The 72089-nt window shown below is 40.1% G+C and overlaps 4 protein-coding genes across 6 annotated transcripts in view; 1 reads left to right on the forward strand and 3 right to left on the reverse strand.

The window, feature by feature from the left end:
* RWDD3 (RWD domain containing 3) overlaps nucleotides 1-9806 on the reverse strand; it is an 11050-nt gene extending 1244 nt beyond the window's left edge. The window contains exons 1-4 of the mRNA XM_041483418.1: nucleotides 9602-9806; nucleotides 3779-4257; nucleotides 2954-3069; nucleotides 1-2855 (exon numbers count right to left, since the gene is read on the reverse strand). The exon at nucleotides 1-2855 is cut by the window's left edge and continues 1244 nt beyond it. Coding sequence (XP_041339352.1) covers nucleotides 2741-2855; nucleotides 2954-3069; nucleotides 3779-4257; nucleotides 9602-9737 — 846 coding nt within the window. The 5' untranslated portion in view covers nucleotides 9738-9806 and the 3' untranslated portion in view covers nucleotides 1-2740. The remainder of the gene's footprint in view (nucleotides 2856-2953; nucleotides 3070-3778; nucleotides 4258-9601) is intronic.
* A 6761-nt stretch (nucleotides 9807-16567) lies between these two features.
* On the reverse strand, nucleotides 16568-23330 carry LOC121362026 (holocytochrome c-type synthase). Of its 2 annotated transcripts, none has more exons than XM_041483193.1 (7): nucleotides 23213-23330; nucleotides 22647-22796; nucleotides 21806-21954; nucleotides 21061-21209; nucleotides 19780-19899; nucleotides 19177-19263; nucleotides 16568-18935 (listed from the first exon to the last, which is right to left on the reverse strand). In XM_041483193.1, the coding sequence occupies exons 2-7, from the start codon at nucleotides 22759-22761 to the stop codon at nucleotides 18737-18739; spliced, it is 819 nt and encodes a 272-aa protein (XP_041339127.1). In that variant the 5' UTR covers nucleotides 22762-22796; nucleotides 23213-23330; the 3' UTR covers nucleotides 16568-18736. The 2 variants fall into 2 exon arrangements, with proteins under 2 accessions (XP_041339127.1, XP_041339128.1); XM_041483194.1 differs by having other exon boundaries at nucleotides 23208-23329.
* Nucleotides 23331-27354: 4024 nt separating this feature from the next.
* LOC121361945 (TLC domain-containing protein 4-B-like) lies at nucleotides 27355-54030 on the reverse strand. 2 transcript variants are annotated; one of them, XM_041483050.1, is made up of 7 exons: nucleotides 53830-54030; nucleotides 48666-48831; nucleotides 44002-44091; nucleotides 40968-41026; nucleotides 38980-39074; nucleotides 37056-37129; nucleotides 27355-33778 (listed from the first exon to the last, which is right to left on the reverse strand). In XM_041483050.1, exons 2-7 carry the CDS (start codon nucleotides 48818-48820, stop codon nucleotides 33463-33465), a joined length of 789 nt encoding a protein of 262 aa, XP_041338984.1. In that variant the 5' UTR covers nucleotides 48821-48831; nucleotides 53830-54030; the 3' UTR covers nucleotides 27355-33462. The 2 variants fall into 2 exon arrangements, with proteins under 2 accessions (XP_041338984.1, XP_041338985.1); XM_041483051.1 differs by lacking the exon at nucleotides 53830-54030 and adding an exon at nucleotides 53382-53809.
* A 13930-nt stretch (nucleotides 54031-67960) lies between these two features.
* The window catches only part of ALG14 (ALG14 UDP-N-acetylglucosaminyltransferase subunit), a 19058-nt gene continuing 14929 nt past the window's right edge, over nucleotides 67961-72089 (forward strand). The window contains exons 1-2 of the mRNA XM_041483468.1: nucleotides 67961-68801; nucleotides 71056-71207. Of these exons, the coding sequence (XP_041339402.1) occupies nucleotides 68672-68801; nucleotides 71056-71207 (282 nt within the window). The 5' untranslated portion in view covers nucleotides 67961-68671. The remainder of the gene's footprint in view (nucleotides 68802-71055; nucleotides 71208-72089) is intronic.

A 72089-nucleotide genomic window follows, 5' to 3' on the forward strand; every position in this document is an offset into this window, starting at 1 on the left:
TTCCAAAAGAGCAGCCTTTAAAAATATTGTTTACTTGTCTGAACAGAAGATATCCTCCTACCCTTTCAAAATAAGTGACTGATTGATGGGTAGGCAAAAGCATTTGCTTTAACAGAATCAGACTGACATCAGTTCTCATGTTCTCTGCTGTCTGAACTGTATCCAGCTGATCAGATTTGTAATTCTCCTGAAGCACATCAAACCAAGCTATAAACTGTAGTCCACTCTACAGTGAACTTGTGGATTTGTCCAGTGTGAGCTAGTGAATAACAAATTCAACAACGGTAAAAATCCATTGTAAAAACTGCATTTTCCATCTCCTGAAACAAAGAAATCATCCAGCTTCTTAAACTTCATTTGGCATGAAGATGAGCACACATCAGGAGAGAGCTGCAACTTACCCAATTATAAATTTTTAATTGGCTGTTGCAGAATGCCAGCTCTGGCCAAACAGTTAAGCAAGAAGGCATCAGGCAGTAAAACTCAAAAAAACACATGGGTTTATATTCAAGTGCAACTGGCAGCCACTGACACCAAAATTGCTTTTCTAGTAGAGAAGAAAACTTTATTAAGTCTGTATCTAATCTTGCAAGAAATATGATAACAACAACTTATGCCTCAATTATTTTTGAAATCACATGCATTTTGAGATCACACAAGTAAGTAATACCATTCAACCCGATTCCTAAAATCGGATTTACAATGCATCTGGCAAAATATTACTACATTTAGTTTTGCAGAGAGATACTGATTATGTGTTCTTATGCTGTACATGCATAGGCCTTTTCTTGAGTTTGACATTTGTCAGATCTGTCACACAGTATAAGGAGAGACTCTCAGCAGCTTTTCAAAACTTTATACTGCACTGACACACCATTTTTCAATACCTGAGAACAGCTCGATTCTGGAAACTGTAATTTAAAATATATGTTATTTTAATATTTTAAAGATACTTCTGTTTTATTCTTCTTTGTAAAAGTAAGAATTCATCTTCACATGCACTTAAAATGATAGAAAATTAGATTTCCTGTCCCACAGGAAGCAATTTCAAAATAATGTAAAACAGATTTGTAAAACCTGTTCAACACAGTCTCTTTTCTACTGATCCTGAAGTACTGTATATGGTAAACATGAAAGACTCACTAAGAAGAACATTGCTACTATCTCAGTAAATTTGCATCGGTGCATAAATAACATACAATATACATATTTGAGACACTCCATATTCACTCTATAAAATCACCAAACTCCTGAAAAACTTCAGGGACTTTCAACCAATATACAACCCTTTATGCATCTGATATCTCAAACAGTAAAATATAAAAATCTTCCTAGTCTGCTTTAGTTGCTTTTCTAGAACATATAAAGGAAGAGGTATGATCTCATGGTCTGAGCATGAAACAGGAAATCACATCTTACACAATGATGTGCCAAACCACACTTTCGGAACTAAACAAATAGTACCGGTCTTCCCCCAGAACAATGGAAATAAATTAGTTCATATTGAATTGATCAAATCTTTTTAATTACAGAATACATGAGACATTTGGCTTCTGAGACTGAATTTTAAAGAGCAGTAAAGCACATGTTTAGCTAAATGCTAAAGCCAATTGAAATGGCAAATGGCAGTACTAGCTACTAAGAAAATCATGACTGCAATTTTTTTTTGCTGGGTAATTTATCTAGTCTTGTTAGAGAGTGGTTTCAGGTAAAATAGAAACCAAAGGACACACAATAATTGTAAAAGATAAGTATCCAATCCTCCCTGGGTAAACAGAACTTGCACAACTTGCACAATTCATACAATTATGCATATAATTTGTAACATTATACAGATGTAAAACACAAACTACTGATAAAAAAAAATTACAGGTTGGCCAAGGCTAGTGACCAACCCAAAAAAAACCCACATAAACAAACACAAATAATTTGACAGAAGCCTTGAAAGATGGAAGACTGAAGTCTGTATATATACTGCTCCAACAGTTTAATTGAATCAAGATATCTGAAGCTGCACAGACAGTAAAACCAGGTAAAGTGCAAAAAGACATCTGTAAACTATCAAAGAAAATATTACAATTGGCTCTACCTCAGCTTTTTATCAATTTAAATCCTCCACGTGAGTGTTCTTTTTAAGTTTTACAATAAAAACTAATATTCAAAAAGACACTTCTAAGTTTTTTTCAGGCCTCAAGTGACATGAGCTTTTTCTTCAAATCAACCATCTAGTATTTGTAGTCATTTAAAGGGAGAATAAAAAATTAGCATATGAACTCCTAAGGGACATTAAGTATATGCTGTCCTCACATATTTAAATCGGTGTTTGCTATGTTTTTTATGGAAATATCTTCATACAGCCTTCCAAAGCAAAATGAATCATGTGTTCTAACAGGCCATTACTGACAAATTCTACCATGAGAGAGAAGAAACAGTGTTGAAAAACAGGGACTATAAAACAGAGTCTGACTAGAAGAATATTTTCTTAGAATTATTTCTTCCCAGTCTCTCAAGCTTGCCATGCAATTATAACAATCAACATCACATTGTTTTTTAACATAAATGTCAAAAAATTATCAGTTCTTAATGTATTAATTTCCTTCTTCTTGCAAATGGATGACTACTGGTGGTATTTCTTGTAGAAAAGCTTCAACATTGTTTTGCCACATAAGTCCTTTTATCTTCCATCAGCATCTGCAGTCAACTACTGCTTTGGGCAAAGGTCCGGTGGTTTCTTTTAATTTTATTTTAAGAGAGGAGGAACAAACTCAGAGAAAAGAGTTGTAAGTCCTGCAGTTTCAAATTCCTTTTGTAGCCCCTCTGGTGCTGAATATTCTTTGACTTCAAACGTCTGAAACCTACATTGTAAAAGGGAAACTCATGAATATGCCTGGATTTGTCAGAATGTCATTATCAATTCTGTTAGTTTTCTATCCACAACAGTACTAAATTATACCTTTTATGCTGGGACTGTAGTTCTGTCTCACACAGTACTCTCATCATTTTCTCTTTGCATTTCTTTCCACTTGAGTCCACATCTACCTTAGAAGTTTTCTGAAGAATCAAGTATTCCTAAATGACAAAAAAAAAATCCCAAAATATTAAATGTCACCCAGTAGTCCAAAGTTTAGTAAAATGCAAAAGCTCACTCAAAATGTAGTATTTTTTTTTTAAACACAGCAATCAAACTTTGAAAGTGCCCATGCCAAAAACTGCACGACTGCTTCTATTCATCAGTTTTAAGTTAAGTAGGCCTAACTGACTAAGAGAACACGAGTTAGAAAAGCCAAAACATTCTCCTCCAACATCACCACAAAAACACACCTAAGGCAGTGGGAGTTTGTACATACAGACAAGAATTTCAAAACCCAGGCATGCACTAGGAGCACCACATGGTTTAAGTCAAGGAAAGATACAGTTAACAATGAGTTAGAAATACATTTGTTATTAATTCCTCACCAAAAACTTTTCCACTTTTTGGGACATTTGGGAAATATGGGTAACTGAATCTAGGCACATTAAGGTCTGGAAACAAAGGGATATGGGGGTATAGTTCCAGTGGGAAGCAAACCAATAGAGGCCAAGGTCTACAGGTATCACTGTAGGCAGAACAGAACACCTTTTTCTTAAATACAGAATAAAGTTGCTGGGTCTTCCCACTCTCATAATGATCAATTTGCTTCCAAAATTGCTAATCTTAGAAAAACACACACAAAATATTCAGACACAGAGGTTTCAGTGGTAAATCGATAGAACTAGTCAGCATTCATTGTTCCTGCACCTTAATGCTGCTCCTGTCACCCTGAAGAAGAATCAATATTATCTTGCCCATGAACATCAGTCTTCCAGTCAGCCTTAGATTTGAAGCCCATTTTTCCACAGTTTTCACATATTTTGCCTTTGCTCTCATGTGATCTAAATGCAAAAGGACCATCCAGATACCATCTTCTGTTCCTCTTGACAAAGTAGTTTTTTCATTGCAAACTGTTGCTGATTGCTTAATGACATCTTTAAGATGCTGCTGTACCCAAAGAATCAGATCATGTACCATGGGCTCAGAAAGATGCTTCTTTGCTTGCTCAAGTAATTTCTCTCTCACATCCATACACTGGGCCCTTGTAAGCTGGTCTGAGTTAACAGAAATATCCGGTACAGTTGATGGGTAATTGACTGGTAAATGAAATAACAGCTTTAAAAGTACATCTGTATCCAGCACTTCTTTCACACTGATTTGAATTCTAAATGAGATTCCATGTGTCTCTGGAAAATAGAAAAAAAACCCCAACATTAACAGTTTGCTTGAAGTTGAAATACATACACATCATTAAATCATGTTATTTTCTTTAACAACTCAACTCAAATAATTGACATTTCCTATAAAATAAAAGGGGGTGATTTTTTTTTTTTTTTTTTTTTTTTTTTTTTTTTTTTTTGCAGGGTGGGGGCTTGCAACCAATGGCTCAAGCTATACCTGCAGGGAATCCTGAAATGAAACACTTCTATAACATAGTAGAAGGAAAGTTATTAACACATTCTAAAAAGCATTCACACCTTTTGGCTCCTTCAAAGTCTAGACAAGCCAGTAATAAAGAATCGTCCCTCTCAAACACATAACTCAGCTTCCACAGCTCAACAGCAAAAGCAAAGAAAAGCAAGGACAACTGAAAATAGAGACTTTTTTGAATGGACTCAGCACTGCCCTAAGTTTACTCCTAAAGAAATCTGTAACACTTCTAACATCAATACTAATGCAAGGCAAACAGACTTGCACCAGGTATTTTTTAAGACAATAATTCAAAAGCAGTTCCACGCTAAGCAGAGACTTGGAAAGAAAAGATTCTTTGTCCCCTACAACTTGCAGAAAAAATACACTTAAATATTTTCTGCCCACTCCTCTACAACAGTTGGACTGACATAAGGAAACCATCTCTGTTGGACACCTGACCCTAGATACTACATATATAAATATGCACGTACTCATATTAATGTATGTTCATATAACTCCATAGCCTCTCAAGATCTGTTGTAGGTCTACTTAAGAATAGAATTCTTTTCAGAGTGGAAAGGATACACTCAGTATGCAGCAGGAAAGGCTGAAGATCACATCATCCTGATAAATCATATACTCAAATATGCTTAGTATGAAAGTTATGTACAGTATTTCATGAAATAAAACTGTCTTAACTAGAAGTTTCACAGAAAAACAATACAAAACTTGACAAAGTGAAAAGCATGGACAAAGACCTAACCTACTTTCGCTCCTCTGCCATGAAGTAAGAGGATATCAATCAGACAAAAGATGATCCTCTTCAGATGTTCTCTGCTTCACCCCTTTGATACATTCTAAACACTTCACTCCTTTTCTTTCAAAAATTGCTAAAACGTCAGGTTGATTCACTCTATGAGGGCAGGAGAAGCCAGATTTGAAAGGCAGATTAGAGGAGAGCTGAGTTTCAGAGCAGGTCTTTTGAAGTGACTTGCACTCTTTCCCCTCTACCTTACCTTACCTTCCTTTACATGACAGTCAGATGAATTATGTTTGATTAGTATTACTGATGCCACTAACCAATCTCTCACAGTGCCTCTCACACAAAATGTATGATTTTATATGTGAAACCTACTAAAAGAGTGAAAGAAACTAAAAGTGACTTGGACAGACAGAAGTACCTTCGAGAGCTTACGCAAGGGCTTGTTTTCAAACCTCCTTCCTGGGCCATACAAAGAACTCTCAAGATCAGAGAAGTCACCAAATAAAATCAGCACACCCTCCAAACTCAATAATCAAATTCTACCAGTACTATGAAGAAGTCTCCAAGTCAAATCCACTGGTGAAAGCAGTAGATGCAATTCCAGTGAATTCAATGAAATCACACCCAACCATGCCCATATTTACAGGCATCACATGTTGAAAGAGTTGTTTCCTGCCAACAGGAGTTTGTCTTCTATCCTCCCAAGTCCCTACCAAAGGCTCCAGACTACTTTAAGACAAACGGATTCCTCAGAAAAACACCAGCCCTGGAAGAAAACGCTTGCCCGTGGTCAGTAGTTACCGAGGAGGACCTCAAGCCCTCCCACCCCTAATTTCTGTTTTCTGCTGCTCTGACAAATGCTTCTCCCTGGGCACCAGCAGCTGCAGCTCCTCTGCCATTACGCCAGGCTCAGCACACACAGACACAGCAGCAAACCTGCCCTGTGTGTCCTGGGCCCCAGCACGGAGCTGTCTGCACACACAGCCATTGCAGCAGACAGTGCTGCTGCCCCTGGCCCTCAGCTGCCCCCACTCAGGGCAGCCCCAGCTGGCACAGCCAGCTGGCACCTGCCTGAATGGGGCCAGCATTACTCAAATCCTGCCTGAGAATCACTTTGTTTTAAACTATGTTGCCACGAGATTTTAAAATGCACAGCCTATATAAGTTGAAAAATACTACTCTATCACCAGCTTAATAACAGCGACAGAAAAACACGTTACCTTTCTGATAATCCTGCTAGGATTTTTCCACTAGCTTGTCACAACAGATCTCACCAACTCAGAAGCAACAGAGGGATAGACAGGCCAACCCTGCCCCTCCGACAAGGACCTCCTGCTGCAGCGATCTTATTCTTAAACCTGCAAAAATCTCACACCTTTCCTTGCCATGAACTAATCTGAAGGAGGCAGAACAGCCTCACATCCCAAGGTGTATCACCCTGAGCCATCGGGAAAAGCCCAGCTGTGCTCATTTACATCTGCTTCAGACTTACTTTTTTAAAAAGAAGAATCAGTTCAAAACCTTTGCAGGGCTACAGCATCTAAAGTTTATTTAAGCCTTGCAGTGTCCATTTTCTGCACCAGCGCTGCAGACACTGGCAGAACAAAGAGCAAACCACCGGCGCCCTGCGCAACCTGGCTCCAAAGAAATATTTCCTTTGTTTGCACATGCTACGAGGGCCGAGTTGTCCTCACAACAACACGACGATTATTTCTGAAATAAAGGGTTGGGTATGACTGTTCTGCTGGCATTTAATGTGCTAATCAGACTAAACTCAATACATTTTAACTCATTTCCCCCCATAGCTGCATGCTTATCAGTATATTTAGCTCTAGCATACTTCAGATTTTTTCTTATGTTCCATGTCAACCAGACAGATATCCCCCTCCTCTCCTGCCCAAAGGCATTTTATGCAACACATGCAGTCTATTTTTAAATTCAGAAAATGGCACCTACTAACGTACAAGCTTAGAATATCTAAATATATTTTTATAGCAAGCTTGGTGAACAGACCAAAAGAGACCAGATTAACAATTAAATTATGGATTTCTATCTGTAATACTAATCTTTGCAAATAGATATGTAAGGTAAAAAAGATACACTGTAATTAGTTTATTTAAATTCATCCACACATTGGTTTTGATAAAAACACATTTTACATTCTGAATACTTCACTGTTAAATTCCAAAAAGTCAAAGTTTTTACCATACCAAGAGACCTGTAAAAGCATTCTCTTACATTCCTCAAAACCACGAATCCCCAATGGCCTCCTTTTTGATCCCATGGATCTACACACAAATTACTCTTAATGTCTCAGAGATTGCATAACATAACAGTCTTCCTGGAAGTTATGTCTGTGCACCCTTTGTCAATGACAATTTACATGGTTTGAAGAGATAAAGCAAATGTAATCTAATGACTGGAGCGCAAGTTAATTGTATACTGACTAGAGATTCTGCAGCTCCAACAAATAAATTCCAAGAGTAAGAAAAATACCAATAATCATTGTTGTAAAATAATATTTTCAATTCCAGCAGAAAACTATGTAAACCAATGAAATATACCTGATCCTACCATATAATGAACACAGCCTGGTTAAAGGCCCTCCAAGATCACATCATATAAATAAAATAGCCTACTCCCATTGTGCACTTGTGGCACCTCACTTTATGTCCTTAAAAGGTTTTAAACCTTTTAGATTCTGCTAACTTATAAACACAAAATCATTTTTCCATATATGAAGCACAGAGAAGAATGTGCCTATATTTCTCAACAGACTTGGAGGAACAGATGTGTGTATGCAATGTTCAGATATGCTCACGTTTGGTTTTTTTTTTAATTAACATCTGATAAGCCTGGATACTGCTTTTTCAATCTATGCCAAAAATAACACTCTTGGAATTTTTCACTTAAAAATAAGGCTCAGTTGAAACATTTCATCATTCATGTTTTAAAAATACAATCCTAAATACCAATTTTTAAAAAATTATAGGGCAGAATTACATGTCTGCACTGGAGCAGGAGGTGTCATGTATCTAGATACAAAATTGGTGGCTTTAGATGACTGTGGTTAATTGTGCTCCCTGCAGAGACTAATGCCTTCATCCCCCCTCTCCCCTCAAGCGCAGTCACCTACAACAGGACAACTCTCCAGGACAATATCCAGATATTCAGAATATCTCCAGTGAGGGAGACTCCACAAGCTCTCCTGGCAGCCTCCAGCACTCAATCACCCTCCCAGTAAAAAAAAAAAAGTCTCCTTATCAATCCCAGTTCTTTAGGGCTGAATACACACATGTGCAGACAAAATCTAACAGCACGGCCACTACATCCATCTTTAGCAGCACTCCCCAGGACTTCAGTGCACTCCAGCCAGCAGGAAGCTGCTCCCTGTCCATCACCGTGCTGGGGAACTGGGCAGAACTCTGCAAGAGCTCCCAGACACCGGGAACCTGCGGTACACAACACAGACAACAGACACAATCTGTGTGTATATGCACATGTGTATCTCTCACCAACAAATATCTAAGAGTTGTCACATCTGTGGTAGGCACCGAGCAAAACTTACTAATGGCCTGGATCTAGACATCAACACTTGCATATCCCACCTGACATTTAAGCCTGACAGAGCTGCTGTTGTACACTGGAACTACTGAGATTTATTCTCCCTTGCTGAAGGGGCATCTTCACAGGACACACTGAAAAAAGCCATCTCTTAATACTATGTTCTGATCAGCGGCCACCATGGCTGGTGCAGAAACCATGAAGGCATCTACACTCCCTGCGCTCCTTGTCTGCAGCACCCGGCAGCTGATGGGAGCAAGTACTACAAGCCCGAGCATTCCACCCACGGCAGACATGACACATCAGCCTCACTACCTGTAAAACCTACAGCCGTACACATCCTGATGAAGCAGCAGCAACATCTGGCACGTCACAGTGCCCAGGCAGTCAGCTTACCCCAGAAAAAAAAAAAAAAAACAGAGATAACCCAACGCTTCCGATGCACGGCAACAGCTGTACCCTACTCAGCACTACCAGACAAATACCTGGTCTTGTTAACGCGTACAAGAGTCACCTGCTTGCCTGCCTAGAGAGCAGCCAGCCCGTTCCCAGCGCTGCCCTCAGGGCACCGAGCAGGTCCCCGACTATAACCGAGCAGGGCTCGCTGGGCTCCGCGCCGCCAGCACAGACACCCGGCGGGGCAGGGACATGCGACAAGGGACAGCAGCGAGCGACTGCGCCCGTGCTGCCCCGGGGCTCAGCCCCGCCATCAGCGGCCCCGGAGCGCTTCCTCCCGGAGCCCGGTCGGCCGGGAGAGCCCGGGCTGGGGGCAGAGAGCGCGGCCGCATCACCTGAGGCCGCCAGCACCTCGCAGGCGCCCGGCTCGCAGTAGATGGCGGCGAGCGCCGACAGCTCCTCCCGCGCCAGCTCCGACATGGCCGCCGGCGCGCGCCGCTGCGCCCCCTGCCGGCCGCGGGGCTGCTCCATGGCCGCCAGGGGGCGCCGCCGGCCCGGACCGCGCCGCAGGGAGGAGAACAAAATGGCCGCTGTGTGCGGCCCGCAGTCCCCGCCGTGTCCCTGTGACCGGCCCTGTGCCGAGGAGCCCCCGCCGTGTCCCTGTGACCGGCCCTGTGCCGAGGAGCCCCCGCCGTGTCCCTGTGACCGGCCCTGTGCCCCTGTCCCTCCTGGCGTCCGCCCGGCCCTGGCCTGAGGAGCGCGAACCCTGTCGCTCCGGCCCTGTCGCAAGGTGCGGAGGGCTGTGCGATGATCTGACCCACATGAGGAAGAGCCGGCTCGGCCTCGGGCTGTACACGACCCCCTGGATCGCAGCTGCACAAAGATTACTAGAATATAAAATAATATTTGTTATCATCAGCTACTGTGGCTTCACAACCCTGTTAGCAGCCCTCACACCGAGGTTGTGCATTGCCAACAGTACCATTATGATGCCTGAAAGATAGGCTGGAAATAAATCCCCATGTCTATAGAGCAGGTATTTGCTTATTGCAGTGTTGGAGGTGAGGGGGTATCTCCACCTAACTCACCCACCCTTGTCTGTGCTGTGGTATATTTATGCAGTGAGTACTGCTTAGTATCACTGTATCACTACAACATCATCACATAGGCACCAGAACTAATTTACATTGTGTAATCTGGTGGTTATTAGATCGTTCTTCTGCACTGCACTCGTGCCTCCCCAATTTGAGCATCATTGGGGGTCTTTGATGAAAGCTTCCAAAGTCTTCACATCTCAACTTCTCAACTTTGTCTTCAGAGCATGCACAGTTACGGTGTTCCTTGGCCTGTCTGGTCTTGACCAGCCTAAATTCTTTGTTTTGTGGCTAATTGGCTTTGCACTTGCCAATTTCTTGTTAATACTATACTTACCTATCTCTACAGCTATCCACCTGGTGAGTTTTTTCTTCTTTTTTGTCTATTCAGCATTAAGCAACTAGTTAACCATATACTAGCCATTACATTATATAAAAAGTTATTTATATCAGGTTATATAGATATAAAAGTTATGACTCAGGTTATATAGGTATAAAAAACTATGATTCAGGTTATATAGATATATAAAAAGTGATGATTCCAGTTATATTGATATCAGGTTATATAGATACATCAGGTTATACTGACATCTTACAACTCAAGCTATATAAGCACCTTGTAACTTTGATCTAAATTATATAGGCATCAATTAACATCCAGGCAAAATCATCCAGCATCTCCTATTATTACAAAATCACTTTTAAAAGCAAGTGCTGGGAGTGCTTTTCAGGACAGTATATCCTGCTATTTCTAACCCCCTAACTTGTGTTGAAATGACAAGAACTACAAGGTGGCTGAGCAGGGGAGGAGAAGGATGCTGAGATGGAGCAGCACAGCCAGGCCGCTGTCAGAAAGAAGGCTGTGGTGGAAATTAGCCTTAGAAGTGCCTCCATTCTATTATTAAGAACTTCCTTGCCCTGGTCTTTCCCCCCTTCTCCTCTGCCACTTTGCATATTCCATTTTACAAGTTTAAATAAAAAAGTGGATGTAAATGTCTTTTGAATTGACACTATCACAAGACATGGAGGTCCCTATGAATAAGTTACTGCACTCTGACATTTGGAAGTCATCAAATGAGACAGTATAATGTCAGCTTGATATTTTTCACTCTATGAAAATATCAGCTTCACGTCAAAGATCTAAATTCCATCTTAATGTAATAAATTTTCGTGTATTCACAGACAACTGAAAATGCTAAATATTTAAATTTGAAATGAACATCTACAGTTACAATCTGGCCTTCATATTGCATTATTATGAAATTGAAAGTCAAGATCTTATTTCCCCTCTTTATTTCTTCAAGCATTGAAGTGTTTGATAGAATTTTAGCCACATTCTCTAAATGGATACTTCCCACCAACATGCAGCAAATAAAATCAAAAAAGAAAAGTTTCACTTCTTAGTCAGCCTATATTAAACCGGTTCCAACATCCTGTCACAGAATGATTGTGACACCAGTATCTTCCACTTTGCCTGACAAGGCAAAGAGAATGCAACCTTTCATACATAGGTTAGATTACTCTTCCCAGGGTTATTTGCAAAACCAGTATCCTTTGCCTTCCACCCACCATAGTTACAGCCTCAGCCAGGTGTTGCTTCAACAACCACTAGTGAATATATACAAAATGGTACATTTGGACCAGTTTTTCCCCTAACCTGAGCAGCAAATCAGAGGAGGAATATGTCACTACCATACTATAAAACTTTCATACCTTCTTTATGCTATCTCCTGGGCAACTCCTCACAGCCAGCTGACTCCTTCCTCCTTGCCACAACACAGCCAGCTGACTCCATCTCTCTCAACTAGCTAGCCCACCCTTTTATGACACTCAGCCTCATTGGAGATACCTGTGGCCTATAAAGGGCAGGCCTGTTCTTAATCCCTAGTAATTAGCACAGCTACAACTCCTCAGGGGTGAGAGTGCCTTTAGCACTATCTTTTATTCCTCTGTAATCCATCCTCCCACAGGAGTAGACAGACATTTGGAAAAAAGTAAATTTGGAAGATCCATCTGTATCTTTTTACCATCAATTCTATGCCAGCCCCTTTGCCACCTCCTTGATTGTAACTGCAGGCAGTGCTAAAAGCACACCCCCAGAAGGCATTAAGGACACTGGGAAGTCTAGAGGTCCCTAAGTTGCCCATTTGGGGTTCACAAGACCAACATTAATGAGGAACCCATAACCACAGCAAAGGTGACAGCTGACCAGAGCAACACCTCTGCCTTTTGGCACTGCTGCAGGACAGCTCAGTGTCCATATTTTCAGATACAACAGTGCTGCCAGCTCTAATGCAGCCAGAATGGCAGAGCCAGAACTGTCCTTACCTGAGTTAAATAGCACTGCTTTTTCACAGGCCTGAGAAAGAAGCTACCATTTCTCTCATAACAACTTTAAGTGCTGTTGCAGTGGTGGAAGTCTTGCCCAAAGTGCCTTGTACAAAAATGGCAGAGAGAAACCAACAGAAAACCTGTAAAAATCTCTCCAAATAAACTAAGGCAAAAGCTTGAAGAAAACAGAAAGAGAAGCAGTCCCAGTAATTGTGAAAATACATTATTAAACATGGAAGTATTTTTCTCCTAATATTCTTAAGTACAGCTAATGGAAAAGTTTTCTTTTTTTTTCCCTGTGTTTTTTTTTTGGTTTTTTTTTACAGTTGAAATGAACCTATTTAACAAAAAATTTACATTGCAAATTAAAGCTGCCAAAAATTGCATGGTTTGCTGTAAGGTTAAATTCAGCATTTTCATGAGGTTTTGCTTTTCAGTTCTTGAAAATGAGGTAACAAATTATCAATGATATATAAAAAATACTTAATTTGATGGAAAAACAAAGCAGAGGAAAAACCTTTCCTATTACTTTTCCTTGTAAGTATTTTAGAAACAAGTTTTTCAAGGATTTGTGATCTAGCAGTGCTTTTTAAAGGCACTTGCATTTATCCTCCGTGCATCAAACTGCTCTCAGTCAATTCCCTGAGACACTTAATCTTTTGGCAGATGGAAACTCATTTTGAAAGTGTACTAATGATCAATTAAAGCATTAGCTATCTCTGCAGACGGGAGGTTTATGGGGTCATAGTCTTCAGAAGCTGGAGGCAAGAACAGCAGCATGTTAGCAAAATAGCTAAAACTTTCTGTAGTTACCACAAAATTGGCATTACATTGGAAAACAAAAAACATGACAGTCTTTTCTTTTTCCATAATATGTAGAAAATAAATGTGATGGTTTCTCTTTTATGAGAGAGGCCATGGTCCAAACTGAACATCAGCAAAAGAAATAATCTAATCTTTTAAATTTTATTAATGAAGCCTAATAACTATCCTAATACTTACAATAAACTTACATAATCCTTTGAAAATTGGATTTATTCTGACTCCAGTCAGAAGTATGTACCCACACTGTAGACAGGCAGATCCATATTGTGGGGAGCTGCCATCAGAATCCGTAGCTCCCTGGTAATAATGTGTCATTTCACACACGGCCAAGGCCCCACGGTAAGGTCTGGAGTTCAGTATTCTGCCCAGAAGTTTCTATGTAATGTGATGTACAAGTACTAAGACCAAATAGATGTAACTGTCACATTCATAGAAGAATATAAAATTCTTCCTTTAGGAGTTTGACAAGCCATTTTTTTCTTGAAGGAGAAGCACATAAAAGTGATTAGCCCTCTAATGCAAACTAAAATGGTTGCTTTTTATGACCTGACATGTCTAATATGACCATAGATTCCACTGATGAGAGAATCAATACTTACTTGATTCACTGCATAAAGATCTTAGCATGCAATTTACCTTGTACAAAGGTAGAATGATAAACAGAATACATTTTCTTTCAGTGAGAGTAAAAATGCATGAAGTTGCCTACTCAAAATTTGTAAAAAGCTAGCAATCCTGTGCATTTTTAAAAAGAACATATGTAAAAAGCTAGCAATCCTGTGCATTTTTAAAAAGAACATATGTAAAGATACTTGTGGGTAGGGAAGGGTATGATACTGAAGAGATAAGCACATCTAGCATCCAGTAGTATATTCTATCCTCAGAAAGTTCAGGCTTCCACATCAAGTACATTGGCTTGTGGAAACTTACTACATGGATTCTCCTCCAGGTGTAAGCAAAGGAGACAGAGAATTAGCGTGCCATATCATTTAGTAAGTGCTGGGAACAGATGTCTCTAAAAAGTGATGGCTCTGAAAGAAGCATTTCTACCCTCTATACAAAACAAACTTTAGTAGAAGTCCAAATATTAGGAAGTGCTTCTTAGTCTGGCAGTTCATTTTTAGCTGCTGAGCTACAGCAACGTATCTGCCTTCATCCCTTGCAATTTGGCACATTAGCTCCTCTTCCCCCACACTTTGATACAAGAGTGGAACAAATACAATGGGAGTGTGTAAGATGACAGACTATTTATGACCATTTTCAGAGCACTGAGAGGTCCTTTGTCACTCTCACACCTTTTGAAAGCAGAACAGTCTTCATCAGTGCATTTGAGACTTCAAATTTACAGAGCACATTAAAGTCCTGATGGTAAATAAATTATGTAAACACTAGACACAATTTCACACTAAACTAGCATGCCTCTTTCACCTCATAATTCAAAAGTGGTAATCCAGAACACTTTGCTTTGGCAGTAGAAAGTAGCAATAATCAAGAATGGACACAACTATCTTACAGCAACACAGTCTCTTTCTTTTACAGCAAAGCAGGGCAGACATTTTAAGGCTTAGCTGAAAAATTCTTACAGGGATTGAAGCTAGGACATGAGCATAGTATGAAAGGAAGGAGCAAAGGTGTTTCTAGGGGGCAGGGGAAAAAATACATGAAGAGTGATAGAAGAGCTACAGCTCCCCCTTCCAAACTGCCTCCAAGGGAAAAATGCAGGATGACTCAAGAGAGTAAGGAACTCCAGACATCCCAGAAAGATCAGCCTCTGAATTACTCCCGTTACAGAGCACTCATGTTGGCCAGATACTAACAGGTCAAACTGCAGAAGAGTAGAGAGCTGTCCCTCGTGACTGAGCAGGGAGGGTGTTGGAGGCAGAGCAGGCAGCCTGGTGCCTCTGTGGAGTGGCAGCAGTGCCAGGCACCCCAGCGCAGGGGAGCCAAAACCCGTACCTGAATGCAGAAGGGCTTCCTGCTCCAGGAAATCATGGTCAGAACCACTCCTGACTTCATGTGCATGACCAAGGCCTGATTACAGCTGGGAATGTTATGCTGGAGTTTTTTTTCCACCAGTCCCAGAGTGCAGTTTCTGGGCACTGCGACACCCTTAAGGACACATCTTCAGGGCAGGCCAGGAGGGCACCCCTAACTTGTTTCATCTGCAAGAGTCAAACACAATAGGTCAAGCAGGGCTTTGATACAGTAAAGCAGAATGCAGGTGAACTTTAGATATCTAAATACAGAACTAATTATAGAAGCAGCCTTTCTTTAGCAAGTGTCTGCATTTTCCCTTTGGAATGTGCACAAGGTTAACCTCAATTTGAGATGGGTTCCAAAATTCTGTTTCAGCCTGACCACAAATGGGAACCTGGTATCACTGCAGAATTCCCTGAAAGGACTTGATCAGGATACTTCTTCACTTTCCTGGGCTCATGAACTCTGCATACCTTCCTATACTTACAAAAAAAGGATATAGATGTATTTATTTATGTATATACACACATTTCTTTTAATATAGCCTGAACAATAGTTAGTTAAACTATTAGTTAGTTAAACTATTTAGTTAAAACATCCTTCCTAAGGATTAAAAAAAGCACAATTTATATCACTGTTTTTCAAATTTACATTGGAATTATAATTTTAATTCTAACATCTATGCATCATGCATCAGGAAACCCAAGCCTAAAGAAGAAAACTCCCATTTACTTTCTTAAGTCTTACTGCTTGTAGAAATTAATTATTTTCACTTAGTCTTGAAGGAGTTTTTTTTTTTTTATTTCTTTGCACTCCTCTCAAGTTAGTCATACTCAGGATGCATCTATTTTTTGTCATTTGCTCTTATTCTGAGAACTGCTGTTTCAGTTAGCAAACAGTTAAATTTAGACCTTGGGTTTTGGTTTTGTATTCACCTGAAAAATGAGTAAGAATATATTCAAAGATGTGACAATAGTTAAGTTGTAGTAATATACAATAATACATACTAACAATATCAAATATATACTCTATAGCAAGATTTTAGTTGTAACAGACTAGAATCTCAAATGACATAAGTAAAAGCTCATTTTAATAATTCTTACAGCTCAAAGCAAAGATCACCAAATACCGAAGTTAAGAAAAGTATATTTATTTGATTCTCCTTTTAGTTTGATGACAAAGTAATACATTTCATTAACAGTAGCAGAGAAAAGAACAATTTTGAATCAGTGGTAGATGGAACGTAACAGGAGATAGTAAACACATGAAGTGGCTTGTGACAGGTTCCCCAGATTTAGCAGCAATTACAATTTCCACACTCTCAACATCACACTGCTGAAATCAACAAAGCAAACTCCTGCTTTTGAAGCTTCTGAAGTACTCCCTGCAGTGGTGTAAGCCTTTCCACATTTAGTTTTGAGAAATACGAATCCTCAGTGTATCAAGTTGCCAAATACATAAACTAACAACTACCAAAATAATCCCAAAGGAAAACAACCCACCACCCTAAGAAGAGTACTCCTCAATCTTTACAGTACTCCTGTCTTTACTGTTAGAACAGAGCAATTCCTTCACTAGTCAGTTCCTTCATTTGCTTCATACAAACTCTATTTTCATTTATCTCATCTATATATTGCCTATTTAGATGGAATTTTTACCATTTATCATTTATATATATATATATATATACATATATATATCTGTATCACTGAAAAGGTGAAAAAGGAATGAGCAAAGTGCATATGGGTAAGAGCATGGTTTTCCTCTTAGGATTCTGGATAATATTTATTCCTACCATGCACAACAGTTGCCTCTGAAGTGGGAACTAGTCGTGATCATTAGAATTCCAAAGTAGGAAAGATTCCCTGACTAATTTTTCCCTAAATGGGAGGTGACTTTCCTGAAACATTAAGAGAGGCTTCCTATCAAAAGAAAAAAGGAAAGGGAAAGGGAAAGGTTCCAGAGTCAGTTAAACACAGGCCACTTTCAGAAAATGAAATGTACAGCTACTTTCCCGTTAAGGTTGGGGAGTTTCAAGAAGGCAGCTTCCCCCATTTGAGAAGGTACAATGTGCTCTTCTCTTACTCCTTTCCATTCCCAAGTGTTTTGCACAGCACCTGAAGCTTACTGAGTTGTGCAAACTTAAAGCCATTACAGTGGAAGACTTTAAAAAGTTAATTTCCCTTACTAAGCACAAACAATAATCAAATCTTCACGCCATGCATTACCCTTAGAAAACACTCCTCAACCTCCTCCCTTGGCACTTTTGATACCCTTTTAGCCCAGTCATGTACACACCTGCAATACACCTCACTATACTCACGTGTGTGGCAGTGTAGTCACAACCCCTTGTGCAACCCCTTATTATATAAAAAAACCATGCTGTAATAAATATCATTAATGCAGCCAGCATGCCAAATGCAGATGCACTGCAGGAGGTTCTTTAAATAAGACTTAGCTCTGTCCTGAATTCATTACATGTCACACATTATGGACAGGAAAACACTGTAATAATGTATTTTCTTATATCAGAAAACCACCTTTTAAATATTCAAATAAATAGCCATTAAATATCAATTTTGTCCTTTTAGAAATGCTGTTTTAAAAGTGAAACTCATTTCCTGCTTCTAACAGGTATTCTTCAGTTCAAAGAAAAATTGCAGATTAAGGCATGAGTGTATTCTCCTTTTCTACATAACATACCTTTAAAATACTCGTACCACACTACACCTCCTTTAACTAATTAACTGAAGTTTTCTGAGGAAGTATGTATTTGAATAGGTAAAATGTCCATGTGAAAACAAATACATGGTTTTATTATGTAAATAAAACATGCAATTTGAAAGAGTCCAGATATTTTACCCTTTATTCATCATGGAGGTATCCAAATACTTTAAATATGTGAAATAATTTATGAAATTTCCAGTTTTCAACAATGAAGTAATACTCCAAACTCCAGACAGAAACAGCACTGCAATGTATTTAGAACAGCACTGAAGTAATGAAATGGCAAGAAGGCGAGCTTACGCACAATCTGAGACGAAGTAAGAAAGGCTTCCCAGTTCTTAAGAAAATTAAGATACATGTTTTTGCCACTGTAACTTTATTATTCCATTGAAACACCACAAAGCATTGGTGTACTTGAGGAAAGATTTCCCTGTCCTCCCTTCCCACCCCCAAAGAAGAGTGGTGATGATGAAAGCAACGACAGCTGCAGTGAACTTCTATCTCAAGTCCTGATATTCACACGTCCATTGTCTAGGAGGAAAGTGGTTACTTTGCGAGTACACACCCCAGGAGCAGTTAGGACGTCCAGCGCCACCAGGCCACCTTCACTCTGTCCCAGACGGCCGAGAGCGAGTCCAGCGCAGGGCGCACGTCCAGGATGGTGAACTGGTAGTTCTTGTCCACTGCTCCGCCGTCGTAGTAATCGATAACGTAGCGCACCTCCTTCCCACAGCGGTCAACGATCCAGTCGTGCCGATCGAAGGGCAGCTCGTACCTGGAGAGGACAGGGAACAGCCCATTTTTAATGGTATTTCAATGGACATTATGAATCGGGGATGGGAGAGGGAGTCCAAGATTTATTTGTCCGTAAGATCCCACTAGTACTTCTATCTTCTGGCAATTCTAACTTGCAGTACCTGTTCTGAAACATCTTTAAATTAATTCCACACCATGTTTTCAGACACATTTCTCCAGCCTCCCATCTCACTGAAAGACCTTTTTCCCTACCCACGTACCCCATCCATGAACGTATTCTGGCTCTTGGCGAGTACTCCTTTGCTTTGCCTCCAAACCGCATCAGTGATGGCCCACATGGACATTCCCTGTGCACACAATTAAAAGAGTTTTCACCTGTTAACACAGTCTTATTTTCAGTGATTAAACCACTATGGTAATTTGTTTTAGCAACAGAGAAACTTAGTAGAAGAAAACAACAGTAAAAAATTAATTACAAGTGATATAACCCAACTTTTTTTCCTTTTTTTCAAGCTTTCAAAAGTCACCCACTTTCTGTCAGCACTTCCTGCTGGTATGATAAAGTACCCCTGATATGCTCCACACCAGTGCTCTAATTTGTCAACAAAGCAGTTCTCTGCAAACCTAATCCACAGATTTAATAGATTAAAGAATAGAAAACCATAATCCAAACTACTGTGTAAAAACGATCATGGAATTTCAGAGAAAAATGTGTAAATGCTTAACTAGTCTGTGTCTTGTAGGAACAGGAACTATGCTGATCTAAAAAGTGACAGTCTGCTTTACACCAGTCATGCTAATCTTTAGAACTCATAGCTTTGTCATAACAAATATTCCATATGCAACATTTCACAGGTACATACATAGCATGCAGAGCTTCCCACTTCAAAATCTCCTTCCAAGCTTGCTCATTATTTTGATTATGAATCTTAATAATGTTGGTCATGTCTTCACTTGTTATGTCATCATCTTTCCACCTCCACCTAAAAAATAAGAACTTGAAAACAGTTTATAAACATTACAGCATAACTACCCTACCTTCCTAGATTTATCTGATCAACCTTTGAATCAAGATTTAAGGCTGTATGCAAGACACAAGACAAGTATGCAAACTTCTGGCTCATCTGCTTAAGCATCCTGAGAACCACTTCATTTTCTGTGCAGAAGTGTGGTTATCCAACGTATCACCACAGAGATTCACAAATTCTACATAGCCAAATTAACAGCTTAACTGGATCAGAAAGTTATCAGAGTGTGCAAACACCACCACATCTACAGTATTCATAAAAAAATGCTTAGGAAAAATCCCACTTGCATTCCTAATGCACAGAAGTCCTGTATTCAATACACTGTATTCATTACAATTTTGCAAACACTTAGAAATACTTTCCATCTCTCTTGACACCGCATTTTGACTGCATGTGTGCTTCCTTTTCAACTGGCAAAACACTAACACATTTCAGTGTTTACAGGAGCCAAATTTGTATGTTCCATACAGGCTGCTTATGTCATATTGTGTTATGAACCATACTGACACGTAGAAAAAAAAATTACTATTGCTCCGAAAGTAAACTACCTGTGAAGTTCACCTGTTAGAGAATGACAAACAAATTGTTACAAAAGAACAAGGAAATATCATCACAGGAGGAATTTTAGTCTTGCCTACGCTAAATTTTTGTAAATACCAAAAATATCTACTTGCAAATTTCCCCAGTTTTAGCAATTCTGCAAAGTTCGATGTTCTCACATAGAACTTCTACTGTCATTTTACAGCATGAGCATGAAACCAACAGGCAATCATGCAGTTGGCATGACTGCAATCATGCAAACTTTGTCTACACCTGTGCATGGACTTCTAAGAAAATCTTAGCCAGTACTTAGCCAGTAGCAGTTGCTTGACATTTTTTACCATCCTCCTGATCACTAGAAGACACATGGCCTTTGAGACCAACTCACCCTTTAAAATATAAAGATGTTTATAAGAATAGTACTTTTTTTAAAGAGCTACTTTATTATTTACTGGTTAAAATCCACAAACTCTCAAAAAAAAAAAAAAAAGAAAAAGAAAAATGAACAATAACTAATGATACTAGTTGATTAATTCCAGGCTCACAGACACATCTGATAATTCACAGTGTATTTACCCTTTTCTTAGCATAGCATTCCAGAACATTTGCTCTGAAGGATAGACCCATTTCTTGTCAGAATGTGCTCTAGGAATGGAAGATTCTTCTCTAACAGTTGACAATGGAAATGGTTGACCTGGAGATGGCTGCTGATTGGGAGGAGGCATCTACAGAACAAGGAGAACCAACAATAAACTAGAGTATTAGCATTTTAGTAAGTTACACAGTTAAGAGAAAAACCAAAGCATGATCAATCAACTCCTACAAAGATCAAGAAGTTCAGCCTTTACTTAATTCCACCAAAATGATCTTTTTCTGCAGGAGAACTCTTTGCACAAGTTTGTCATCAGGAGACTACAGGAAAGCTTTCTGCCTAAACTTCAATTTTCAAAAGAGCAATACTTTTTTGTAAATTAGAGGAAATCTTGGAGATGCTAATCAAAACTCAATCACACTGCTATTACACAGAATCTAAAATCCAACAATGTATCATAAAAAACATTTATGTAACTAGTAAGTAGAGGGCAAAAGATATTTAAAAATAGGAAAACCAGCAGAGATGCAAATTTTAATACAGTGTTAAATAAGATGTCACTTGTTTTTAAATAAAAAATTGCACAAAAAAGAGAAAAAGCAGTCCTAAAAATAAAACAAATAATGTTATTTCCCAAAGTTTCCAGCTTACATAGGAACACTATTTACATTTTTGGGTATAATACTTCAGAAGAAAGAAGACTAAACATGTGAAGTAAGCAAAAGTTACCATATTGCTGGGATCTATATCATCTTTCATTTGAGCTGCACCAGATTTCACAGGACATGCTACAAACTCATAAGCTCTTTCTTGATGTGCAGGAACATCATCTGTGTTCTCAGTTCTATGATCAGCAGTCTTCATGTGCATTGGACAACCTTAAACACAACAGTAGTACACATTTTGCTACAAGATGAAAACTCTAACACATGAAATGGAAAAGTTCATTGAAGGCTCATGTAAATGCAAATGGGTATTTCACTATTTCTTCTGAGCTTTTCAACAGTTTTGACTGCTCTCTTTCCTGTATTTCAGGTCCCAAAATCATGATTCTGAGTTTCCTGTGTAGTCTCTGAATGCTCATTTCGTACCCCCCATCCTGGTCCCAATACTGAACTGTTTGTACTGAAGACTTCCTCAGAGAAGCTGAGCTAGTGCATTGACTGAGGCAACAGAAGAGCTGATCTCCTCCAGGCATTCATCTCATTGCACCCTTCTGCAGCCCTTTTCTGGACGCGTGGTTTTTAGTGACAACGCGTCACCATCTCTGTAGGGCTCCCTGACCCTCTGTGGCTGTACCACACCATGGAACTGATTTGCAGGGTCCCTGGGAAACGGGACAACTGGAAGTGACCCACCGGTTCTACAGTAAGCACCTCCTGTCTCTACAAACAAAGCACCTGGCACAGTGTTCTGGTGAACAACTGACTCCTCCTAAGGAAAATTTACTTGAGAATGACTTGCAAAAACCTCAAGTTTATTTGAAGAATTTCTGCCTCCCCACCTCCCAAGATTTTTCAGTCTTGTTTCCATGTAGAGTTTAGCTCATTTAGGTTTGAAGAATGATTACCGCTCATTTTTTCTTGATGCATGGGGCATTCTGAAGGTGGAGACGCCGTCTGGTATTGCCTGGATGCATTTGGTGACTGCTCTGTGGCAGCCGGGGAGGATGCGGACAAGCCCATGGCCTCTGCACAACGGGCCTTTTAAGATTAAATTTCTAAAGAAAAAGAGAGCAAACATTCGTAACACAAAACTACACTGGCTATTTATTAAAGTGAACGCCAAGTGCAGGTGCAGTGCTGCACCACAAATTAAAAAATTAACCGAAAAACCGATTTAAGTAATAAGCTTCCAGCCCAAACAAAAACCCGAGCCCCTAGCAGGGCTGCCCCGAGCTCCTGCCCAGGCGCTCCTCACGGTCCCCGTCGGGGCTGTGCCCGCACGCCGTGAAGGACAGCGGCCCCCGCCGCGACCGACCCGCAAGGTCAGGCCAGGCCCGCCCCTCTGCGCGGCCCGGCGGCCGCACCGCCTCAGCGCCCGCCTCCCAGCGCCGCGGAGCCCGGAGCTGCCGCTGCCCTCTGCCCACCGCACATCCTCCGCACCCGCCTCCTCATCCTCCTCTCCTCACCTCACCTCGCCCGGCCCGGCCCGGCCCGCGCCCCCGCGCCGGCCCCGAGCGCCTCGCGAGAACGCGGCTCCACTGCACGCCTGCGCCCGCCGGCGAGGGGCGGGAGCGGGGGCGGGCACGGGCTTCCTCTCCAAGTCCCGCCCGCCGCCGGGGCTGCGGGGGCGGGCACGGGGCCGGGTCCCCGCCCAGCCCCGCTCCTCGCCCGCCGCCGGGGCTCCTCCTGCCGCCAGGCACAGGGCTGGGTCCCCACCGGCCCCGGGGCTGCGCCCTCGGCCAGCGCTGGGCTGCCCAGGGCCCGCAGGGCAGGGGCCACGAGCTGGGTGTGAACCTGCCAGCGACAGCGAACGGTGCGAAGCGAGGCCAGCGAGAGCTGCCTGTGCTCGTACCCCGTGCTGGGGGCTTGTTTGTGAAATCATTGCCCCTTACAACCGCAAATAACTGCTTATGTATAGAAGGAATCCCCCAGGTACTAGCAGCACGCACCGATACCGTAAAGGTGTATCCTTTTTATCCAAGTACTAAACTTGCGGAGATAGCAAAGTTATTTAAGATTGTTTTTAAACATCAACTAGCCAAGAAGAGTATCACAGCTCTTTTAATATTTCCTGAGAATACTGCCTTATTTCCAAGCCAGAAGCTGCTTTTTACCTGTGTGTGTGAAGTGCCGTGCATAACACACAGAAGATGGAGCTCACTGTGCATCAATTCTACCTTCATCGCATCCCCTTTTGACCAACAACTGCTAAGACCCGGCTGTAACAGTATGCACAAACCCCACGGGCCTATTTCAATGTTCATCCCACCACGTGGACTCTAAACAGGCTGTCAAATGCAAAAAGCAGGTGGGGAGCTTAGAAACATTTGTTATAAATGTATAACAATTAGAACTGATTAAAATATAACCATAGTTTTTTCCCAAATATTCTATTTCATACAACTAAAAATAGATCTGAAGGAGAAAGGAATTTAATCTTCAAGTGACATAGTTATTACAGTAGTTTAGGGTGAAGAAAATCCAAATTCTTATGTGGAAGAAGGGCGAAGGTACATACAGAAATGAGTGATTCTCTCCCATTTCCTTCAAAGAAGACAAATTCTAAACCACAATGAAATAGTCCTAAGCAGCAGTATTTCAAAATATATAACTACCTGAATTTTAAAAGCTTTTATATATTCCTCTCAAGAGTGTTTTTAAGATAACTTTTACATGCCATCTTTGAAAGTAGGATCTTTCTTATTAACAAGGACATTGCCATTCAGTATGAACATTAAATAAAAACACAAGTATAAAGCAATACCAAATATTCATCCTTTCAGTCATTTTTGCCCTTTTATAGTCTTGATTACTTCAGAGGAAATTATTTTCTACCCCTTCTACATGCAGGAATTATTAGCACAGCATATTGAGAACTTTAAGATAGAAATTTAGCATTATGTCATTAACTGAATCTCTACTGTATGCCCTGGAAAACATTCTGATTGCCTCCATTATTTCCCAGTTTAGGCATATTTGGCTTTACTGCAGTATCCAAGACTACACCCACAGTAACAGCTGTGTAAGCAGCACTAAACAATCATTTTAAGTCTTTACTTGCTACACATACAGAACCACAGAACAGTTTGAGTTAGAAGGGACTTTAAAGATCCTCTCATTCCAACCCCTGTGCAATAGGCAGGGACATCTTCCCCATGAAAGGAATGAGAAGGAGGTGTCTTTGCAAACAAACTGTGGGCCTGATGGTAAATATAGCCAGATAGAGAGGTGAAAAAAGCAACAGGGGGAACCATAAATTCCATAGGAATTCCACTAATTGACACAGTCTGCTACTCACTCAAGACTGTGCTAAATCTCTGGATTTAGAGAAAAAGAATGGAGACACAAGGAAAAAGAAAAATGGGGTGGGGGGTATGAGGTGTTTCAGGGAGTCTGTACCTCTGAAGTACCTCAGCCAATGGGGAAAGAGAGAGGAAAAATGCAGCCAGAAAATTAGGATAAAAAGGAGGCTGCATCCCCTAAAAATTCTGAGAGACTCCATGGGATTGCGCCATGACCTCTCCTTTTATTTGAGTAAAGTTACAGGACTCCTCTGTCTCCTTTTTGGACATACACCTCTGGTGTTTGTGGATTAATTTTCCTGACACCTACACCAGGTAGCTCAAAGCCTCATCCAACCTGGCCTTGAACAGGGGCATCCACAGCTTCACTGGGCAACCTGTTCCAGTGTCTCACCACTCTCAGAGAGAAGAATTTCTTCCTAACATCCAATCTAAACCTGCCCTCTTTCAGTTTAAAGCCATTCCCCCATGTCCCATCACGACATGCCTCTGTAAAAGGTCCCTCTCCAGCTCTCTTGTAGCCCCTTTACATACTGGAAGGGGCTCTGGAGCGTCCACAGAGCCTTCTCTTCTCCAGGTTGAAGAGCCACAAGTCACCCATCCTGTCTTCACTTAACAACACTGTTTAATAAGATCCTCCCACAGAGCAACTGAAATCTCTACTTCTAAATATTTCAAGTCAGTGGCAGAAGGACTCTATGGTAAAACAGATTTTCTCTCCCTGATGTTCTCAAATGGAAAATTGCTTCTACTCCTTCCTCTCCAAGTACATAATGCTGCAGATGTCAGTATGCCATCTCCCTGCTTCCACCATCACTCTCCACCAGAAGCAACAACTGCACTATTAGTCATTGTATAGATAATGGTTTTTACTCGCTGTAAGATGAGCCAGGTAGCAAAAATTTTTTTACTCAATGTAAAGGCCTCTTTACAAAGAACACCAAGGTTCCAATCTCAATGAAGCAGAGTCTACCTATAGGCATATTGCACTCTGAACTCCAGAAAAGCAGAGCAAAAGAAGACACCACAGTACCCCACCTTCTAAAATATGACAGATATCCATTGCAAAGACTGAATTTTTTTAATCTTAGTGCAAAATTATCACACCAATATGAGGAGAGAAACCAAAGTTTTCAGCAAGAATACAAAGAGTAATAAAAAAAATTTGGGGAGAAAATGAAAAGCACCTGTGCATTCAAATATGACAAAGAAGTGGATATAAAAAATACTTCCTATATCCTACATCTTAGGGAGAGATAATGTTTCTCACACGTTAAGCAAGATGTGTTGAGAATGGCTCACTAAATGCATCCCTTGTTCCCAGCCATGCTCAGTCCTTCCTTCCCACTATTCAGTGTTAAAAGCTGCCTAGTGCCAATACAAAAGCCTCCTACCAAGCCCCATTTTCCTTCCTCAAGCAGTTGGAAATCTGACCTATATAGCATCTGACCCCAAAGAATATCTGTTCCCAGAAACTCCCACTCACTTTCTAACAGACCCATTAGTTAATGAGTAGTTTACTACACTAGCAGTGTAAAACTAGTACTTTAAGCATATAATTTACAAACGCAAGTAAATACCCTTCAAAAATGAAAGGAAAAAAAGTAAAGACACTGACTGCTTTGTGTTTTCTTCCAGCAATTTAACCACTGCATAACACAAGAAAACCCAAAGAAACCTGTGCTTGAAGCCAGTGGTTAAGATATAAAACAGCAGCAATCTCTAGGGATGCTCAAAGAAACCTGTGGGCTTTACCACACAATTCATGCTTCCATGCACATATAGAACCTAGGAACTGCCATACTGAGGAACTTAATTGCCCATCTTAGTATTCAGTAAGGGACTGTGTAGTGCATCATATTTATAATATGCTGACAACAGCAGCTCTATATCCCCAGAGCCTTCAGAAAACTGTTCAATCTATGCCCTGACACACATGGTATTGCAAGACAATGCAATTGAATTATACTATCCAATCCAAAAGTTCTTCCCCAATACACAAATTTACATAATATACAATTGCCCAATACACAAATTTATAGTTTAAGTTACATTCCTGCCCCCAGTGATGTCCTACATAGAATTTCAGCATTCAAAATTCCAGCCACCTGAGCAACAGTGGGGCTTAGACCTCATACACCCATCTTCACCTTCTTTAAAATATATAAGATACAGCATGAAATCTCAAGATACCATAAAAGCCAGTTGTTTCAGAATTTAACCCCCCCAAAACTGTTCTTTCATGACGTACTCATTATAGGTACACAAGGTCTTACCATACTAAGAAAGAAAAAATCACAAAATAAGAAACTGTTTTCCTTTCCTTTATTATGATGTACCAATACCTTGCATACAACATGCAATTTATTGCTTATTGACATTATTGCATATATCAAAGGGGAAAAAAATCAGCCAATATAATTTTATGCAAGCTCCTAAACTGTTCAAAACAAAATACAGAAATGCTTAACAATATCACTGAAATGCTAGCAAATAATTTAGATTCTTTCTCGTAATAGAAAGTAAATTTAAACCCATAATCCTTAATAATTCACTTTGCTATGAAGGATTACTTTTATCACCAATCTTCAGAACTGTTATATTGCATGTTTAAGTTCTTGTGCCATGATAAGGATTGCTATTCCAATCAGGTCACATTACTAGTTGAATTTAATAACGTGATCCTAACATTTTGTGACAGTATTAGAATTTGCTGCAAACCAGATTGTCAAGATTTACCAGAAATCAGTCTAGCAGAATCTACAGTTTTCATCCTTGCTCTGCACATTAGTTAGACAAACTCATCAAGTTTCTTCTTAGATTATATAAACATTTTCAAATTACAGGCTCCTTTACTTATGCCTAACTTGTAACTCATTTGTTCCAAACAGGTTTTCTAATCTGGTTTTATAACAGGTTAGCTGTGCTTATTCTACATAAATAGGTATCTTTCAATATTGAAGAAAACACTGTTTGGTAAATGCATGCTAGAAACAAATCCAGGACATTTGGATGTGTGCATATTAAGTGTGCAAATTATATAGCCGAGCTCATGATTAGCCCTTTTCCTCCCTTCCCCCTATGATTTGATGTTTTTTGTGAAACTGGAATAGGATTACTATAAACAGAACCACATTTCATTCAAAATTTTGTATTCTGTATTACAGCTTAGTGTTCATATTTAAATGTTGTTTTCAAACCTAGCAAATTTTTAAAAATACCAAAATTTAAAAACTTAGAAGACAATTTACATGCAACATGTTCTATTTGGGTGCAGATTCTCATATACTTAAATATTTATAGGCTCATAAAAGCATGTCCTGTCCACAAAACAAGTACAATGTTTGACATCCCACACACAGATTAAAAATAAAGATACAATACAGAATATTTTATTTGCTTTTATATTTTCAATTTCAGTAAGTAGGAAGTTATAAATAGCACACTGAATCATTATGTGGTTGATACGAAGCCATGCTGATCTCTTCGTACTTCACTCTCTTACAGACACTTCTTTTACTTAAAACTAGGTTAAAAATGTATATACTTTGTATTAAACAGACACCCTCTCAGTGCAGGACATCACACAATGAAACTGTTCTCAGAAGAAATTTTGCCAAAATATTTCTTATACCAAACAATATGATTTATTCTTCATAGCTACCTTCCATTCTTTACTGAGCTATAAAGTGCTTGGTTATTATAAATAGAACAAGACTTTGAAAGGAGGTAGCTAGTAGGAATTTTTAATGGATAAGAAACCTTATTAAGTGTTGCCATCTAAAAGTATGACTTGATGCTTTATCCCAGATCTCTAAACAACCCAGGCAGCACATATTTCATCTTCTCTGCCATAAAAACAACTTTCAAGTTGCTTTCATAAAATCCTAAGAACTTCACCTAACACAGATTTTATCCAGGTTTGGATGAAGGTTAAAAGTCCACAAATATTATCACTATTTCCATCTGACTGCCATCAATCAGGGTATCAGCAATGAAGTAGTGTTCTTTTTCTGCCCATATTCCATAGACAGAGAAATCTGACCAGGAACAAACTTTCCCTCGTGGAGCTCCCTGTAGCCAGATAACACTGTTGTACAGTAGGGTATTAAAATATGAAAGAGGCTTGCAATAGTTTTCAAACTCTTCTACACTTGCGCTTTTTCATCTGAAAATTCTAGTCCCTTTCTATTTGCTTTATTGATGGCTTTCAGCAGCAGCCAGCAGCACACCAGACCCTAAGCTGGAGCAATTGTCAAGCAGCCCTTTATTTTCTTCTGAGTGGCTCAGCAGAAGCATCACAAAACAATTTTTCAGACTTCTCTATTAAATGGTCTTTTACATAAAGCTTGTACATACATATGCTTAAACACACAAGGCCATGAGAAAAAGTCCTCTTCATACAATAATCAACAACTGGTATTACAGCTTGAAAATTCTAAAGAATAAAATTTCAATTTCCATCACAAACAGAGACACAAACACCTAAACCTTTCTGCTGTGTATCTGTCTGCTGTTGTCCCAAGCACAGCAGTAGGAAGACATCTGGATCTCTAGGTGTGTACTCAAAGTCTCCTCCTCCTCTCCTCATAAAGCTGCCTGAATCCATTTGCTCACTCATGTAGGCTTTTACCCTTAGACTGTTAGTTCTGCAATATGAGTAATCTCCCACAATATTTGAAGTAAAGATGGAAGTCATTCTCTTCCAAACACTGTAAATAATTTAACTTTTAATAAAATTTAGTACATAATTTGGAATTGTTAAGAATTTATATATGAAGCCAGCTCCCCTCATTTTCTTGTGCATCTATTTCATTATTCAATGGATTATATGTTTTAAACAATTAAGTTATTAAATTATGGAGCTCACTCAAGATAGCATGTATTTATAGAGGTAGAGTAGGCTTCAGAGATGTAATTCTTACCACTGAAGAATTCACACAGATAACCAATACAGCATCCCTATTGTGTGAGACTCCACTGAAATCCACTGAAACGCTCTGAGAAAATGAGTATTTGAAGTACACTTCCTCTGCAAGTACTGATCCCACAAATCTGTTACAGAACACCTAACCTACCATTCTCCTGTAGAGTTCTCAAAGTGGTATTTACTCATCTTGTGATGAAAAATTAAAGCCATGAAAAAGGGGAACTTGCACTTCTACATACAGCCTAACCAGTACCAATAGTCTGTCCCATGATCAGCAAGTTAACGTCACCTGGTATTGAAGAATGGAAAAGAAAAGAAAAGAAAAGCAAGCTAGCTTTTACAAGAGTCTCTCCTTCCATTTGATATGCCCACAGAAAAGACACCTGGTGACATGCCAAGAGTCTGCTTTTACAATGCATCTGTTAAAAATAGAAGTTTTAAGCCACTAATAAGATATCACATTCAAAAGCATTTGTTACGTTGCTAATTACCATGCATTCATTTTTCTGCATAAAAAAGCAAAGACACAAGCTTACAACATTAAATTTTATCAATATTTCACCACATTTTTAAAATTAATAAAGTGCAATGAAAAAATGGGTGCCACAGCTATCTAATTTGCTGTATTATAAGCTTTTAATGGCAGGCAAAAAGTGCCCTATATACTACTGTATTCAGTACATCACAACTTTGCTGCCTGTTTACTAAAGTCTTTGCTGAAACCACAGCTGTTAATAGGTTTTTTTAAATAAGAAAATTTTCTTCTGATGCATCAGGACATAACTGTAATAACTTTCTTAAAAAATTATAAAATTTAGAGCTAATGCATTGCAAAATAGACTTTCAATTACACTTTTGTGCAGCAATCCAAAATACTAGCTGTTCTAAAGAATTATCTCACTGCCCTTCAATCCTAGATGGTTGGACAAAGTGTAGTATGCAGAGTTTTGGATTGTTTTTTTGCTTCTAAATCTAGTTTTAACATCAATTTTATTACAGCTTGACTTAGTTTTTTTTTCCCCTATCAAACACAAGTCTATCTAGAAGTAGTAGGCCATTTTAATAAATGGCCTCCACTGACAACAAAATATTTAAAATACTGAAATATTAAAATCAATGTAAGAAATTACAAATTTCAGAAACTTTTCATGAATTATCACCCTAAGAGTTTCTCCAAATCATCTTCTCAATTTTTTCATCCTACTTCCCTAAGAAGAAAAGCAGACTTCTATTTTCAAGCATACTTCTCCAAAATGTTTGAATTTACTCAATTTTAGAAAGGAATAAGCTTTTACAAAACTATTAATCACAGGGATCTAGTGATGTAAAAAGAAAAGAAAAGAGTATTTAATATACACCTTTAAATCACAAAGGTGATAGAAACACAGCCTTTTTACAATTTTGCATCAGGTACACTGAAATCACATTTTAAAAGATACCAGGTTCTGCAAATGAGCATAAAAGAGAGTCTGTTGCTTTGAGCAAAGCAAGTCACAGGATGGACTCTCAAAGACTGTGGATTTACTGGTACCCAAAGGAGGCACTGCACTCACTCAGATCAAACAGCCCAACAGATGAATTGTTAACTCTCCCAAGGCATAAACAGGTTTTGTGTGCAGGCTGTGAAGTGTTAATAAGCACGGGATCCAAAACCACAAGTGCTGCCAATCCTTGCTATCTCCCTCAACAAGGCAGGACTGGGAAACTTTTAGGAAAAAGCCTGCCGAGCTGAGCAATAGAACTAGGCTTTCAAAAGTGCATTTTACACAAGTCCACACAATACTCCCTGACAGCATTTCCACTGGGGAACTGAACTCACTGCAGCTGCCTTGGTGAGGAGGCATTTCAGCCTATGCAGTTCTCCTGGGTCTTACATGCCATTTCTGGATGAGGGGAGTGCCTAGTTCCTCACCGGGGAGGACAGCACAGGGCACTCACACCTCTGACTACGGAGGGGAGAGCTCATGCCACCCAGCTTTGTCCGAGGGAACAGGACTAGTCACACAACACGGGGTAAATTTGCTACCTTTCTGTTTAAAAATAAATTGCTTTAACAGACTGCTACAATAATCGGGGTGTGCACTGAAGTCGCAGTGAAAATGGACTCTTTTACCACACCTAGACCAAGGAAAAAACCAGAAGTTAATCAGTCACAATTCTGGATAAAAGAAGTAAACCAAAACAAATTTACACATAAATATAGCTCTCAAAATCATTTTAAATAAGGCATAACTCAGAATTTCCTCAAATTGTATTACAAATGAGATTTAGGACTATTCCTAGGTGGTGAGATTCCTCTCTGATGACCTCCAAGCCTTCAAGTTCAAACAGAGTAACTGAGTATCTCTTGACAAATGTGTGGTTTAAAACAACAAAAAAAAAATTCTGTCTACAGAGGTCAACTGTTCCTTCTACAGAATTACCATACAGTTTCAGAGGAGTTTGGCACAGTTAATTCAAGAATATTCTTAGTCACACCTCGGATTTCTAACTTGATTAACAAGGAAAATGTGACAAAAACCCTCAATGATTGATATCAAACAGGTCATTTTTGTGATAAAAGAAAAAAGTATTACTTAAAGTTACACATCACAAATACAGATGATTTTTATCTTTGCAATTAAACTTTGAATCCAAATAGCCAATGGTTAAAAATACTCTGAGAAGAATAGCAGCACTTCTCAGAGGTAGTAGCAGCAAAGGAAAGAGCACCTCAGTAAGAACTACGCCATTTCCACACATCATCTACCATATTAACTTACAAAAAATGTTCCACGGGGAATTTAGAAGATGTACTATTGCATGTAACCTAGGACAGCACATGGGAATCCTTCCCATCAATGTGAGAATTTTAACAGCTCTTAAGATATCATGTGGTCTTATAATACAGCATTTTAGATAAAATTATTTCAAAATTTCCCAAAGAGTTTGCATTCATATAAGGCAGAACAAAAAGCAGTAAAAGACTTCATAGAATCAAAGCCAAATTTTTATCTTTTCTTGCAAAAATTAAAAAGTTGTCAAGAATGAAATCTTGATTGTTATTCCTAGAAGAAAACATAGAAACGTGCCTGGAAAATTGCACCATATCAGGAGTTTGGGGACTTTTTCATTTTCTAAAAAAACAGATATGTCAGTATTCACTGGATTTATAAAACTTTTTAATCAGAGAAACCTGAGAGAAACACTTTGAACACACTGGTGGACAATAAGCAGTAACCAGTCTGCTCCTTTCTAATTTCTGATGCTTGCAACTGCTTACAACAGGCATGTGGAACTCATCTGTGTGAGCTTTTGCTTTTATTCCTCACAGGACAGGATCCGCAAAGCGTGGCCCTGGGCGTGCAGGCAGTGTGGCTAGGGAAAGAGTAAGGTCAATACAGAGGTAATACCTTGTTTCCATAATAGGAGCATTCCATGGCAGAAATGTGCACTGTTTCAGTGAACCCAAATTATTTTCATAGCAGAAATTTCATTTATGTATGATTTCTAGGCAGATTTTCCATTTCTATGAGTTTTCGCTTCCTCCTGTCCAATAAGACGAATGACCTTGTAGCATCCTTTTGCAATTTTGACCATCCACATCACATTCATAATATCCAAGACAACGCTTGAGATCATCCAGGCGCTCTGGGCTGCAAATCCTAATCTCTGGAAACCTTCTGTTCCAAATGAAGAAATTACGTGGCTGTAATACACAGGCATGACGGCAATCCTCACCACGAAGAACACAACTGTCATCAGCACACCATTGATGATGTTGGCCTTTGAAGATTTGGGATATCCCAGTACTTCAAAAAACCACCTGCAAAAGAAGTGTTCACAAATACCAGGCAGACTTGAAGCCATCTCATTAAAAACTATTTTACTTCATGTTTATTTTTAATTCGTCATGTATTAATTGCTTCTACTTTTAAAATTTCTAAATTATTGCACTTTTTCTTGGCTTAGTTACAAATCCTTCTGCTTGGCTGCACTTTTTTCCCACCACTTAAGCAGTGTAGGAGATCCAGTATATTGCAGAATAACACATAGAAAATCCTGACATGAATTGTGAACCAGTTAACAACCCACGTACATTTCAGTGACTCTTGTCTAATATCCAATAATAAAACTATATTTTAAAATTATAAAGACATATTTATTACTTGCTGTTATAGTTTATACCGTTATATATAGTTTAACAGCAGCTAAAATTCTTTCTCTCACTGAAAGCAACTCTAAAATTGCATTTGGATTTGGTAATCCAGAGAGAGCTCTAATTTCTTGTAATTGGGATTTTCTGACTGCTTCTGTTCAGCCCAAAACCATAACATTTTCAGAACCAGGCATCGTGAACTCTTGAGCACGTCACAACATTGGAACGTTACCCAATGAAAAAAGATATATCTAAAAACTGCCTCTCCATCTACTGCTGGGTCATAAATGGTCTTTAAAAAAGAATTCTTGTATATTTATTCCTAGATATAGCGGACAGGCATAACTTATCTATTGCCTAGCACACAGAACCTGAGGGCTGAAAAAGGAACAAAAAACTTCTCTAATCCTTTATCATTCACACCAGAATAAACAAGCAAAATTTGTGCAGCAATGGCAGGCAAGACCATAGCAAAATAACTCGAATAACTGTATTCATACTGGGGGATGGAGAAGAGAATGAAATAATCCATTTTTCTCCAATAAGATACAAGGCTAAAATGATTTAACAAAACAGTTCTAAACCTGGTTTGAAAAGTAATTTTTAATTTAATTACCTACAGATTACAACCTAGGTAATTATAAACACACTAAAAAGATTTTACAGACATCCAGCTCTAACAGAAATATTCTAGAAATTCATTAAGCATGCAACTAGGACAATTAAAATCCAGGCACTTGAGGTGGCAGTCCAGCCCGGAAGCAAGATGCCTCACCATAGAAACACTGACATGAAGAGAAAGACCTGACATATTTGGTCAGATTAACAATCAAAGCTTTTACTTTCAATGATATACACAATGCAGAATCAAAAATTAATGTAAAAAACGGTTTTCAAACATACTGCAAGATGCCAGTATAGGTAATTGGCATCTGTTTAGCAACTTCCCTTTCCCAGCAAATTTAAAAAAAAGTCTGTAAATAACAGTTACCATTACAATTTTACCCACCACAGTTCAGAATTAATTACATAAATGCTGATACTAACATTAAAAGATCTAAATGCTTGGCATGGAGACAACCTCCAATTAGAGTTCCCTAACAACACAGACAGGAAATACACAGACAGTTCTAAGATTAGAATATCTTTTTATATTTTAATAAGAGTTCTTTTGGTAGACTAAGAATGCAAACAAGAAAAATAATGTAAGTCGTTATCATTATCCATTACGGACTCTGAAGGATCTGATTCACTTCGAATTTAATGGAAAAAAATCATGCACTAATGAGATGACATCTCTTAGTGCAAGGGACTTTATTATCTCCTGCAGCAATTTCTGCTTTTCTGAGAGAATGCTAAATGTCAGTATTCAAAGACCCATAATCCCACCATGGGCATTTTAAAAGTAGAGCATAAATTACTTTTAATAGCCAGATGTACCACAATTCTTTCCAACACCACAGTCTGAAAGGTAAGCATCAGTGTAGGAGTCCACATGAACCCAGGATGACATCCTATCTTGATAGGAGCTGGGACAACAGCCATTCACCGGGACATGAATATCAATATAAACCCTTTTTTCTTCATTAAGTTTGAAGAAGTGTTTATTTAGTTTTTAGTTTCTCTGTGCACACAGAGCACAGGCTACAACAGACTGGTATCTCCCACTCAACTGCACTGGGGCAGAGGAGAGCAGCCTCTGGAGAGCTCCATTATCCCACCCTGTCCTCCTGTCAGTTCGAGTTTACCAAACTGATGCCCAAAAGGGACCACAGCACCATCTTTTTTATTTGTAAGAGCTCTGAGGAATGCTACAGTGTCATAAAACACTTCAGAGATTACAGTCACAATGCAGTAATGGGCAATAGCCTGTGTGCAGGAGGAATACAGTTTCTATTTGCCTTATCCTTTCTCCACCAGACGTCTGGAAAAGCAAACAGATGCCACACTTGTAGAAGCAGTAGAGCAGAAATACACCCCAAAAAGCATGGTTAAGAAAAAAGCATCTGATACACTGGAAGTCCTCATCCTACCTTGCAAAAAATTGGAGAAGAGGAGAAGGCTGCAGCCCTGCTCTGTACCAAAGCCCCTCACCTGAGGTGGTCTTTTTGGAGCAAATCCTACCCCCAGCTGTGGCCTGAAGGCTGCAGAGTAAGGGGCGAGGCAACCCTCCCCACAGCACCATGAAACTCCAGTGACAGCTTTCCCTTGCTGCAGTATGTGGCATTATCAGCCTCCTTTTCTGATCCAGCAGCACATCAGGGAAAAATACTTGAACCAGCAGCCAGGGCAGGCTCTGAGCTCTGCAGGAGAAGCTTCAGCCCCTTTCTTCTCTAATCACAGGTGTGAAGATTAACCATTTCACATCTATAGTTAAGTGCTCAAAACAACTTGCAGAACTATTTTTGAAGGCAAATAAAGAGTATACATTTGTATTATTCTAGATATCAATATGCATATATGAATATTGATCTATGTGTGTGGAAAATTAGAAAATAAACTTCAAATTATACAGGGCAATGCAATTTCATTCTAGGATTCTGAAGACAATATTATCTTGCTTCTTTTCCTTGTCCATGATACAAAGAAAAAATATCTACATTAAAGATGGCTTTATTATGAAAAATAAATGAATATACAAAAGTTAATAAAGAATATTTTATTTGTGAAATTTCTGTCTTTTCATAAAAAGCTGGCATTTCATACAAAGCCTGGTCTAATCTAGAAAGGAACTCGGAGATGAATACATTAGTTATACTGTTGCAGCTATAGCAGCAAAACATTTTCATAGCAAAAAAGACTTTCATATAGTAATCCTTAGTTCAATATATATAAATTCCCTGTCAGCAGACATTCGACAACTATAAAAAGACTTCCTAAGTGACAGAAATAGTAATGCAGATTCAGTTTTAAAGAACTACGGAAAACCTCCCTAACCACTTACCGCTGATTGACAAAAGGAGTGGAGAACTCTGCAAGGAGACGGAAGTTTCCAAAATAAGCCAGCAGACCTTTGCTCTGGTTAGCAAAACAAAACAGACATACAAAAATCAACAATGTAGATATGAAATTGTCATTTGAGTCTTAAGTATACACAGAATGATACAACATCTCAACTTCTTTAATCAAACAGTTTGCCAGCTGTGGCCACCTTTCTTGCACTTTCAAAGCAAGTTTTTTCACAAAAGCTGCAATTGTCCTTCAGGACATCTCCAATCAGCAGCTTCTTACTTCAAATAAATCTTTATAAGACCTACAATTAAATGGCCATGAAGGGCTAACTAGAGAAGACTTGCACAAGTAGTCATAGATTACTAATTACCATGATAGCATTACTGTCTGAAGGAATCATAAACATTTTTGATTTTTCAACATTTAAACAAGCCCAAACAGAAACACTTTATGCTGAAGAAAAATCTGCCTGCATTGTTGTAGGAGCATATTTTGGCATAGTGAAGACCTATTCCCAGCTGTAATTTGACAGCCTGGAAGGGCACAGGAAGCCCTTTCTTCCCTCCCGCAGAGGGCAGGGGCAGCCCTTGCCAGCAGCCCTGCCGTGCCCGTGGGTCGGGCACAGCTCCTCCATGGGGCACATCCACACCACATCCCCTCCAGCTGAGCTCTTTCTTTCCTCCACTGACACACAGTATCCACTTAATTGCTGGGTAAGCAGCAGTTGAAGATGTAGAGATAAAAAGATTGGGGGTTTTTAATTTCCTTAGGTTCCGTGACCAGCTTATGGAGTGGGTGTCATGATTCCTCTTTCCCGCACCAAGCAAGCAAATACCCACTACTTCAAACTTTTCATGTCAGTTTGCACTCCACCAAAGAGAAAATCCGTGTGTTTAACCAAGTTCTTTCCTATCCCCAAACAGCAATTTGGAAATAACATACTCAGGGGTGACTTTCTCTGAAGACAACAGACTGAGAACAACACACTGGCATCCACAGGCAGAGCTACAGCCACAAAGAAATAAATGCTTTTAAAGAAGCTCACACTAATATTATGCTTTCTGTTTCCTCCAGAAACAGCTAATGAATTTTCTGCATGGGGATTGGTAGTGGTATTTTCATTTATTCACTTTCATCCATGATAATATTAGTAAATTTAATTATCTTCAACCAGAAACAGAGTATTTACCTGACAGCGTACTTCAGCCCCTTTAAACCATTACATGGGATATCTAACAGTAATCTGGCATCTCGACACTTTTAGTATCATAAGCCTGGGATTCACACAGTAGGCAGGGAAAACATCATTAAGGTTGGAAATGACCTTCAAGATGAAGTCCAACCATTAACTGTGCTCTGTGTGCTCACCACTAAACCATATCCCCAAGTGCCACATCCACATGCCTTTCAAACTTCCAGGGATGGTGATTCCACCACTTCCCTGAACACTTGCCTGACCACCCTTTCAGTGTAGAAATTCTTCCTACTATCCAAAATAAACCTGCTCTGGCACAACTTGTGGCCATTTCCCCTTGTCCTGTCACTTGTTACCTGGGAGACAGAAGTAGAACATAACCACTTGAAACCATTTCCTTCTAACTTTCCAACTAAATATTCAAGCTTGTGGTATTAATTAAAACCCTGTTCTATAACAACATGAAAAGCACTTCTGTCAAAGTAAAAATTGAGAAAAGTTTTTTAAGTTCAACAAAGTTAAATATTTTTGTTGAAGTGTAACACTGAAAAGTCACGCATTTACCATAAATAGTTGATAAAAACATTTTAAAATAGTGATTCAAAGTATAAGTATGCCTTTCATTAACCAGTGAATTTTTTTTAACATTAAGCAAGTGAGATCTATAAAAGCTGTTTCTTTAACCTCATCTGCTTATGTTACAAGAAAATACAGCACTTACCAGTACAAAATAGTAAGCATACAGAGCTGCCAAGTGATGTATTACAAAAAATTTGTCACCAATTGCCTTCCAGTAGTAAATAATAAGCAACAGATCTACAAGAGAACAGAAATAACTATAGAGAACTATTTATTATACAATCATTGACCTCAGAATAGCTTCTCTAAGTTTTAGAGATATACCAAGATATGGCTTCAGTAGAAACCCTCTGAAATAACATCTGAAGAGAACATCTTTATCCTAAAGACTTCACTTCAGTCAAAGCATTAGGCAACAGCATTCTCTCAACAATTTCCATAAATGGTTATTTTCCAGATCAATGGAAATACAGATGCAATAATTTTAGCCAAAGTACTTTGGAAGGAAAAGGTGGATCCTGTATCTCATAGTGACTTCACACTTATGACCCCGAAAATCTGGAACAAATCACATTTAAAAAAAGGCAGGTCTGCAGGGGGCATAGCAAACATACAAATACATGCAACAAATGCAGGGATCTATTACAGAGAACCTCCGAATCAAAAAGTGAAGTATATTAGTAAATTTGGAACCATTTACCAGAACTATTTTGCAAGAGGCATTAGAAATAAGAAGCATATTTGCATTATTAAATCCTGATTTTCTAATTACTGCAAAAGTAATTAGAAAAGTAGTAATTTTAATAGTAATTGCTATGGCAAGTTAGTGTTAAAAAGAAAGCTTTAACATAAAATAAACCAAAAAAAAACCAACTAAAAAAAAATAAATCTTTCTTTTCCCATGATGGTCTGAGAATTCAGAAGATCTTGTTCTCTGTACTGGAACAAGCAATTTCTGTCCCTACTTTCTGCAAATGAGTACTTTGGACTGGAATATTATTGACCAAGGTTCCAAATCAAAGACTTTACCCCTGTGCCTTTCTAAAGTCCAGAGTGTGCCTTGATCTCTTTTATATTAGCTATCCTCAGGCAGGGCTCTACATCATCTGACATATCTGCTCACTTCCTATTAATAATTAAACATCAACTATATAGGGAAGTGAGAGAGAATGAGTGGTCAGGTTGAGATGCCTGTTCAAAGGCATTCATTAATTCATAATGAAAGTTTAATGTATAATTATTCAAAAATAGATAGTGATTAATTTAAACATGGCAGCTGAAGCTATGAAAAACCCCAGACACTTAAAATAATGCACAGTTTAACTGAATATGCTGATCACCAGATTATCACTTCCACTGGGATGAGAAATCCAGTATGAGATAACCAAGTCTGTGGCCCAGTCTCTGATCAGAGACTTCATCCTAACATGAGAAGTTTTCACTGAAAACAGTCTAAGTCACAAGCTTTTGCTTTGATAAGCCATTATTATCCCTACACAACGTAAAAGAAAGCTCCAAAGCATTTTGTAGCAAAATTTCCATGCCAATTTTAGTTGACAGAAAAACTAAGAACATAATACATATTTAGAAATAAGTAACATACAAAATAAATAATTCCCATGTCTTATACATTACTGAATTTTGGCTTAAAGGGAGACTAAAAGATAGGCAGGCAGGATCCATTTGCCTCGGCTTGTATTGAGGGTTACTAAAATTATTCTGCCAGCATTCTGAGGCCACAGGAAGAAACACATGATAGAAGAGATACAAGCTGTAGGCACCAAGAAGAGAGTGAAGGGCACTAACACTAAGGGCTCTAACACCTTCTCAACTGGCCAAACGACAAAACTGAGCTGGAGCTGGTGGTTGCACATCAAACCATCACAAAGCCACACAGTGGGTATTTCCTCAGTGCTTGGGGAGACATTCCATCTTTTACATCTGCTAACAGGATGTCCTGTGATTTCACCACAATCCACAAATCCATTAGCAATTTTAAAAGCCACAGTAGAAACTGTATTGTATACACATACCACATCTTCACCTCAGTGGCTCAGCATAAACATACAGGTATAGAGACTCAATATACATAAACAGGTCATGCATGCTTTATACATGTTGCATAATTACCAGAAATGAGGTAGCCTGTGGTAATAGCAATATTCAGCTTCACAATTGAAGGGTCACCCCTGTAAACATACCAAAAATACATAGTTACAGCCTAATTTGCCAAGGACATACACATCTCAAACACAATGCCCATCAGGGCACATTATTCTTGCCTCATCAGTAAGAGATTATGCAATCTAGTTAAGAAGGGTTCTAATCACAAGTGAATTCCTTTTCCACCCAAACACAAGACACCTACTAACTACCCTAATCAGGATCAACCCCTGCCTCGGCACAGAGACTGCCCCAAGAGCCTTGCTAGAGATTTGAACTGAAACCCAGCAAGTACTCTGAGCTGGCTGCTCAGGAAACTGAGGATAAAAGAGAACAGCCCAGTCTCTGTCTCTTAGCCCTTTAACTAACACTCTGTGTCTCCATTTTTGTTTTCTGCCAATACTAAAAGTTTGGTACGGGTGACAAAAATATCTTGCTCAGCTGGTGCTTTTCATATTCATAATCAGAAGGATGTTTATAGGGATAAACAGAGTAGAAGGACACAGGAAAGGAATTATTTGCCAGTTCTCTGGAGCCAAAGAACCTTTGAGCAGAAATGCTTTTCAGAGTAGTTTCCACACCTTCTATCCCTTCCCTTTTGGTGCCAAACATTCAGCAGGCAAAGCTCTTAGTAGCACACACACAGCTTCAGTTCCTCTAGAATGTTCAACAAACCCAAACTTGTGAATACAGCTCCAGAAAGGGAAGCATCCACATTACAGCAAGCAATGTTTGTTCTTTTCTCCACTGTCCTCTGTGCATTCCTACTTTGAGGAGTTTGGTAAGCAAGTCTTTTTTCCTTGGCACAAGGATTGTAACTTAATTTTTAAATTAAATTGTGCAATTAATCTAGCTATGTTTTGTGTAAATACGAATTGAGCTTCAAGTAACAGGTCAACAGATCCATAAAATGTAGACTGCTCAAGACAAGCAGTGAAAGCAATCCTTGTTGTAAACCTTTCCTGAAAACAGGAACCTAACTGTGCTTACAGCCAGCTCCAAAGTCTGCCTCAGCCAGAACACAGTAAAATGCAATTACTTAACTATTTTTTCTTAATCCTATTGGAATGGAGTGGGAAGAGATTTCCTGTATTATTACAATCTGATCACTAAATTGTAAAGCTTTCTTAGTGTCTAAAACTAACTGTTCCCCTAAGTAGGAGGGTAGTTTACAGGAAAATAGGACTCACAAAACCAGAATTCTGCTGTTAGGTGAAGAAAAATCATTACTAGGAGAGTCTGGAATTCACTCCATCTGTTAAGATTGGCCGTAGATGTTCTTTTAAATACAGCTTGAAATGGGAACATTTTTCCATGGCTTCAAAACTTGATTTCATGAGCTACATATGTTGTGGGATGGGTGCTTCTTTAGGTTTAGACATAGAGACAGATATGTTCTCCTAACTTTAGCAGGAACTCTTTACATAGAGTAAAGAGCTCATGTTAGAGCTCCCAGCTGAGTGCTTCTTTAGGTTTAGACATAGAGTAGAGACAGATATGTTCTCCTAACTTTATCAGAAACTCTTTACATAGAGTAAAGAGCTCATGTTAGAGCTCCCAGCTGCAGCAGCAGCATCCTAACTAAACTTCTCAGGGGTCCCAACACACTTCAGCACACCACCAGCAAGACTGAGCCTGTGCTCAAGAGCCTTCATATTCTCCAGAGAACATGCAAAGGACTGAGTATATGAAATTGGTTCCTTGATAATGGGAGACATGACTTAACTGGATGGGACAGGGAATGGTTCACTTCCCTCTTTTTTCTCCTCAGAGAATGGTTACTTTGCATCAAACCTCCTCTAGGCTTTGTAAACCAACACTTCAACAACATATATGATGGTGTACTGTCCATCTGTCACATCCCTTCAAGAAGAGTCTATGTTAGAATCCAAAATTATTCTCAATAAATTGAGAACTTAGGTCAGGAAATCTGGAAGATTTTAGACTAAATTCTATCTCCTTGAATAGAAGGTGCAATGGAATTAATGAGCCCTGCTGTCTGCAGGCCAGTTTTGATGCAAGCAAGAGCCCAGAGTGACAAACAGGGAGTGACTTGAATAAGCAAATGGGAAGAACTATCTCTTTGGTGATTGCTAAGAAGGTATGTGTGACAAATGAATTACACGTGAAGACACACGTGCGGATAGAACAAACAAAAGTCCATACCACTGACTTTCTTCAAACTTCTTTGCAGATACAGAGTCATATAAAATGGTAATCAAACATCAAACTTGAAAATTATGACTATGAAGTGAACAGTCATAGGAAAGAGCCTGTTCTCCTATGAAGCTACAACTTAATCCACTTATTTATGTCTTCTCCCTCTCCTTATCTGATCTCTACCACCTCCACATTTTCTACCATGTGATTCTCACCACCACAAAAACAATTTCTACATCATCTATATTAGTCTCTAGTACATACTGAAAAAAGGAAAAGTTTTATGAGAAGTCCTAGACCATCAAAAAATGTCACCCACAACACTGATGCTTCCCTGGAGCTTACCAATGCTCCAGTCTCTGTCATGATCTACTGTATCTATTTTCAGGCATTACCTGACAGTAATGCCACATTCTCTCTCCATTGAGCCCAAACCCTTTGCAGGGTTCAATGGAGAACTTTCACACAGATATACACTATCCAGATCTGCTACAGCTTTTCAATTTCACTTTAAAATTATTACTGTAAATAGCAGAGTTTCAGTCATACTGATTTATAGTTACAGTTTATTCTTCAATAATTTAATATGCTATTTCAAATAAATTGCTTGTATTTTAGCTATTCCACTTCACAGAGACACATTGAACTAAGACACTAACACTGACACAATAGTTATCAAATTTTCTAATAGTACAGACATAAAAATGAACTTATCACAACTGCATATTTTAATGGAAAATGAAACAATCATTCAGTACTTAATACACTGCAGGATTTTTTTTTTTCTTCTCAATTATGTTCTTTTATTGTGTAACCACAACATATATGTAACATGCCTTACCAGAGATGGTCAGCATTAACAGCATCATCATACAATAAAATATAAAGGCAAAACCCTCCAACCACCAGGGCGTGGAATGTGGACACTGTCCTGAAAAAGAGATCACAGTCACAAGAAGGTACTGCCATTCACAGCTTCCCATACTGTGCTTAAGGTACTATGTATCCAGAGGCATTCTCAACTGCCTGCAGATACTTTTGTGGGAGATAATCATCTGTTCTCTAGGCTACATCCAACCACTTACACAATGACAGGTGGAAAAAACCAGTCAAGAAGAAGGAATCTATTAGATTGGAGTGGGATTGACGATATTAGATACAAAGTGAGTCTTAAAAGTAAGGGAGATCTAAGTTTTCTTCAAATTATCCCATATATTAATGAATCCTTAAAGACAGTACGACATCTAGCTCTCTAACAAATGTTTTCTGTATTGTCCCCATTGCTGAAAAATGTATATGCAAATTCATACTCAGATTAGCCCAGCAGTTCTGCAACGGCAGCTTTCTCCTTTCAGGCACCAAATTAAAAGACCCATAATAAGTCTAGTTGGGATCTGGAAGGTGGCATTAAACAAAAAGTCCTAAGCTTCAGATAGAATTTCTAGTGCATTTGAAATAGATTCTGGTTTTCAAAGAGAAAGCTACAACCAAGTTATACAAGTTGAGTACCCAAGGTATAACAGCTACAGGTTTATATCAATTAGCAGCTTTGTATTGGACAAAGGAACCATAAAATAAATGTCACAGTAATCAAAGTTGCCTTGTCCCTACCTGGGTACTAGACACATTTTTCCCCCAAAGACAACAGTCCCCAGTTGACAGGCTGCATGCACAGTGTAGATAAACTCTGCATGCTAACAAGCATGCACTTTTAGAGAAATATCTATTTACAGAAGCCCCAGCAGGGTTTCTGCCAGCACACAGGCCAGGGCCCCTCCTGCCCTTTCAGTCCACGTGTTCTTGGAAGGTAGAACAATGCAATGGGCATGGGTCCAAAATGTGTAACCTTCCTGCTCTAGCCATGGGTTTAACACAACTATAAACTGCACCTAATACCATGTATCTACTTTCCAAATGTAATTACAAAGAAAAAAAAATTATGTGAAAAAATATCCATAGGAATCACAGATACTGTTTGAAAGATGAGAAGTAAGTTCAGTGCTGTGTGATTGCAAATACTTCACACCATATTCACAGCACCAACAATATGCACACAAATGCACAGATGCTGTTAGTTATTATTCCTGCCTTTGTACATATTGAGTACGTATATTTGGAAGTCATTAATATTTTAGATGTCCTTAAGGCACTCTCTGGAATCTAAGTTCTACCATGCAAGATTTGAAGAAAACATCTTCCTTCCTGCAGAAGACTTTCCAAAGAAAGAGGTAATAATCCCTATTCCATTTCCAGAAGTGGTATTATTATCTATTGGAAATAGAAGATTCTGTAACCATTCATAAAAGAGACTGTATTTACAATTTGTTTCAAGAGTGTCACTGTGCTATTTTCAGCAGCTTTTTCAATAGTGTGCCAGAAAATGAATGGAGATTAGTATAATATGAGTAGTCAAAAACTGGATGAGAACAATTAATAATCACTACAGCACAGACTGCACTTCTGCCCTCTCGCCTTTTAACAAAGAAAGAAAATTTAATTATCAGAATTTTAACGAAAATTAATAGTTTAATTAAAAGGTCTACTCTTGTAACATGGGATTAAAAAAGATAGGAACTTTTCTTGCTTTTTAAAAACAAAGCAGAACATGCAATATTAGTGTCTGAGAAACACCTAGGATTTTTGAACTTGAGGAGAGGATAATGGTACAAGAAGGAAAATTTGTCCTAAAATATAGCTCATTAGTTTACAGTTGTAATTTGTCTTTGAAGAGGCCATTTACCTGAATCTTTCTGTTTAGAATACATGTTATACACAAGTGAAACACTTGATGGGAGTGAAATAAAAGAAAAAAAAAGGCAGCAGATTTCCTCCTTAACTCTGGACTTTGAAGCTTCTCCACAGACAGGGCAGAAAAAGGGAAATAGTACAACAGTCCATTTTAATAAGGAATCTAGGTCAAGCTATCAAGCTCTGTACATTTCCTTGAAATTCTTTTCAAAGCTTGCATCCTGTAACTCCTCATTAAGCTGCAAACAAAAAAAGCTGCAATGCTAGGTTGCAGACTTGCTTCTTTATTATTGAATATATTTTTTTTCACAACTACTTAATAGCATTACAAGCATGTATTACAGGAGAGGCAACAGGAATGTATGCACAACTTGAAGAGTTATACTACATCTGTGACTAAATATAGTTTTGTAACTCAATTTGAGTGTCCATATACTTCAGATGCCAGAAGCAATTACTTTATTGGTTCATAATTCTTGGAAGGTCAGAATGAACAAACTGACAGCATGGAAAATACAGTCAAGAGCTGCAGCTCAAATGCTTGATTACAAAGCCCTCCAAACTGTAACAATATATTTTCAATGTTATAGCTCATTTCAGGCAGATGCCCTCTTCCAGACCCAGCTGAGCTGATAAAAATGCATAACCATCCTCTGTGCCAGTTTCCTTAGCACTGCCAACAGAATCGTTTGTGTGCACTCCCTACACCAGTTCAATATAGGACAAAATAACAACCATTTACTTTTAAATAATTTAAATGAAACCAACAGATTTTACTGGGACATAGTAACTGTCTCTACCTGCAGAACTCTCTGCAGAATAAATACATACTCCTCTGCCTTCTCTGAACTTGCAAGATACTCCTTGAGGCCTCTCTGCATTTCGGTGAAACACTGGAGTGACAGGGCAGTTTGACAAAACACTGTGTTTGGTTAGCAGAGCTGAAGTAACACAGGCACAGCTAGCCTTTCTTTCCCTTCATGCCCTCCTCAGTTAGAACATCCACAAGATGCTGATGAACCATGCTTTGTGTTTCATGCCTTCTAACTCCTGAACTGGATGAAGCCCGGGATCACCACCCATCTGTGTGCTAACATCTACATCCTGCTATCAACCTCAAGGAAAAAAACTGTGCAAAGAGGTAAAAAAGGACATAGTCTGGGGTACTGTATCAAGTTGAGCAGTTAAACACCTTAATACAAAGTAGCCCAGAGATTATGGAGCAGCTCATTTCCAGCACACTTGTGATGTCACAGTCTGGGGTACTGTATCAAGTTAAGCAGTTGAGCAGCTACAAAGTAGCCCAGAGATTATGGAGCAGCTAATTTCCAGCACACTTGTGATGTGTAAAACAATTCATGTTATTATGCAAAGCACTACACCAGCATAGTGCTACCAGGCGTGGGGTAAGTTCTCATAAAGCCTATTATGCAATTCAAAGGCCATTTGATGTGGCTGTAGACAATAGTGCAGTTTCACAAGGGAACAGTTTAGTTTACTTTCCCTGTCTGCCTCTTATTGTTAATTGGAACAGAGGTAAACCTAAGCTGCACTGATACTGTGAACTGGCATCCTACACAGTTGCTCTGGCAGATAGGTAATTATTCAAAGATGGAACTGAAATCAAGATGGTGCCTTTAAGAACATTGCAAGTGGACATTTGCCAAATGGAAGGGCAAGGTTATTTGAGCTGCTAATGCTGCCTAGAACAATGGAAACAACTTTAAAAGTTGTTGTGTCCACCTGACACTAAACAGCACTGAGGAGGAACACAACTGCAACTAATGCATTTGGATTGCAGTGACAACCATCCAGTACACATTTTTGAGCTTTAAATTTGGGAAACATCTGAAAAAATATTTTAAAGTTGTAATAGGCTACTCAAAGGTATACTGTGCCTATTAATTTCAACTGGAGAACCTTATGTACTATATATACCCTTTCAGAGTAGTATGTTGCAAATAAAACCTCATTGATCACCCCACTTTCCATGACTATCGTATACTTCCCTTATGGCTTAAAAGACTCACGGGTCAAACAAGTTTCTAGAAGCCCTGTATCTGAGGGGACTAGTGAAATGCAGGTGGATCCATCCCACTGATGGAAATGCAGAAACACAGAGAGAGTGAGGAATGTTTTTGGACTGAGTTTCCACAACTCCTTCCTGCACGTGTACCCTGCATCTGCTACAGCTTCCCCTCCTCCTCCTGCAGTCTCCTTTCCCTACAACACACATGAACCTGGCTCTTTTCAATACCTCACCAAAGTGGCATTAAATTCTTTGGAAAACCTTAACCTATATAAAACAGTTTGTAGCGTAGTAGCACCAGGTGAACAAACTGCTTTGCTCCTGAAAGCATGACCAGACATACACTGGGATTTAGAATAAATTGCAATAGTTTTGATTTCATACGTGTTTGGAAAGGAATTTTTTATCTCTTCTCTTTACTAGAAGCATCATAGAGCGTCCCTTGAATTTATTACCTCTCATCAGTCACTGTTTTATCTTTGTACTGACCTTTACTTGGGCATCATGGTCTAACAAAGCATTTAATATACAAGTGCTAGCAATGCTGTGTCTCCATGAAGGGGCCTCAACATTTCACATGCATTATTTGTCCAGTGCCTAGAGCCAGCCCTCCGATCTTTACTTTTAACTAATAGGATTTTCTTCAGTCTTACACATAGACACACAGGTGGTTCAAATGTCCATGATTTCAGGTAAATCTTTAGCTGTCGTTGTTTTGAACACTTTACCTTGAATTCCATTCGATCTTCCTTTTTTGGCTGAGATTGTTAAAACCAGGTGTTATTTGTGCTGACACCCAAGAACTTACAACATGGAACAAGAGCTGAAATACAGTAAAACTGGCAAGAGCAATGCCAATAGTCAGGTTGCTGAAGGAAGCCATTGTTCTTCAACCTGTGAAGAGAAGCAGAAGGTAATTTCACTCCATTCTCCATTTAACTATTTTAAGCAAACACAGATACTGTTTTTGACAGCAAACTTATCCACAGAAATATTATTCACTACAAGTTTCTACCTGTTCGATGTTTCTACTTAAGCATTAACAGTATAAAAGTATGTCCAAACTTTTAGATACACAAGTTGCATTTTAGTTTCGGTTTTTTAACATTTGCATATATACATTTTTGTGGCCTAAAATTGCATGTATTTTACCTACACAGAAAGGGCAGTGAAGACCACTGACCAGGCCAACTGCCAGCTCTGCAGCCTCCACTCCTGCCCCAAGAACCTCCAAAGTTAAAACTTGTTTCATTATCGCCAGATTGACTGCTGCCAACAGGAGTTTAAAATGCAACAATGCAATCAGAGAAGTACAGAAGAGAGGTTTTTGGGTCAGCCCAGAGAAGCAGTAGCCTTGCTGCAGCTCTGTTTGTGCACTTTGCAGAGGCAGAAGCTCCCCATTCCCACTGGGCTCAGCCAAGAGCTCGTCCTTGGGACAGGCTGTGGGCTGCTGCATCGGAGCTTTCCTCCTTCACACAACTCCAACCTCCGCACATTCCCACTCAGCGCAAAGCCTCTCTCGTCAGAGCTGACTGACTTTTCACTTGCTGGATGTTCAGCTATTTCATGAGGTCTAAATACCAAAACAATTCCAAACAGAACTGTCAGTCTCTAAATGCTTCAGTCGTTTTTCCTGAGTCGCCAGTATTTGCAACACAGAATGATATTTTACCAAAAGCCACAAACCTCTGACATGCATCTCTAATTTGACAGTGAAATGGTTTACACTCCAAGACTGGCAAAAGGTACAAACTCAAAAAATGTCAATTTAAATTAAGTCGAAATGGAGAGTGGAGAAAAAGCCAAACGGCCTTCATTTCAAGTATTTAAATAATTATTTTAATACCTATAAAAATGCTGTTACTTATTTTAGTTGTACTTAAGAAAATATCTAAAGATAAAATGAAGACTTTTAGGACAGCATAATTTGATTTTACTACAGCAACCTAATGGTCAGCAAAAGCAATACAATGTTGTAACACATTTATGTCCACCTTTTTTTCACGTGCATTACAGAACAAGTGAACATGCCTTAGATCTTTGAAATTGTATCTGCATTGCAGATGGTAACAAACTTGAACTTCAGGAAGAAAATTGAGGAAAAAGTCCACCATAATGACAAAATGATAACTTTTTTGTTTTTCATCAAGTACAATATTCTCACTTTGGGGTGTAAATGGTTAATATATTGAAACATATAGATCAGAAAAAACATTATTTCATCTTCAAAGATCTAGAAACAGAAGGTTCAATGGTCTCAAACTTTTTCCTCTCTACCTCTTTCTTTTCTCTTTATTCTCCCAGAACTGAAGACAAAACTTCCTCTGACTAGTACCCACAGAGCTACAGGTATAAAAACAGAATGCAGGACAAATAAGAGCAGATTTGCTGAGTGAAACCTGTCTCTATCATGTAGATTTCAAGTGCTAACTTCAGACCAGCTTTAATTCTGTCCTAGGGACCCCACAATTCTTGAAACATGTTTGATGTGCTCCTAGGACCTATCTTCCTGCTCAGTTGAACCCAAGAGGAATCCAGCTTGCATGCTCTGGGACAGCTATGCAACACAAATCACAGGGGGTGATTCAGTTCATAAATGCATTTTTAATCCAAACTAAAATTCTGATGTACGCACACTGCAGTGCATTGCATTAAACTAATTGATTCCAGTTGTTTTCTGATGACCTCTTCTAGTGCAACAGCATATGAGTCCTGCATACTTTTTTACGTTATCCTATCAAAACTTCCAATTTCAATTACAATCCTGAATATTCACTGTTCTTGATTCTCCACATACTTCTCCATTTGCCTACACTGATCAAGAAGAGACAAAACACAAACCAAATTTTATATCTTTTTCACATAAAGGACCAGAGACAATGAGTGTTAAGCTCAATTTTCTAAGACCTTACCATTTGAAGGAATAAAACATAATAAAGTGGGAGTAAACTCACTGAGAAGCACTGTAGAGTGTCCAGTTCCAGATTCTAACCCCAAGGACAAAACTTTGTTATTACATTATCTCATATGTAGCAACCAAGTATTCTCTTGGACAACGTAAGGAAAAAGAAATTATCAGTTGGTTTAATGAAGGAAGCCAAAATGCAGGTTAAGTACAAATCTCTTCAGAAAAACAGCAAAACTACTGAGCATTAACCACACCTACTTCATCCTTTTGACTAAAATATAGCAATTCTCATGATGCTTCATTTTATTAATCTTCAGCGACTACACTAGTATCTCTGATGTCAAAGACACTGACATAATCTCTTGGACAAGAGAAAACCATGTTTTGTTTTGTTACCTTAGAAGATTTTATTAGGCAAGTAATGTTTCAGCTTTTGACAGGTGTTCATTTTAGTACAGATTATGGAATTAAACAAACCTTGCAAGCATCCCTTGAAAGAAATGCATTAGAAGACTAATGTTTCACCTAAGGAGCCTGTGGAGGGAACTCCTTTTTAAAAAAGGTACTTGCATGGAAAGTGCATGACCTGACTTTCAGCAAATGCAGAACCACGATGCCCATGAAGGAGAATGGTTTTAGAGAAGAAAGGCAGGCAAAACATTAATCCCTAAGCTTCCCTGGTTGGTCTCACTGATGCTCACGTTTTGCAAGCCTGGTTTCATACATGCTTACCAAGATGCTGTTTAAGTATAGCAACTACCAAGTCCAGAATAATTTTATGCTTTACCTCAGCAATTAATAGTGTCATATTTTAATTCAATTCAAGAACCTGGTGTAAATAAAGCATTGCACATAAGTTCAGCTACAAACATTGTCCTATATCTATAGGTTGATATTTTCTCATATCTCTACATTGTTTTCAACTGTATCCTGTTTAACATGAAAATTTACTGGTTTTTACCAGATTTTCTTTTCATTTACAAGAAAAATTATTCACGTTGCTGAACCTAAATAGCTTGTTGCATTGTGCTTGTTGACTTAAAACAAGAACAATTAGCTTCTGATTACAATTTTCCTTGACAAAGTCCAAAGTTAGTAAGCCAGGCAGCTTCAACTACACTGTGGGGTTTTTTTCCCAAGCATCTTCTCGTAGCTGTACGGCAAAGTCTGATCAAGATACACAACTTTGTGGATTATGTATGAGCAGACACTTTATCACCCAAACTGCATAGTCATTGATTACTGTTCTGTCAGCTGATACAGGGTTTGAGCTAATGGGAGGCTGGCTGGGGAGAAGGTTTAGTGTAACTACTTTGTAATGCAGGAAAAGCAGCACAATATACAGGTTGGTTCTCCACCATTAGCATCTGCCTTGCCTACCCAAAATTACTGTCTTAAACATTCAGTTAGACAGTAACTACATATGATCAGAACTTCACTCTTGCAGCTTTTCAATGGAGTCTTTAGGTAAATAAATATTACCAAATACTTGAAACTAACATTTTTACAGCAAGGTATTGCTTACATGCCTAGTGTAATTTCAAATTACTCCACTGACCCAATAGCTTTGAATAGGTTAATAACACAGGTTTTTTCATCATACTCTGGTAAGAGCTAAAAATATGTTGGTTTTCATTTGCTATTAACATGCAGTGGTTTTCCTGCAATTCTGTTACCACTTGAAATTTACAAGGAAAAGCAATAGCCAATCACCCCCACATGATAACACTATGAACTCCTGATAGAAACAAGTTGGCACTTAACGAAAGAGGATAAAGGAGCAGGAAAGTTACCAAGTGTTGTACCATCAAAAGCATTTAGCATTTACATTCTCCTCCTCTTACTGTTTGGCATGCAACAGTATAACGAGACATGGTAAGAAGGTGCAGTGGAAGATTTAAGGCCCAGAGCCCTTACTTTCTTCGAGGCTGGATTTCCAGATGAGTTGGATCAATTTCCAAACAAGATTACACCTTAAAGCTGCTATTGATACCAGGACATTGCATGAAATGCTGTGCTCTCCTGATCCGCTTAAAACTGAAAGCCAAATCCAATAGCTGTAAAACTTGTCAGACCAATCTGCAGAGAGCAACACTGAATACTGACTGTTTCCACATTTTATAATAAGCCCAGTAACAAAAGCAGTGCTGGAGCTTTGCTGTGCTCTTGGTTCTGAATGGTAGATCCTATTCGTTTGATATCTTATTTGCTCAGTAAGCAGCGTTAAGGAGAAACACAACAAAATCCAAGCTACTCACACTTAAGCCGTTCCCTTTTCTATTTAAGACTATTCACACCCTAAACTCCACGCAGCTTTCTGCTCTCAGAACATCAAAGCAACCGGCAGATCAAGCATTCTTCTAAAGGCAGTGTACTCAGGATGAGGTGGCCGCTGCGATACCATTCACCGAATTCCCCCAAACCTCGCAATCAGTCTGGAGTCGCAAAGCCCCCAAGAGGGACTCCGCCCAGACTCGGTGGGCGCGGAGGGCCCCCGGGCTGACCCCGAGGGACGCTGCCCCGAGCCGGGCATTACCTCTCCGTCCCGGTCACCCGCGGCGCCCGCCGTTCGCACCGGCCCCGAGCTGCCGCCGGGCAGGCAGGCAGGCAGCGGGTAGGAGCAGGCAGGAGAGCACAACAGCGGGCAGGAGAGCACAACAGCGGGCAGGCAGCGGGCAGGAGAGCACAACAGCGGGCAGGCAGCGGGCAGGAGAGCACAACAGCGGGCAGGCAGCGGGCAGCCTCCGCGCTCGCTCCGGCCGCGGCGGCGGGAGGCGGCGGCTCCGCGCAGCCCTGCGCTGTCAGCGCGCCCCGCGCCGCTGCCTGCGGCTTGCGGCCCTCGGCCCCCGGGGCCGCCCCGCGCTGAGGGAGGGAAGGGACCGCTCCACCAGCCCCGCGGGGCGGGGGAAAGGGGCCGCACCGCCCCCGCCTCGCCAGCCCCAGCCTCTCAGCGCCCTACCGCCTTCCCTCCCTGCCCGCCGCACCTGAGACCGGGGTTACGGGGGCTGCGGCGCCGCCTCCTCCTCCTCCATGCCTTCCCCGCGGCGTCGGGGACGGGACAGCCCTTCCCGGGCGCAAGATGCTCCGGCGGGGATCGGGTTACGGTAGCCGTAGCCTTAAAGGGGCCGAGCCGCCGCCGCCACCTGCCGCCGGGCTCCGCTCGCCGCCTCCGAGGGGCCGCGGCTTCCCCGGACCCTCCCCGGACCCTTCTCCGCGGCCGCCCCCTCTCCGCGGCCGGCCCCTCGAAGCCGTGCAGAGCGGGGCTCGGCAGCCCACGGGAATGGCCCGGGACCGTCCCGCAGCTCCTCAACGCGGCCCCAGCGCAGCCGCGGGGACAGCCGCGGGGAGCCGCCCGCGCGGGCAGCGGGCCCGCCGGCCAGCCCGGCTGCCAGCGGCGCCCCTGCGAGCGGCCACCATGCGCACCGGGGCCCTGAACGCTGCTGAATGTTCATGGTGTTTGTGCTGGGGCGGGATAAAGGCCAGCCAGACACAGCACCTCACCTTCCAACAACATTTTAGTCACTGTGTCTTTCATTTACACAGCCCGGTTGTCTGAAATGTGTCATGCGAAAAATGCTGACGTGACCATTCGTGCCCTAGGAATCCATTTATGCGCTCTTTGGGAGCACTGTACAGCACAGAGCCATGGGGAACACACCCATCACAGAGAGAACAGGTATTGCCGATACTTGCCATTTACTAAATTCAATGCTGTGATTTATGACAAATTATTTTTTTTATTTTGCATTTTTGAGCTGTTGTGTTGAAAAACAGAAGCAAACTTACATTGACAAAATTAAATACAATAGATAGACATAGTCTTTCACCAACTAGAAAATGCAATGGTCATGACTGTTCCTCTTGGCATTCTTCTGCTATCATCCACATCCTAAACGACCTCAATTTTACATTTCCATTAATGATTTCTGATTAATAAATTAAAAATTCTCCTCTAACAAAATAATGATGAAGGTACTAATATACATCTCACTCTACAGTTTAAGCTGCAGCTGACAAGTCGTCTACCCCACTATGTACACTGATCTCTCTTGCAAGACATCTCCCACGGCAGGAATGCTCTGGCTTAAGCCTGAGTAGAAACTGATGTTAGCTTGCCTTAATGCGCCAATCTGCAAAATGCAGAAACCCAGGTGCTGATTAATGAGGCATTGAGCCATTCCTGCTGCAGAAGTGGGAACCTGTGGGAGGTGGGCAGGGCACACTGCCAGCATCTCTAACTGTTTGCAGCCAGCTTGGCGTAATCCATTGCTGGGCATGAACCAATGACCAGGTGTTTGTGTAAACATCGGAACTACCGAAGTTTGCTTTCCTCTGGACTTGTGTCTTATGATTGACCAGCTTTTGAATTGATTTTTGTTAACAAAATTTTATGAGATGTCCTCAGACAAGTGAAGGGGATCCCACTCCTGTTTCCAATCTCCTTCCATTTCAAAAACAGATGGACAAATAAAAACAGCAATACCATATGAACACAATGTCAACACAATCACTTAATTTCTTAGTGAAATTAAGATTAAAGCCTCATGTTTTACTCTGATGTCATATCATTCTTGACAAAAATGAATATTCAACCTATTTTCTACTACATCTTCAATTTCTAGTGAATCAGAATAGCCACCAAATCCTAAGAACTCGATGGTAGAATCATAAACCACTTTTAAGATCACATAAACCATAAAAATTCCAGGAGAATTTTTTCTTCATTAATTCACCTTCCAAAGAACAGCCCTCACTTTTTGCTTAATACAGAATCAGTGACTTCAAAGTTTCCTTACATATACCCTTTTCTCTTTTAAGCTGTAACAGCTGTGACACCAGTACTCCACATGGACAAGCAGTGAACTTCTGGGGTGCAGAGGACCTGCAGTGGCAGTAAAGGCATAAATGGTTGTTCTCAGGCCTGCAGGTACTGGCAAGGACTCCTTCGCCTCATGGTTAAGAAGCAAAGGCCAAAGGCTCTGAACAACAAGCTCTGGCAGATTTAGCTGCTGTGTTTTAAGATGTGATTTCTCTCAACTGAAAGGAGAGTACAACAATGCATGTAGTTATTCTTTTAGCATGCCAGCCTGTAACCTGGAGTCTCCACCATAAGAGTGTAGTATTACCTAACAGCAGAGTAAAATAGACACTTGAGAGTGGTAATGTCTTAAACTGAATGAGTAACTCTGCCAAATACCACTTATCAGAGCTCTAAGCCTCAAAATCACCTAATCACCATTATGCATTTACAGGTTAGGAAGCATCTAGAAGACAAACCAGACTCTCCCCAGGCCTCTGTATCGGGCCTGTGTAGCATACAGCCTACCAAAGAATTCCTCTGGCCCAGTGTGCTGCGTGGGTGAAAAAAACGAGTTTGTCCTGCCTCGCTGCTCTCCTCTTGGCCTGAGATCAGCACTTGTTGAGCACGCAGCAGATCGTGACCAGAGGCAATGGCCTCTTTCAACAGCCCCATAACACCTGCTGGGTTGAGAGCTGCTAACTGTAAAGGTGAGAATGGTGATGCACTGAAGATTCCTGACTGGCAACTGCTCTCCACATGAGCATACAGCAGGGTACCTCTCACACTTTTGACAAAGAAAATTTGCAAACAAAGAACTAGCTATGGGGAAGCATGAAGGCATTGCCAGTAGAAGGGATTCCTGTAGACATGGCTCGATATGGCTACCATATCCAGGTTGTCTTAGATTGGTTGTCTGTCCTCTTTTCCAACCAGAATTGCTTTCCAGAGAGAACTGTGTATGTCTAGGATTTTGAACTGTGTACATCTAGGATTCTTGGTATCTAATAATCTCATCATGTTATTGCATATGTGCAGCAGTCTCATCCTTGGATCTCCCGTGTCCAGCAATCCCAGAGACCTCAAAGCAAACACCATAGGCCCATATTCTATAGGTAGTGTAATGCCAACAAAACTGAGGGAGTGCTCTACCACTTCTACAAAGCGTTGCATGAACAGACCGCACCATTACTTTGAGCATTTCTAGCAAGTCCTAAAAGTATAAGGCTTATTGTACTTGCATGATGCAACCAGAGCACCTTTTTCTGCATCAGAAATAGAGTAGCCAAAGGGTGGGATAAAGAGCCACCAGAGCAGTATCACAGCCAATTGGCTGCTGTACAGTGGCCACAATCTGGCTTTCACAACTAATACACCTCTTCCTCCCTCCCTTGTGATGTGCAGCCATCACCTTCCAGCTGCTGCAAACCGAAGGTGCCCCTGCAGCTGCCAAGAACTTTCCTCGGTAACAGCTGCAGCTCCCGAAGTGAGGCTTCAGAACAGAAGGGAAGTACTGGCAATGGGCTTGCTAAGGTGAGCTGCAGAACAGAGATTTAGCAACACAAGACAAAAAATAACAGTGTATTCCATATCAACACGTATGCATTGCAAAGGTAGGGAGGATGGGGAGGTATTACAGTAGCATTTGCAGGTAGCAGCATAATTCTGTTGGCTTCTGCTGAATCATCTTATTTGTACTATGTAAGAGAAAAAATAGGGCTGTGCTTTTCATCTATCCTTTAATTACAATAAAACTTCTTGATTATATTGATGATTTTCAACTTCATGTCAATTAGACCCATTAATTCCATAAATGAAGAGTAAATTTGGATAAAATGGATGGGATTTGTTACAACAGGGCAACAATTGGAAGGCAGTCCAAGATAAGTAGTCAAAGACTACAGTAATCTATCCTCAGCTGAGTTGTACACACCTGTTCTGTACCCTTCTCCTTCTGGAATTACTTTCAGAGTGGCACTTCAAGTATGGTAAAAATTTGTTGTCAAATGACTGCTCCCACTAAAATCTGCAAGAGGGATGTGACCATAAAAGAAAAATACACAGTAACCTTTCCAAAGTATGCCTGTAATTTCAAAATCGTGCTTTCCCAGAGCTGAACCTCCTTCTGCCAAGAATGAAACCTTTATCATGGTTGGTGTACTGAAAAGTGAGACATAGGTGAGAAAGAAAAATACTTTTAGAGCATTTGAAGATTATTTCAGTTGTGGTTTTAAATTCACACAGGATGTAACTAACCTTTCTGTCTGAATTTACCCACTGTAGTAAGAATAGATCTTAACGAATGTTTAAAGCCTGAGGAGTTCATGAAAGAAATTATATAACAAGGTGTTGTAGAAGCAGTGGATTGAATTCAGTGACCTAAAAAATGCTTACATTTATTTCTGTCTTAGGAAGTTCCTAGGTCTACCTGTCAGCAGCAGGATATATTCCCATAAAATCAATTATACACGTAAACAAAAATATCATGAAGATTAAAGAACATAGGAAAGACCAAGCATAACTCTTCTTTCACAACACTGTGAATCAAGAGTAACTTCAGTGCAGCCAATGAGTTACAGTGGTGTGAGTGAGAAAAGAACCAGCTGCATTGTCTGAGAATTACTTGGGCCACCCATGGAGTCCAATCACAGGAACTGCAGGCAGCTAATATTGCAGCTTTTAATTCAGAAAGCCCAAGCCTGAAAAGAGGAGACTGAAAAGAAAGGATCTGAATTTGGTTTTGGTTTTAAAAACCCCTGAAAAATAGCAGGAAAATGGTGAATGGAAACGAAAAAAAATACTCAATTTCTAAAAAATCCTCCCTTTCAGAAAAAAAAAAAAAAAATTTGCATAGACCAAAGACCAAATCTGTATGCTTTGGGCTTTTTTTTGACACCCTGCAGGTACCCAGTTAACAGTGGCTGAGCTGTATGCTTCCCTGAAGGGAAAGTGTTATCTTGGCTTTCCAAACAGCAGCCACATTTTGTAAGTTGATGCATACTGTGCTACACTTACTCACATGAGTGCTGCAGAACGAGTGTCACACCTTTCCAGCACAGGTCACTGCAACATATCCTACCACATTTTTAGGTAGCAATGTTCCTTGACTTTCCTGCTTTAGTTTACTCCCTCTAAACACACGCTCCATTTTTCATCTGAGGTCAGTGAGTTTAACTTTCCCAGCTCCTGTCAGCTCCCACTTGAGAGAGCATTTCTGCCAAGAGTACTTACTATCCATAAGAGAACAAAGGCTTGTTTCTGGAAAGCTGTCTGTTCATGAACCTCTTCCTGTCCCTTCCTCAGTTTTCTTCCAGTTTTTCTGTCTTCTCCATTTGTGTCTCTCATCACACGCTGTCTCTTTCATCTGTTTACATCTCACCTGCAGCATTACCCTCTCCATTGGTATTATTGTCCTGATTATAACTGTCCAGAAGCTACTGAGGACCTGTAAAACAGCACATTGTGAGCTTACCATGCTGCACTAGAAACCCCTACATTGATGCACCACGTCAGCACTCTGACAAGACATCAAACCACATTAAGACAGATGTGCTGAGTATTATCCACAGAATTCACAGGAACGCCATCTCTCTTTTTCTTTTCCAGGTCACTCTCTCCCCTTTCCCCCCCCCCCCCCACTATCACCTTTTCCTTTCCTGTCACTTTATTTTCTTCCTCCCCACAGTTCTCCTCCCCTGGCTTCCTTCAGTGTCCACTCACATTGCTCCATGTATTTTCTTCCCTCTGATGTGCGTGCACAAAGGAGTATAATGGAGGCAGTACTGCAGCTTTGTTTGGCTCTTTAGTAAACAAAGCTGCAACTGGGTGCATCTTTGGGATCTGCAAACCAGAAAGGTCTAGAAAGGTCTGTTTCATTCCCAAAGGCTTAAGCCAGAGAGCTCTGAGATTTAGAAAATTTCTTCTAAAATAATAATAAAATAATAAATAAAATAATCTCTGACATGAAGCACACCACAAACAGGAGGAGGAATTGTGAAAGAACACCCGATTCTTTTCTTCACATGCACATATTTCCTTTTGCTTTGTGAGTCGAGGCTCTTAGCAACAAAAGCACTGTAGAACAGGGTAGTGACTAGAATTTGATGATGTCAGAACAGCAGAAAATTGAAAAATATGTACTTTGTAATGGCATACAATTGGAAATAATAAAATTGGTGCCAAGCAGTGCTAAAACCAAACAAAATGTTTCCCAATAATTCAACATACACAGGGTCAGAAAGCAATCCGGGTTTTAGTGTTCTGACTGGTAATTAAAATCAGCATAATTCAAGTGCAGAACAAAACAGTGCTTGTTGATACAAGGTATTTTGTTTTATGGGATAGCATCAGACTTCCAGGTAAAAAGACAGAGCACGTGCTCTGGATGGCATCACTCATCTGTATGCTAAAGATAGCTTCCAAGCCTCGCTTAGCTCCATCTGAACTTTGGCACACGTCACAGCAGCTGCACAGCATGTCACTGTGCCTCCTCCTGCTTTCCACAGCATGGAAAGAATGGCTGGTAAGGGTATTTTAATGGCAGATGTGTGACTGAACAGGTCAAGTAGCTTCTTCAGACAATATCATTCCCTTTGAATGCTTTTTCAATATTTTCAGATTTTTCAAAAAACATTCTATCATGTTTAGTGATTTTTTTGATGCTCTGTTGATCTGTGAAAGCCTTGAGGAAACAAGGAAGGAAAATTGCTTGATGACACAAGGAAACAATAAAACCTGATCCATACTCACTTTATATATGTCTAAATGCTGTTGAAATCTAATTTAAAAAACTAAATAAAAAAGCAAGAAATTGTTTTCCACATAGTTCTCAAGAGCAGTAGTCAATAGTATTTGTAATATTTTTTTTCAGAGAACATAACTTTAAAATTTATATTTCTTAAATATTAAAACTTTTTAATTTCATATTTGGGGATAGATATTAAAATGGTGTCATATATTGCTTCAAAAGTAAATATAATTTATGTCTTAATTTTGTCAGTTTAGGAGGTCCAGAATGTATTATTCATTTTTCCTTTATTACTAATAATGAATTCTAGCAAAGCCCCTGCTTTTAGCACTGCTACTTGTTAATATTACGATTATTTTCTAATTTTGCACTGTCATTATTATAGATTCTTACCTAGGGTTTAATTGTTAGTCTGCATTGATATCAGGAGCTGTAGTGATTCCCCTGCCAAGGCCTTGTTCTGTATATAAATTCATACAGACATGTTCCTTTGTACAATTCTAGTCATAGGAAGGGTATCATGCTCTAGAGTGTTCTTTCAAATCTAAGATTTAAGACAGCAGACCTGGTAAAAACATACAAAAAGACAAGAAACTACATTAAATACAGCAGTGCTAAAGTACAGAAAGAAAGCTTGCCTTTCAAATCAAGAGAGGCATTTTGTTTAGGCTTCTACTTCCAATGACACTATTCAACACCATACCTTACTGATTAGATAAATACTAGAAAAGTATTGACTACAAAACCTAAGAATACATAAAAATAAAGAAAATACAAAATTAATCCTAATTCTATATGTAATGAGATAGATAGATAGATAGATAGATACAGAGAGAGAGAGAGATGGGTAGATAGATATAGATTAAAAAATATTAAGGTGGAAGAGTTTCACCATGAAAATGTATCATGTAAACATTATAAGTGGATTTGAAAAGTCACCTTGTGAATTGCACCAAATATATTGTCTAACTGAATAAAGTGCAGAAAAATTGCAGTGATATATACAACTTAGAACATCTTGGTTGTGGTTTTTTTCAGTGTTGCCCATTTCCTTTTATTTTGTTGTAAACATAAACATTTTTCTGTGACAACTCTACTGGGACTGCTGGAAGAGCCAACATTTCAGCACCTGTTCATCTGATTTGCTGGATAAGGAACATTACACATCTGGAGTTCCTCTGGTGATGTCCTCTTCTTCTGTTTGGAAATTATGCTCCAGTGGAAACAGGAATCTCAGCGCTGAAAGTGTAAACTTTGCAATTAAAGGTATGTTGGACAACTGTAGTGCACATACACAGACCAAAACATTCCAGTCCAATGCCACGTTCTGCAGTGCCAGGTCAGGTGAGTTCTGTACGCCATACATATGCACTCCTCAGTTTCACTTGGAACAAACCTTTCTTTTGTGTGTACAGTACTCTTTAAAGGTGATTGCAGTTACAAACAATTCATCAATTAAATAATAGTAATGATAATAATAATCATCATCATCAAGACTTATACAAGCTCTTGGCTTGACTGTTAGCTACTTAACAATTGCTTGCATTTACAATTGTACCAGTCTTCAAACACAAACATACAATCAAAAAGACAACTATTTTTTCTTCAAAGTATTCTAAAAAGAGTATGAAATCACATGTAAGGTTTCTTTTGAAAATTATTTCTATTATTTATTTGTTTTAGTCAGTGTTAGTAAATTGGAAGCTGATATTGGAAGCTGACATAAAACTTTTGTTTCCACGTGTATAAATTTTTTTCTTTTCAGTAATATATTAATCACTAGTCAGCTAAATAATTAACACTATAACTTAACTCTAAGTAATTGTCTCATTATCACTGTTTAATTCACAGGCACTGTAGTCGACCAGCTAACTCTCTTGACACCTTAACGACGCATTAAATTCCCAATAACTAATGCAAATGGTTTATAATTTCCTAACATTCATTAAAACTGTAATAAAGGCAAGGACATTCTTTTCTTGTACTGTAGAGAGAGAACAGTATTACACATCACCTGTGCTTGATGAAAAAAAATGTGAGGTGTATCTGTTTTTAAATCTTATCACATAATTAAAGACTGTTAAAGTACAGTGCAGAGGGCAAATTTTATTGGCAATAGCTGGACTTTAGACTGTGTCAGCTAACAGGGTTTGCTATGGTTGATATATATTTTAACTAAACAGATAAGAAAAAAAAGAATCTCGTATTTTGAAATTGTAATATTTTGTCTCGCAAGTATTATACACAAACATACAGAAATTAAAACACTGGGATACCTTTGGCAGCCCTTGCAAACTCTGCAAGGAATTCCATTTATCTCCATTGAGAGCTAGTGGAGTCATTACATTCAATTGACTTAAGTAGTACTTGATCAAATCCCTAAATCCACAGCCATACCTGGCAAGATCCCCAAACAATAGTCAACAAATTATATATTTTTAAACACAACTGCATGAATAAAAGATTGAAGAAAAATGGGAGGAAAAGAACATGAAAGCATAGAGCAAAACGAGAAGACATCTTCCCTTCTCTTTTAATAGTCCAGTTATTTCCAGTCCAGCATGGCATTAATTCAATGCTAGACCTTTAGAAACCTAAACAGCTCAGAAAACTGTCCTCCCTTTCCACTGATTAGCATTTCCTTACAGAGGAGGGTGTCAGCTCTGCTGCATTTTGAATGCTCATAAGGAGAAGAGGGAAAGAGCACACAAGGATGAGATGCCCTTTCCTCAAGCCTAAGAATGCTGAGGGCTGGGCACTCAAACCCAGAGCTCTGACAGCAGCAGCAGCCCCACAGCTGCCTGGGTTTCAGTCTGAGAGAGGAAAAGCACCCAAAACAAGCTGATAGCGTGGTCTCATCTATCTCCCTGCACAAGCAGCGGTCAAGTTTTCTGACAGCAGGAACGGCTAAAGCAATGTGCATTTGTTTTCATCCTCCTTACAGATGCTTACATGGAAAGCTCAGGCAAACCCCAGTCAAAAAGCAGCCATGAATAGGCAGAGAATACTACATCCTAGCCCCCAAGTATCCTGCAAGTTTCATTTAACATTACAGATCAGAAAATAGATTTCCAAGAGAATAAAAATAGACTTCAAATCTATTTTTAGGCGTGTTTTTAAAAAAGACCTTATTTTTACAGGCCAAGTGGCCTGAGGCACCCAAGTGACCTCCAGGCCACTCAGTACTGTTAAGGAGTGAAACAGCAGTCTCTTTCTCCTGGCCTTTTGAACAGATAGAAGAGCATTACTTTACATTGCATTACAGGGACTGCTCCTGAACACACTACCCAGTAATTACAAGTTGCATTATTTAATTTCAGTGCTGTCTACTACAAACGTTTCTGCTTCATAAAAGCACACTGAGAATGCACCCCAATGGTTACAATGGCGTGTGTCATCAAAGGCACACGTAGCAGCCCTCCAGACACACTCTCAGATGCAGCAGGTTAAAGAAACATTGGCTGGCACTGTGGCTCATGCCTGTCAGAGACAAACATTCTCCTTACAAATTGCTGCTTTGATTCTAAATTTGTACATGGTATTTAGACCCAAACAAACTTCTAAAAACAACCTCCTCTCCCAGTTCCAAAGACTATTTTCAGAAAACTTGACATTGCCAACAAGAGGGAAATGTAGGAGTGAAGGATACCTTATTTACTGGGCTGTTGTAAACTCACAATCTCTTTGCTGTCTGTCACTGAAAATTAAAGTGTAAAGAAAAGCAAATGTGAATGGGATAAAACCAAAAATTTTCAAGTTTTTAGTATGGAATAAGTCCTATTATTTGGGGAATTTTGGTTCCACTTTTTTGGTATTTAGCACAAGCAGTGTTTAAGTGTTTGCAAATGCTGAGTTTTCATATCTAAACAAAAGAGACTGAAATATATATGAGAAGTGCCCTTACACCAGGAAGCACAGCATTAACTGTAATGTTAACGTAAATATTACAGCTGCTATTGATTGCAAATACATATCAGGACTTCTAAGATTACATTCCTTTAATTATAATGACTCATAAGAAAGTGTAACTGCACTTGGCCCAAAGCAATTGAAAGTAGCAGCTGTCTAAAGGGACAAATATTGCCACAGATTGGCTCTGATAACATCCTAAATCTTCCTTCAAGTGAGATCAAACTGTCTCCAGTTGATCCCAAATGGGCTACTCCACTGATTAATTTAAAAATACCTCTTTCCCAACCACAGAACTTGTTACAACATTTAGGATGTTACTGCTCTGCTAGAGTCTTCCAGATGCAGTTTGCATTTCTAATAGTAAAGAAGAACCCAGTTAGAAGTCTTCAGATTTTGTCTTATCGAAAAGCATACTGCTTCTCACAATGCTTCTAAAAACACCATAAGCACACACACACAAAAAAAATTGCTTCTGGCAAAAAAAAAAAAAAAAAAAAAAAAAAAAAAAAAAAAAAAAATCAAATTTACTTAAGTAACATATCCATTCTTACAAATCACTTTTATTATAATATCATGCACAAAGAACAATATTTAGATAAATTTAAATAAATTACTGAGGTTTAACATGATAAATGGTTCCACATTACAATTTTTTCCAGTAGCAAAGCCCAAGTGATTCCTGTCCTTTTTCTCACCCAATTATTTCTACCATTTTGCTACTTTACTCATCAGTAGTGCTGATACAACTGTTTGTGGAGCTGCACTCTAAACCAAAACAAGAAAAAATGACCTAATTTTAGAAAACAACAGTACACTCACTGTTTTTCATAGGTGTAATTTTAGACCCTGTAATTAGAAGGAAAAAAAACCCCAAACATCACAAGTATCCAAAGTGCCAGTTAAGAAAACATGAATATAAGGTGTATTTCAGTTGAATGGAAAGATTGTTTAACAGTTAAGAGTCAGATCACTTACAGGTGGAAACTCAGAAAGGGAATTACTGCCAGATAGCCAAAGCTGTCTACATTTCATTTCAGGGGAAAAAATGGTTTTATTTATACTTCAATTACAGCCTTTCCTGTTGGAGACAAAAGAACCTGAAACACAAAGGGCGAGCTTTGCTCAGTTTCCTTTAGTACCCAGCAGTGTTACTTTCAAAGGAGACATGCACCCCAGGTACCAGGAGGCTTCCACAGAGAACATTCACATTTAAAAGGAGAGCAGCACATCTTTCTTTGGAACATTGTCTCACAAGTGGTACATGGAAAAAATACTGTACCTATTTTTTCCTGTTCAAGAGTTACAAAGTTGGACAACAGTGACCAATTATTTAGAACAAGTGTGGTTCATTTCTCCTTCAGAAAAGTTCCAGTCTAACTTCCCGCGTCAGTAGCAGAGGTGTCAGAGGCAGCCTCTGCACCTGCATCACTTTCTGTCAAACGCCTTTCCAGACCAAGTGCACCACTTGCTCCCAGACACACAGGTCACTCACTCACTCGCAGCATCAGTGATTTTGCAGACTGGAGAGCAGTACCCAGCACTAATCACTGCCTTCCTCATGGAACCCTGTACTTCACCTGCTTCACATTACTTGGCTAACACGGCCATGCTGTGCTAAACTTTGCATTTCATATTAACTTTCATATTAGCTGTGCATTTGTGATGCTGAGATGAAGATTTCTCAAGGCACTTCCCAGACTGGAATCATGGCCAAGCATTCAGCACACACCTGGAGTAGACAGCAACCTGCCTTCTTCAGGACTGCTAACAGCTGTTGCACTGAAGTCTCCCAGGTCCAGAACATGCTATCAAGGGAGCAGGGAGTTGCCATGATGAAAAACCACAAATAAATCTAAGGCCTACTGAGGAAAGGCAGGATTAGCAGTGTTACACTGCAAGAGGGATTTTCATGAGCTCCAAAAACTTTATTGCAACTAGGTATCAGACTGTTGCCTCAGTCTTTAGTTATTTTAACTAATCTTTCCAAATTCTGAATCCTCCCTCAAGCCTTGCAGTCTGCTGTGGATACTACTTGAAAACTGTATTACTTACTCTTGCAAATTTAACAATGAGTTAGCAGACTTCAAGCACTAGTTGTAGGAGTTCATGAGGCAAACACACTGCTTAGATTTTTAGACTCCTTGAAAGTCAAAACCTTTGCTTTGCATCCAAGAAACTGTCTACTCCAAAGAACAGGTCTGCATCACTCTAATTTTTTCCTCTTATTTTTAAATGCCTTCCAGCTTCCCTAGTTTTAGGTCAGTTTCTCTTTAATTTCACCAAATACATTTACAGAAGGATTCTGTATTAGAAAGGGAAGTGTGTACATACAGAATAAATACCACGAAAAGGAGGAAAGAAGTTGAAGCTTTTTATATCAATCTTTAGTGCTGAGTTTCCAGGACTGTTTCTTGGAATCAAATGCCTAATAAAAAGCAGTTCTTTAACATTTATGGTAGGAAAAAATAAGAGCAAAGATCTTGAGAAGTCTTGGAAAAAACCCATCTTAAATAAAACAATTGCTAGCTACACCTGCTGTGGCAATCAGGATAAATTCTACATCAATGACATTTATTTTCATTGAAGAAACTACAAGTGGGGAAAAGATGACCCTAGACAAAATCAGTATTTGAATTGTCTATAGAACTTACTGTCTTGTATTAAACTAGTAGTTCATGTCCTGAAAAGGTATTGTGTACTTTCTTCTGTCATTGACTTGCACCTCTATTGTCCCTACTTATTAGTTTTATGTAGCTAATTAAGTGAAAATCAAAATGAATTTTGGAAATTTATGCATCATCAACAGAACTTTTAATTAAAACCTTGTTGCTTCCAAATGTCAATAATGACTAGGCAGTGAAATACTTTTTGTGAGGTTACTCATTTGGGTGGAAGACAAGCTTACCATGGTAATACTGTTTTTAACACTCTCTGCTTAAAGCAACTGCAAAATTATATGTTACAGTGACCTAAAGAAAAAAACAATCTGTAGAGCCATGAAGCATGAATCACAAGGACTCACTTCAGATCCTAAGATGGCAAAGGATTGGTGGAGCTTGTATCTTGTAAGGCATACAAAAACCATTGGAATCCACAACTGGCACATCTGTGTTAAAAATTAAAAAAAAGCATTAAGCTTCCAAGGCTGTTAGGGACACAAAAAGTCCAATTCATTCAGGAGGTGTAAGAGGGAAAAAAAACAGCCAGAGAAACCATGGCAGGCAGATGCAGAATTGCAATGTGTTTGATCTATTGTGGTTGTACACTTGAGGTACAAGAGCACAGCTGTCACGTTTCATGTGTTTGACAACTCACCCCATAAAGCAGTAGCATCAAACCTCTCCATAAAGCTCCAGAGTTCACTGCTCCTGATTCACTGGCCAAGAGAAGGGCCTTGCTCCCTGGCACATAATTTAAGGACAATGATGAACGAACTCTTTCCTAATCATAAAACGCAGTATATTACTCTTTCTAGCAAACACACGTCGCATCTGAGATTAGCCCCGTGGCTGAATCATCGCTTTCTCCTAACAAAGGCTGGATGCTGATGGAGGCAGAAAGAGTGCTGATCTGCTTCTCCGTGCTTCTTACTGAAATAAAAGGCTTAAGTATTACCATGAATGAAAATTAGAACCACGACAGGCAGTGAAACGTTAACAGTCTTTATTTTACGCAATACTGTAGGCTGTGTAACATTACAGCTGCATGTAAGCAGACATACCTGGATCAGTATCAGTGCATACATTAATCATGTTCCCGCAGGAATCCATCCGTCACGGAGCCCCCGGCTCCCGCTGCAGCCCGTGCTAAAGCCGGCAGGCCCCTCTCGCCTTCAGCAGCCCGTGCTAAAGCCGGCAGGCCCCTCTCGGCTCCCGCAGCCCGTGCTAAAGCCGGCAGGCCTCTCCCGGCTCCCGCAGCCCGTGCTAAAGCCGGCAGGCCCCTCTCGGCTCCAGCAGCCCGCGCTAAAGCCGGCAGGCCGTTCCCGGCTCCCGCAGCCCGTGCTAAAGCCGGCAAGCCTCTCCCGGCTCCCGCAGCCCGTGCACAGCGGGCAGGCTCGGCCTGCGGGCCCTGAGAGCGCCGGCCCTCATTCCCCCCGTGCTTACTGCGGTATTTCGCAGCTCCGGGACGCCGACTGGGGGGCAGGGAGTGCCAGCGGGAGCTCGGAGGCGCGGGGCGCACCAGGCGGGCACACGGGGATCCCCTCACGCCGCATCACCGCGCCCCGGGCCCGCCGAGTCCCGCCCGTCCGCGGCCCCTGCCACCGCCGGAGCCACCACCGCGCTCAGAGCGCGCGGAGGTTTGAACCGCGCCGGCCGCCGTATGCGGGAGGTGCCACTGCCGCTTCCGCGAGAGGTGGCCTCCGACGCGCATGGAGGTGCCCGTCGTCGTGCTCCTGTTCCTCCTCCTCTCCTTACTGCTTGTCCCGCTGGTGCTCTTGGATAGGAGGCGCCGCGGCCGGCGAACACCTCCGTTCAGTCTCCTGGTGGTGGCCGGCTCTGGTGAGTGGCGGTTGCCGCCGGCGGGAGCGGGTGGCGCCGTAGAGCTGCAGCTCCAGATTCGTGGAACTACGGGTCCCGGCATGCAGCGCGACAAGCAGAGAGAGCAACGCTGCCCCTATACCCTGGTGCATGCCGGGAGTTGTAGTCGCGGTTGCGTGTGTCAGGAGCCGGCGCCGGGGCCCCGCCGCGGCAGCTCCTGTGGTGCCCCGGGCCGGGCTGGGCGTCCTCGGGGCCGCCGCCTGCCCTTGGGTGTTTTGGCTCTCGATTTGAGTCATTGTTACGCATTTAACCGAAGTCACGGTGAAAGCACTGGTGCAGGACTGAGCTGTGCAGCTGCTCGGCCTGGCCGGAGATTGCTGATGGCGAAGCAGGGCACGGCGTTCCAAGGACTGGCACGCCCCTCACATATGTGGCATTTTGCAATCTACCCAACCCACGCTGCTGTGATTTACTTACAAGAGTCACGCGTGGATCCGTCAGAGACAAGAATGTCACCCCTCGCTAAAGGGTGTACACATCTGCCACTCCCTGTTACCTTGTTATCGGAGTTGAAGGGCAATTAATTTACCTCCAAAAAATTTATTTGAAAATTTGCAGTTGACAGATACAGGCCAGCTGTGATTTCAGCACCTCAGTATCCCTTTGGTTTTTGCACACCAACTGATTGAGTAATAATCCTGAGATCTTTCTGCATCTGAGTTTGGCAGGTTTATAATTCTTAAAGTCATCTTTACATCCACTAGGGCTGGAAATGTGTGTATTTTCCTTGAGTCCTTTGGAATCTAGTTAGTCTGTATTAAAAGAATACTTCCACTGTACATAATCTTACCAGGTGAAATAATTCATGTGAGTTAAGATTCACATAACGTTCAAGCCTATTCTTTGAGGCTTTTAAGTAGGAATCTCCTGCTCTTCTGTCAGTGCTCAGCTGATTGCATTAATATTAGTGAAACCTTAACAAACACCACTCAGTAGAAAATATCTCCAAACATAACTGAAAAATAGCACATGAATTTGTACAGAAAGGTGGCAAAGTAGTGCAATGCTGCAGCATAGCTCTCCTTGTTGTCAGTTGTTCACCAGCTACGAGTGTTTAACCTGTGCAGCAGAGGTCTCTTGGGAGCCTAGTGACACTGAACAGCAGGAGGTAGCAGGAATACTTTTGGTTTACTGGTTTTGGTCTGCAACTTCCAGCAGAGTAAAAAGCAACACATCCAGTAAACACATGATGTATTTATGGGCCTGGTTTCATGTTGGTCTGATGCAGTCCAATAGACAAAAGGTGAGATTGCTCCACTTCACCTACACACACAGTCTTCCTTCTCCCCCTCTTCCATTCTGACAATATCCCTCTAACTGCTTTTCAGGAAACTCAAATGACAAAAAAACCAAAAATTAACCCAGCTGCCAAAAAGCCCAGTATGTACACCCTCGCCTTCTGTCTGGTGTAGTGCCAGTGTAGCTCTGGGACAGAGTGACCCTGTCTGGTGTAGTGCCAGTGTAGCTCTGGGACAGAGTGACCCTGCAGTTAGAAGGTTGTGAAGGCCCTTTCAAGGGCAGTGCTCAGAGCAGTGCCTGAAGCAGGACTGTTTGTTCTGTCAGCACCCAGCACTACACTGCTGTGGCTGCAGGGGGACACTGCTGTGGCGGTCCCTGCTGTGGCTGCAGGGGGACACTGCTGTGGCGGTCCCTGCTGTGGCTGCAGGGGGACACTGCTGTGGCTGTCACTGCTGTGGCTGTCACTCCTGTGGCTGCAGGGGGACACTGCTGCCTGGCTGGTTTCGGTGAGATGAGCTGGGCTAGCACAGCCCTGCTCTGGCAGGTCACAGCACTGGCACAGGACAGGGTCAGTGGCAGTTCTGCTTCCAGGGTGCAGCTCTGAGGCAGATCCTGTCCAGCTGCATTTTGGCCATTGCCCCACGGGGTGGCCTTTGAGTGCAGAGCACAGTGTCACTCTGTGCCTGGTTGTTCTGCGCCGTGTACAGGACATTAAACACAAACATCAGACTCCTGTGTCACCCTGATTCAATCCCGTTTCACTGGAAAACGTCCATCAATATCGCTTCCCTGGGAGCTGAGCTCCCTCCATGTTGTTTAAGCAGTCTCTAATTGAATCCTTTACTCTCAGAAGATACTTTCTCCCTGGTAGTAGTAACACTCATATGCTTCAAAATGAAAAGTGACTGATTCAGCTGAAGAAATGGAAAGTTACAAAATTTTTCACATACTAATTGCAGTTTGCTTTGTTTTACAGGTGGGCACACAACAGAAATCCTGAGGTTACTTAGCTGTTTGTCAGAGTCGTACTCTCCTAGACATTATGTTTTGGCAGACTCAGATAAGATGAGTGAAGCTAAAATACATTCTTTTGAACAAAAAAGGGCTGAAACATTCTCCAAGTCCCAGGTAACTTGTTAAATACTCATGTAAGAAAAATGATCTTGACATTCTAATTCAAGGCAATTTGGAAATTATTCTTTTAAAGGACATTTATACCAGCTAGCCACTGAAGTGTTACTTGTAGCTGTAAGAATATTGGGGCAAAAATATTGCAGAGGGGATTTTTTTTTTTTAGTTTGGCATTTCCCCTCAGTGAAACATAATATTTTTTTGAAATAAATTATATAGAAAATTATTTTATCTAAGAAAACCTTAATTTAATAATAATAATAATTTAATAATAATAAGCCAATTTGTATTGGCTTTGTTTGTTTCTACACTGTGTCTTGGCTGTATTTTAAAAATAAAGTAAAAATGTTTGTTTGAAAGGGATGCAAGGCCTCTGAATGTCAGTTTTCTGGCTGATGACCTGAGCAAATGCTGAACTCCTAAAACTCATGAAAAAGTCATTAAAATATCTTGTTTATTTTTTTTCTCAGATGTTTGCTTGCTTTCAGCTCATTTGCTGTATGATTAACAGACAGCAGCATAACTGCTGACATAAAGTGTGATCTGACATCCAGTGAAATTAGTAGAAAGTTTTAGTGGAATAAGTACAATGGAAATGAATGTTTTGACTGCAAAAAATTTAGGTCTTTTTGACCAAATAGTACAACACACAGTAAATTATTTATTTGCATGGTGTTGATTTCATGTGGTGCGCTTCCACTGTTTTCAGCAGCGCTGTTAGGACAAAATACTGTAGGACTCAGTACCATTGATTTTCAGAATAAACCCTTTTAATGTTAGGCAACTGCTGCTAAGGCTCACTAAGGAATGACATTTTTAAGGTGGTTAACTGCAACTTTCATGTCTCATTGTGCACGAGGGATGAATGTTTAGTAAAGT

This window comes from Pyrgilauda ruficollis, unplaced genomic scaffold, assembly GCF_017590135.1.
Source record: "Pyrgilauda ruficollis isolate IOZ18807 unplaced genomic scaffold, ASM1759013v1 scaffold6, whole genome shotgun sequence".
NCBI lineage: Eukaryota > Metazoa > Chordata > Aves > Passeriformes > Passeridae > Pyrgilauda > Pyrgilauda ruficollis.

What these genes read in the sequence shown, in the direction of transcription:
- LOC121361945 (XM_041483050.1), bottom strand. Translation starts at nt 48,820, where the DNA reads ATGGCTTCCTTCAGCAACCTGACTATTGGCATTGCTCTTGCCAGTTTT. An exon ending in GTTAATGCTGACCATCTCTG is followed by an intron (nt 41,027 to 44,001) that starts GTAAGGCATGTT and finishes GTATGTTTACAG; the next exon opens with GGGTGACCCTTCAATTGTGA. An exon ending in CACAGGCTACCTCATTTCTG is followed by an intron (nt 39,075 to 40,967) that starts GTAATTATGCAA and finishes GTTCTCTTGTAG; the next exon opens with ATCTGTTGCTTATTATTTAC.
- LOC121362026 (XM_041483193.1), bottom strand. Translation starts at nt 22,761, where the DNA reads ATGGGCTTGTCCGCATCCTCCCCGGCTGCCACAGAGCAGTCACCAAAT. An exon ending in GCATCAAGAAAAAATGAGCG is followed by an intron (nt 21,955 to 22,646) that starts GTAATCATTCTT and finishes GTTGTGTTTAAG; the next exon opens with GTTGTCCAATGCACATGAAG. An exon ending in AGAATACGTTCATGGATGGG is followed by an intron (nt 18,936 to 19,176) that starts GTACGTGGGTAG and finishes TGTCCTCTCCAG; the next exon opens with GTACGAGCTGCCCTTCGATC.